Consider the following 67161-nt stretch of genomic DNA (forward strand, 5'->3'; position numbering starts at 1 on the left):
AAAACTGATTCACCGGTTTTCAGTAATATTACAGGCAATTAACTCTGGTGCCACAATAAATGCTGAAAAATTTGGAGATAACTGCAATAAAACAGCTGACATATTCGTTGGCTTGTACAGACAGATGGTACTATATGCCAAATACAGTACACTAAATACTTACCCATGGAAGTAAAATAATATCCGCTGCTGCACTACCTATTGGAATGTTAACCGAAGAAGCCCAGGAAGCGCGGAATAAGGATTATCGCCGGTACAGATTGAACCATTCCAGGAAATGCTCAAGGGAATCTGCGAACGAAGATATCATAAACATGCTTTTGACATTTTCTGACCCTTTTATTTACAGCTTAAGAGCCAAAAGTAATTATAAGAAAACAGGACGAGAGCACGATGAAATACAAAAATTTATTGTAGAAAATAATTAATTTAAAGCCTTTTTTATTTATCTATAATAGTAATTATTTTTATTATATACTCAATTTATTGCAATTTTATTCTGTAAGCCATTTTTGAATTATTATACAAGTATGTTAAGTATGTTTTCATTATTTTGTATTTTATAGTATATTCTTGATGATTTTAATATAAATTTCTAACATAAAAATATATATATATATTTATTTTATTTATTTTACCTATTTCTATCGATAAAACCACATTATACATGTTTTATAATCCCACCTATTTCTAAAAACAATCAATTCCGCGCGGCCATACCATACAACCCGAACCACTGTGCGGCACCAAACTTCCACCACCAGTACCACCACCCTTCGGCATATTAGGCGTCCTCAGGCATGCCGAAGTGTCTAAGATATGGTGTTCTTAGCATTTCTGGCATGTCTGAAGACGCCTTGGTTTGCCTGAAAACGCCTGGGGGATGCCTCGGCATTCCCAGCAAGCACACCTCGGCAACATGCCGAAGGATCCACTAGCGGCCGCCACTATAGTATACGCAGAATTAAGTGGCGTGCACGGTCATAAATCATCGGTCGGAATCATGCTATCTCTTTCGCATCTGCACAGCCTTATGGAGCGGGCCGTGCAACAATAGTGCAGGTAGCGGTAAAAACAATAGGGACGTTTATGCATTGACATATATATCTCAGGACTAGCCTTACGGGCAATAAGAATGGAGCATGAATGGGGCCAGTACAGCGGTGTGAAAACGCTGCAACGCGATTGGTTGATGAGTACGCACAACGCGCGCGCAGTCGCGCGATTGGTCGCAACTAGTTGCGTTAGACTACACGATTGGCTCGAATTCGTGAGTGACACCGCTGAACTAGTACCATTTTTAGTGCACGTAAGGCCAGTCCTGAGATATAAGTCAATGCGTTTATGACCCTGCTCGTCACTTAATTCTGCGGATACTAGTTAACATTAAGATATCCATTTGATGTCACAATGTAAGCGAATTGGCCTCCAAAACGATGTTGCCGCAAAATAACGGGAATAATCGAATGGAGTCGATGTTTGTATTCGACTCACGTTGAAACAATGGAACAAGAATTGTATTACCGCGACTTGGCGTGGGAACGTTCAGTTTAGAATCCCTAGTGTAAATTTCATTCGACGAGCGTTCGCGTTTGCGTTGTCTATTCTTGTATGGGATTTTGAACAGCGCGCCAAGAGGGACGTTTTGGATACTCAAAATCCCATACAAATGACATTTATAACGCAAACGCCGTAATTACATTTAGGTTACACTAGGGGTATATAAAAACGTTATGTCGGAAATTGGACTTTGGTTCCGTAGACGACCGCTTCTCAATACAAACGTCACTGTTTTCCTCCCTGGATATTGATATTATGGAAAATATTTTTATACAACATCTTCTTCTTCCTCGCGTTATCCCGGCATTTTTGCCACGGCTCATGGGAGCCTGGGGTCCGCTTGACAACTAATCCCATGATTTGACGTAGGCACTAGTTTTTACGAAAGCGACTGCCATCTGACCTTCCAACCCAGAGGGGAAACTAGGCCTTATTGGGATTAGTCCGGTTTCCTCACGATGTTTTCCTTCACCGAAAAGCAACTGGTAAATATCAAATGATATTTCGTACATAAGTTCCGAAAAACTCATTGGTACGAGCCGGGGTTTGAACCCGCGACCTCCGGATTGAAAGTCGCACGCTCTTACCGCTAGGCCACCAGCGCTTTTTATTTTTATACAACATAGGTATATAATATATATGTCTGGTACCAGTTTACGCTGCAAAAAAATGTACAAAGAAAATATAGCGAATAGACGTTTTGTAAGTATGTAAACCTTGACGCCTTTGTCAAATTCACAGTAAAACGCCGTTTGCAATCAACCGCCTAAATTGATAGTAACATACTCGTAATTTAGATTGGAACGTACGGTATAGAGTTTTATATGTACAGTCGCCATCAGATATATCGGAGCGGCCAAGGTGCTCAATAATATCTGAACACGCACTCTAACGCCTTGATAATAGAGGCGTGTTCAGATATTTGGGAGCACCTCGGCCGCTCCGATATATCTGATGGCGACTGTACATATAAAACTCTTCAAATCTCTAAACTTATCTGGCTTTAGATTTAGATAAGTACCTATTTGAAATGATAATGATAATATAAGTCGCACCTTTTTTAATACCGTAAACGTATAAAACAAGGTGCGGTCGATTAAATGTAATGATTAACGTGATTGTCACAATGGTGTGAGAGCGAGACGTCACGTCTAGAGCGATGTCCCGCTTGCGCACCGGAGCGGCGTGCGGATTCGCGTCCAATTTCAAGATCGGCTGAAAGTAGTGTTATCCATCAGGGTCCAATGTCCCTCTCTTTGCTCTATTCAAGTTGCGCATAGTAAGCGTAGACGGACTCTAACTCGGATAACGAAATTATAAATAGGGTCATATCGTGCTAGGCCCGGCCGACACGAGTGTACTCGTACTACACGTAAGATGTATTTTTTTTGGAAAGATGTGTCCCGCCGAGTTTGTTGCCGGTCCCATATTGGGATACCCTCCTCCAATTGAGGGGGGATCTAAATCTTCTCGGGGCAGAGGTGTAGGGTTGGAGCCGGCCTACCTAGCTTTATTTGACGTTCATAAGCGCATTGTAATTATGCCTACTTGAATAAACTATCTTTTATCTTTACACGACACGCCACACTGGCTGACACACTGGTTGACACACTGACTGACAGCTGAGACTGCGACAGGCTGGCAATAATATTTGGATTAGTAATTTCGGCAATAATTATTATCTTTATTACTTAGAGTTAGAGACCAAGAGAAGTCTGCATAGCACATGTCATTTAATACGTCATAATTTCTAAAAAGCTTGACGTTATGAAATAACACTTGCACTGCGTGTGCTATCAAAACGTTGCAGCCATCTTGGTTCAACAATAGTGCTCTTGACCGTTATCAATGCACTATCAAAGAGGTCAAGGTCTGTTCAGTAAACTAGAACTTATTTCGACGCAGTAGAGTCGATATTAGGTTGATTGGTGATTTTTGATTTTTAAATACGAGGGGTGTTCAAAATATTCTCGGTATGAGAATGAAAACAAACAAGTACGAAAAGTTTGATATTTTTATTTTTCAATATACTCCCCCCCTATGTTCATACACTTAAATGATCGATCAATTGTTTTTTTTAATCCTGCATAAAAATATTTTTTATCTTTGGTGTAAAAATGCTCCTCCACTGCCGCCTTCAATGCTTCATCATCGGAAAATTTATTTCCACGCAGATCCTTTTTAAGATTGGGGAACAAAAAGAAGTCGCTGGGGGCTAAGTCCGGACTATACGGTGGGTGAGTAACAGTTTCAAACCCACATTCAACAATAGCTGCCTTGGCAATATGAGCAGTATGGACGGGGGCGTTGTCATGCAGAAGCATAACACCTTTGGTTAACTTTCCTCGCCTCTTTTCTTTGATTGCATCCTTTAATTGACGTAGAATGTTAGCGTAGTACTGTCCTGTGATATTTACACCTTTTTCTTTATAATCGATCAGTAATACTCCTTCACAATCCCAAAATATCGTGGCCATGACCTTGCCAGCTGAAGGGATGACCTTGAACTTCTTGGGATGAGCTGAACCCTTAATGTGCCACTGCATGGACTCTTGTTTACTCTCTGGGTCATAATGATGAACCCAGGTTTCATCTCCAGTAACTATTCTTTGCAGCACCTCATCAGGATTTTCACCGCACAGGTCAATAAAATCGGAACAACAAGCTACACGCATGTCTTTTTGAAGCCGAGTCAGCATTCGCGGAACCCATCTTGCACTTACTTTTGACATATTAAGATGGTCATGGATAATATCATGTACGGTACCAATAGAGAGATTGGTTACTTGTGCTATAGATTTTACCTTCACTCGACCATCTTCCAATATAAGTTTTTCCACTTTATCAATATTTTCTTGTGAAGTAGCTACTACAGGCCGGCCAGGTCTAGGGTCGTCTTCAACACTCTCCCTTCCACGTTTAAACTCGCTTGACCACTTTTGAATGGTAGATAAAGAAGGAGCAGACTCACGGTAAACACAATCCATTTCCTCTTTTATGGTTTTTTGATTTTTACCCTGTTTTGTCAAGAATTTTATCACGCATCGATGTTCTAATTTAGTTAACATTGTCAATTCCCACATGATGTTCATGTTTGTTCAGCAATTGCAGAAAAACAAAAGAACATCTCGGTTCGAATTATACTTTTTTTTAATGTCAATGAATAAACCTTAGCGGCCAGTAACGAAAGAAATTTTAGAAAAGGTTGTAAGATATCAATACCGAGAATATTTTGAACGCCCCTCGTACTTATGCCTCGAAATTAAAATAGCTTATGTCATTTAATCTGTAACTTTAGGTCGTTGTTGTATTTTTATTTGTCTTAAATACGACGTCGACGACTGGTCTGGCCTAATGGGTGGTGACCCTGCCTGTTAAGCCGCGGTCCTGGGTTCGAATCCTGGTAAGGGCATTTATTTGTGTGATTAACACAGATATTTGTTCCTGAGTCTCGGGTGTTTTCTATGTATTTATGTATTTGTATATTATATTATATCGTTGTCTGAGTACCCACAACACAAGCCTTCTTGAGCTTACTGTGGGACTTAGTCAATCTGTGTAAGAAACTCCTATAATATTTATTTATTTATTATTTATTATAAATAAATAATGTAAAATAAATCACTCGAATTCAATGAGAAAGAAAAACTTCAAGTTCAAATCGTCGTTGACTTAGTATATTTCGCTAAGTATAATGAGGCCTCTCAAATTTTTAGAAAAGAAAAGCTTAAGTACCTATGTCATTGTTTTGTATAGGTTTCATTTCAATGGTCACACTCACGCGGCTAACGTTGCTGAAGGAAGACGCAGGGTCGACTCCGGCCTCGACCACCGAAATGCTTGGTCACTTTTTCTTCATATAACATCTACTAGGTACTAAAATTTTGCATCAGCCGTCTATCGTATGGGTAAATCCTTCTCTGAGTCATGTTCGTGAATGAATCTGCAAATTATGAATGGGTTTATTCACACGCAACAAGAAGGAAAATGCAATTTTGTTCACATAGTGACTATACGTGTCTTTCATCACGTCAATCATGATTCATGTTGTACTTAATTGTTAAAGCTGCAGAGAGGCTCTACCGCGAACACCGAAGTTCGCAAATTGCGGGCATCTTTCTCTTATACTCTAATTATCAGGCGTACCTAATTATAAACGTGCAGAAAAAAAACAACGGGTTGCACTCAGGGAGTGCCGGCAGAAGTGAAAACTCAATGCCTAGCGCAAAATGCACTATGTATAATTGAGGTTAACGCCATAGCGTTATTTCGTCGCATTACTTGAAACCCCTAAGTCCATCACTGTTAGTACTCGAGTTATATTAATACCAGTTAGAGCGAAACTCACTAGATGGCATTTAAATCAATAAAGAAAAACTCAATGACATTACATGTAACAGTTTTTCGATCAGGTCACGTGTCCGTGTTACGATCACGTCATCTCTCGCGAGTTTAATATTTTTTGCCTACCTCAAAAAGTGCACAGCGCCGCTAATGAAGTTTTCACTTCAAAAATACGGACAACATTTCATGGGAACTTTGCAATTTTTGAAAATACTCTAGGCACTAATCGAATTTAAACTGTTGTGAGACATACTAACATTGAATAATTTTACGGTTTACAAGTGAGTCTTAACCGTAAAATTATTCAATACTCTAGGCACATTAGTCGTGAAAACGTATCAGATAGAGACGGATAGACAGACAAACATATTAAAAACTATGTAAACTAGGTAGTTTCTTTGCCATTTATGAATAACCAGACAATACAACTAAACTTGATACTTAATTGATATCATCGTACGGAAGCGGATAGCGATTCTCCGTAGTACTATTAGGAACGGTACAATAATAAATTACAATTAATATAAGGAAAATTCGCTCATTCACTTATCTTTCCTTATTTTTATGAATTACTAATAAAAAACGGAACGGCGTACGTTTCAAACTTCAAGTTTATTTGATAAGATTAGATATAAAATTGACGCAGGATAATGTTGAGATATGTTTTCTATTTCAAGGGCCTCCTAGCCTAGTCACTATAGTGACCCTACGAGGCACAAGGTCCCGGGTTCGAATCCTGGTAAAGACATTTATTTGTATGGCAGGCAATTTTTTTCGTCACTATTTGATGTAACTGTAAATATTGTGTTGAATTTTGAAAGTGACTTGTGAAATTAATGTAATTTGTCCTGTAATCATAATTAAGAACCATATCGTTAATTATGGGTACAGCTTTACTTATAAGGAAGGGTACCCAACTGTCCGACCCCGATTTGATTTATTTTGATATATGTTATAGAGTAGTCTAAAATAACGGACACGTATTTTTTTTTAGCTGCCCAAACTCAACCTGTTAGGAGAAAATGGCCTTCAAAGTACTGAAAATTGACCAAACCTTCTAATTTCTGAGAAGAGACTTGTTCAAAAAAATTGATAATTAATTACTGGTTTCGTTAGGTATATGTTGGAGAACATGAATAAAGAATGGGGACGTGTTTTGTCATTTCACCACAAACTCATTTTTTATATAAAAATATATTTATTATATTTATTTATTATATTTTTTTTTAACAGCAATTACACATGATTCGTAAAGCGAAATATCTGGGCATAGTCTAATCATTTCTTTTAGTTGGAATAGAAGTTTTGGATCTGTGCATGGTGGCCTTTTAGAGAATACCTATGGCATGTTACTTACGACAACCCCAACTTTGGTATACAATATAACCATCATGGAGCGTTTCTATCGACCTGCTTTAGCCATGGTTCAACGCCATGAATGTCCGTTAGACTTTGGATTTCGGTAGATTCTTTTAGCTGTTTCCCTCATTTCGCTTGCGTCAGAAATTGACGGGAATCCAAAATTCTGCATAAAAAGTCGTTTTCACGTAAAAATAAAAATTCACTACATTTATTCTCTGGATGTTCAATTGAGCAATCATGAAAAGGGTACTTAGATGACATATTTTGGCAGCATATTAACCTTTTGTTTCTTTAAATCGTACCAAGGAATCGGTGAAATAGTCTCAAATGAAGCTCGATAGGCTTGTCTAAATTATATTTGCTAGACGGTATTGAAATCATCATAAAGTCCCTAAAATAAAATAAATGTAAAAACCTTGTTATATCAGATGTGGCTTAAAAATACCCCCAGATTATACCTTAAGAACATAGAAATACAAAATAATACACACTTCAACAGTTAGACCAGGTTTTATCTGTACCCATAATTAACGATACGGTCCTTATCCTTACATTGTAAAATAAATAAATCTTATATTTAAATTAATAACCAGTTCTATTCTTTGAACAATAAAGTGATTAGTGTTTAGTATTGTAATTAGTTGATATATAAGAATAACCCATCAATGCGGTTGACCGCAATCATTGTAAATTATTTATCTTTAATTAAATGTATTGAATTGAAGTATGTTTATATTTACGTTAGGTACTAAAATACGAAATGATTAATTTCATATTTACTTGTTACCTATAGGGCATCGGACGACATTTTATTTATATATTTTATTTTTCAAATTCGAATAATAAAATACAAGGTAATACTATTAGTGATTTTGTATGTCAAATCTTGTATTTTATTATGCAATAGGCCCCTGATATCTGATTCAGCTGATATTTGGAGTAGGTACTTCCGTAATTCCGATGACAATGTAAGAAATAATGGCTAACATGGAGCTGATCTGATGATGCAGTCGGAAGGTAGCCAAAGGATCTCCTCGATGGAATAGATAGATTATAATATAATAACACAAACACATCGAGTTTAGGCTCATTAGAAAGGTCTCGAATACAGTCACCTGCAATAATTAATATATTACACAACGAAGGCCGCAAAAATATCTGACACGATCTTATTAGTAGAGCCATAAGAGCGTGTCACATATTTTTGCGGCCTTCGAAGAGTGATATGTGTATTGCAGGTGACTCATAAACATGTAAATGGGAAGTACAGTCACAAATAAAAGTGTTTTCTCTCATATGATTCTAACGTAAAGTGTAGCATGTCCCCCAACTGAACGCAGTCCTCAGGTGTAACGTAACAAGCTGCCTGGGGTTTCCGGTGAGTCAGGTACACAACAACTACAAAAAGCAAATGATTCATGGGCACCTTTCACAAATGCGGTTTATATATTATGCATATATGTTAAATTTATGTTAAATCCTAATATGACATGTTATTCCTTTACCGCATAGTTTTGCGCAGTTGCGTATGATATTCAGATGTTTTGTATTCCAATAACTACTTATTAAATTAAAAATTTATAATTCCCCCTACGGTATAGGGACGCCAAAAATCCATATTAAGCCAAAAATGACATTCATAATTTTGAAAGGAGCGATATCGTTTTTCGAAATGCGTTTTGGCTAGGTCCTCTGATACTCTTCAAACTGCTGGAACGATTTCTATCAAACATAGATAAGAACCACCCCAAGAAAACTGTCTACAAAAAACTGTAGTAAAAGCAGAAAAACTACTGTGGAACCGCTCTTGTCTTGTTATCTACCTAGGTATATTTGGAATGTGGGCGTTTTTTTTTGTTGTCCCCTACACTTTTTTTCAAATTTGGGATTTTTTATGCTATTTCTACTCAGAATCACGAGCTCTTTCTATCCTAATAGGAGAAAAAAAGTGCTAATATACCATCTAAAGCCGAAAGTATCGTCTATATGGCCCTACACTACTACTCAAATAGTTAGTAGTCGCTTATTTGGCACCCTTTTAAATCCTAAGTAATTAATCAACGCTATTACAGCACTACTTTAGCGCTTTCCTACCTCTTATTTCTCTATTGTAGCGCCGTTTTACAACCCAAGGTGATAAAAATATGTGCCCAATCCGGGGATATTAATAGGGAGTTATAGCCGGCTATAACTCTTCTTTTTAGAACATCAATAGAACCTCTGGAGTAAACAAACGCTTATGTAAGTAGATCTCTTTTAACCCTTATATTTAGCGCCTAATGTTAGTTGGGTACACTTCCCACACAAACTCACGCCCACACTTAAAATTGAATAGCATGAATATGAATAGCATGATTAGTCCTGTGAGTTTAGTTTAGTGACTTTGTATCCTATAGCTTGTACAGTAGTAATTACTTTTAGTATTAAGCACTGTACCTAAAAATTTGAATACATATGTAAGTAGTTGTCAATCGCTCTCGCAGAATTCCAAGATACAGGCTCAGCCTAGTTTGGAGTCTGATAGATTTTTTCTGCACATGTAGGTATACAACTCTTTTATGATAATAAATTATTTGTATTTGTAATTTAATCGTAATTTACATGTACCTACCTACTTTCTTGTAAGTTATGAGTGAAAAACGTGTTATTTTAAATCAATAGATATTTAGGTATACCGGGTGTATCCTGTATACGAACAAAAAATTAAACTATTGGCTGTAGGTACCTACTCCTCAAACTGACCAACATTTGTTCAGCTACTTTTAAAAATTAGTAATACTTTAGACAGTTTAATTTTTTTCTCGTATTACAAGACACACCCGGTATAATAAATTAAATATCTGGGTGACCGAGCTTCGCTCGGAAAACATAAAAAAACTCGAAAATGCGCGTTTTCCCAGAGATAAGACTAGAGATGCACCGGATATCCGGTTACTATCCGGTATCCGGCCTATCCGGCCGTTAATTTAGTTTCCGGCCGGATACCTGATAGTGACCTACTATCCGGCCGGATACCGGATAGTAAAATTAACACATTTTGGGGTAAAAAATAGAATCTAAAAAACAGTCACGGTCATAATGCTAACGACACAGTAGATAGAAATGAACACGTAACCAATGTCACACAATACACTTATTTGTTAACACAAAAATACGCGCGCGCACTTGTAACTATAAACGAACTTACTACGTAATGACATGATAAAACTCGTTACGATCCTAAAAGCGGTTTAGACTCTCGCGCGAGCCACGGGACGAGCCGCGAGCCGAGCCACGAGGCGAGAGTGTAATCAGTAGCTCGACGGGCTTACGCGCTCGAGGCGAGCCACGAGACGCGCCGCGAGCCGAGCCGCGAGCCGAGAGTCTAAACCGGCTACTAGAAATGTGTCCGCGCGAACGTTCACTACGAAACAGGTCGAAACCTGCACGACGCGCACCTGCAAAACTCAAAATATAGGTATAGTTCCGCCGGCCGAATATCCGGCGGCCGGTTACCGGATATTCGGTCAGTGTCCAGGCCATATCCGGTATCCGGTATCCGGCCAAACAACTATCCGTTGCATCTCTAGATAAGACCTAGCTAAATCGATTTTTCGCCCCCAAAAACCCCCATATAGCAAATTTCATCGAAATCGTTAAAGCCGTTTCCGAGATCCCCGAAATATATATATATATATGTCATATATAAATAAACAAGAATTGCTCGTTTAAAGGTATTAGATAATGCAATTCCCAATCTTCCAAAGAAAAAAATTACGAAAAATGCTTATTATGCACGTAAGCAAAGCACCTCTACTCGGAATCCCAGTGTTAACAATACAAAGTTTATTTTGCCGATTTTCTCACAGCGTTTATGAATCAGCTGAATTACTTACTTGACGTTGTTTTGTTTGAGTAAAATAGGTATACATAAGTATGTATACCTACGTTTTCCAAACCTTCCAAACCTTTTCCAAGTGGAAAATCTTGAACATGACGGTGCAATGCATGAATGTTTTCATTTCTCATGCTCTGAAAGAGGGTCATTGTTGTTCTTAAAGGTGAGCAGAAAGTGATACGTTTCTGTACTACAGCATTTAACTTTCCAAGGACGATTTTTTCATTCTATTAATATAAAATATTGAAATTTGGTTTTAAATGGGTTTCTTTGGATTTACATTCTGATTTTTAACTCTCCATTCCATAAATAACGATTCTTGTACCTAAATTGTTAATTCAAAGTACCCTCGAGAAACAGTATAAAAAATAATACGCAGTCATGTTTTTTAAAATCATATGCATTTTACTTTCCTCGTATTCGAAATGAAAAGTAGAGTGTTTAACTCGGGTGAAAGCCATCATTTCTTCCTCGGACTATTTGCGCTCTCACTGGGTTAGAGCACCAAACTACTTCGGCAGAAATGAGCCTTTCACCCCTGGGTTAACAATCTACTATTACTAACCAGATTTGGACCTTTTAGTCTGAAATTAATGATTTGTATTATTTATTTATTTAATGCAGCTATACAAAGGTGTACCTAAGGGTATGTTCAGTATCGTGTTCGAGCTCCGAATGTTAATACCGAATATGCCCTTAAAGTGATCCCCACTATTTTTACACCTTGGTTTTTGTAACTCAAATATCATATCTGAATCTGAACACGCTCTCAAACGCGTTGACGCCGATGACGATAGAGGCGTGTTCAGATATTTGTGAGCACCTTGGCCGCACCGATATATCTGATGGCGACTGCACAAGAGTTCTTTGATGGTGTGTGTCAAAACTTAAAACTTGCAGTGTCCAATAGAGGTTGTGTCCACATTAACATAACCGTTATTTGGTGACAAACGCATAGTGAGAGAATTGTAAAGTGGAGCCGTGGAGCTAATGATATCCGAATAGGGTATTTGGCTAATCGTAAAATCAGTTTCTTTTTTTGAACTGTCAAAACTAGCATGTAACGTCACGATGGGTTATTCGTCGACCGCCATTTTGGTAACATCGCCTCGTGATTCATTTCTTTGTTTTTGCTTATTAATGTTGTTTAAAGTGTAATATTGATAGCGTATTATGCAGTAAACTAATGTGGAAGTGTGCAGATAATGAAAAATTAATCATGACACGCGTTTAACCACCATTCTGGCGTCAACGCCGGGTAGCCCACGCGGGTCCTTGTAAAGTCCAGCTATCGCTTTACAAGAGCTGCATAACCCAACTACCGAACAACGTCGTGCTCTAGAGCATTTGGTATTTCTACCTCTAACCGTGGCTGGCTAGAGCCCTAGAGGCCATAATTTTATACTTTTATACCGTACACTGGCTGAAGTTTATTACAAATAATACTTATTAATTCGATCCCACGTGGGATACACTTTGACGTTGGCGAAATCATCGACAGTATCGATGGAGCCATATTACCCAAATATTGAATTGATTGAATTGAACGTCACGATCAAATAACCTAGAGTCTGTGCGGAAAGAGAAGAGTCGTGGAATGTATTGGGCCCCATACATTCCACGACTCTTCTCTTTCCGCACAGACTTCACCTACTGTTTATAGTTTGATACCTACGGGTTTTAAAATATAAATTGTGTCTAAAAATAACTGCTGTCTACGTTTCTCTATTAATCTTCTGGTGCTTTATTTGATGCTGGATGTAAAATAATTTATTTTAAACACATTAAAATACCCTATTGTACCTAAATTATAAAATGGAGGAAAAAAACATACAACCGAATTGATAACCTCCTCCTTTTAGATTTGGAAGTCGGTTAATAATACCCGAATTCTACGGATAGAAAACAGGAGTATAATTGTTTAACTTATAATAATTGTATTATATATCCCTATTAACATTTTAAATGCGAAAAGCGAAAACTGTAACTCTGTCAGTCTGTCTGTTATATACCTCTTCACGTATTAATAGAGAGCGGATTTGAAGTAGCGATCTGAATATTAATATTGATATGACTGGTATAATTTATTATTTTTTCTACACACATTTATTTATTATCATCATAATTTTTGACCAATATTTACAAAAGTTTCCAAAAAGGTTTTTACTTTTTTGTTCCGATAAGTTACATTATTTTTGTGTGTAGAAAAAATAATAAATTATACCATACCAGTAATATCCATATTAATATTGAGATCATAGTCATAGTCATAGTATTTATTTGCTAGAATAATGGTACATTGTAGATGGTGGACATTGATTTGGTAGTTCAACATAATTCACCACTATATAGGCATGCAAAACTTTACACTATACATACATCTAGAACATTTTAATTCACATAGCACATGAAAATGTTAACTCAAGACATATTTTATACTTAAGTTAAAATTGGTAAGTATTTATCACTACTTCAAATCCGCCCTCTACCGATTAAGCTATTCTAACGATTATACTCTAACCACGCTAACTTTGCACAAACTTGGCAGTAAGAATTAGTTGGGTACAAATCCCTAAACTCCATTCTAGACAGCACTTTAGCATAAAAACTTAGCGTCTCTCGGTCATCCAATGTATATCAGGGACAATTAAAATTAAATAAACACAAATAGCACCGGTTAAGACTCGGTCGGAAATGCCTCGATTATAATTATTTGTAAGAGAATCATGTAGGTATGTTTGAAATGGGGCACAAATATTTGCCTAAATACAGAACGTCTTCAAGATAATACCACTGTAACAGTTTCTATTCCTTTATATATTCGTCTTTTTAGATTAGGTATTTATACAAAAATACATTTAAACAAATATAAAAACATATTATAAAAAACCTAACCTAGGGTGCCGCCAGCAGCGGGGCAAGGCTGCCGGTGATCAGGGCCGTAAAGAGAGGAACTGAAGTAGGCACTATACGCGCCGTGTCCAAGACTACCGCTTTCTGCATCTGACCCTTGATTCAGCCACCTAGCGAGAGTCTCTCAGGGTGTTGGTCGGGACCATAGAAAAATAAGATGTTTGCATAATGACAGGTCTGTGTTCAGGAGTGTCGGGATATTTTATATATTTTTTAAATCTGTGTCTATCAGCCATATTCGAACTTTAAGATACGTTAAATATTGAAACGATATGGATTGGATATGTCAGTGTCAAACAAGGGTCAAAAGTTACGTTTCTTCAAACAAAAACGTCACTTTTAACACTTGTTTGACACTGACATATCTTGGTGATGTCTAATAGATATCTAATAGGTATCTAGTTCAAAATCCGAATAGCCCTATGTCAAATCAACAACAGGTTGTTTAAATCAGAATACGTGGTAGTTTAACGTGGTATTATTTTATTTTATTTTAAATATAGCTATGGATTGGACCTATGGATTTAAGGATTTTATCGTAAGATGCTGAATTCTAGATACCTGCATGTGATAAGATAAGGTTGAGATGAGATGTTAGGTAACTAAGTATTTGACGGAGGTATCTTTTGATCAAAAAATGTGAATGCTGATTATTGCAGCCAAATTCTAACTTTAAGATACGTTAAATATTAGATATTGATATGGATTGCATATGTCAGTGTCAAACAAGTGTCAAAAGTGACGTTTCTTCAAACAAACACGTCACTTTTGACAGTTGTTTGACACTGACATATCCAATCCATATCGTTTCAATATCTAATATTTAACGTATCTTAAAATTCGAATATGGCTGTTGGTCTATATATTTAATATACATAATTTGACAGGTACATATTAAGTTACAGCGGGGAAATGCTGCCAGCAAAATTGATACTTATTAATTTATTTATTTTAAGTTTAGCTGATTTTATTTTCAGTTTTTAATTTTAAGGTTAGTTTTATTGATACCTATTTGAATTTTGACATTACCTGTAAAATCATTTAATTTAAGCGTATACAAGGTAATTAGGTAGGTATAATATTGATAAACCGACCGATCTCAAGGGTCCAGTCTGAAAACCAGCGCTAGGCCCTCTGCTTGGAGTGCTTGGCATATGCTGAGATTGGAGCCCATTGCCCAATCATTCGTATATTATTATAATTACCTATCTATCTATTTAAGTTTTATATATTGTACTTAGTTGACAAGGTATTTTTTGTGGCAATAAATATTTTTCTGATTCTGATTCTGATAAAATAAGTGCAAAGTTAGATTTTTTATCGTGTTTTGTGCCTGACCAGTTAATTACTTATAATTAGGTAAGTACCTATACTTATTTTAGTTATTTGACTTGAATTATAAATAAGTATGGACATTTTATGATATAAATGCAAAATAAAATTAGCATGATGCAAACTTCCAAGTGACAAACAAGCATACCTACCTACACGCCTGGTTTGAAGACGCGTCTCAACTTTCAGGAATTTCAGGATGACGCATAAATTATTTAACTAACTGTATGTAATATGTCCTCAGCACAGACCAGTCAGGCACGTCTGAACCGATTTTTACCAACAGATTCTTCCTTAACCCAGGATTTCCTCAGCTGACAGGTGAGATACTGTGTTCCCCGCGTGACACACAGCGGCCCTACATTGTTTACAATCACGGAGTTATTGCGTAAGTGAATCGACCATTTGACTTCAAGACTCGGCGCGTCTGCTATTGGGGTCACTTCGTATTCTCGAGCCCGAGCCTGTCCGTCCCGCCCCGCGCGCCCGTCCCCTCTCCGCCTCGGGCGCTCCCCTCCGCGCCACCGCCATTACTCGGCCGACGCGCGACCCGTTCGCGTGCCTCTCTCTCGCGACTAAACGACGCGCCGCGCGCTCGCGGCCCCTACGCCATGTTTGACGTTTTCGGCTCCGTCAAGGGCCTCCTCAAGCTCGACTCCGTCTGCATCGACAACAATGTGTTCCGACTCCACTACAAAGCCACAGTGATCATACTTATCGCCTTCTCTTTGTTGGTCACCTCCCGACAATACATCGGCGACCCGATAGATTGTATTGTCGACGAAATACCCCTCTCTGTTATGGACACGTACTGTTGGATTTACTCGACGTTCACGATCCCGAACCGGCTCACGGGCACCGTCGGACACGACATGGCGTATCCGGGCGTTGCGATGCACGTCAACGGCCAAGATGAAGTTAAATACCACAAGTATTACCAGTGGGTGTGTTTTGTGCTGTTCTTCCAAGCTATTTTGTTCTACGTGCCCCGTTATCTGTGGAAGACATGGGAGGGCGGGCGCATAAAGATGCTCGTTCTCGATCTAAACTGCCCTATCGTCGAGGAAGAGAGCAAATGCGACCGCAAGAAGCTTCTAGTCGACTATTTCCACGCGAACCTGCACACGCAAAATTTCTACGCGTTCCGCTTCTTCATATGCGAAGTGTTGAACTTTATCAACGTGGTGGGACAGATATATTTCATGAATTTCTTCCTGGACGGCGAGTTCTGGACGTACGGCCGTGATGTGGTGAGTTTCACCGAGATGGAGCCAGAGGAGCGTACCGACCCGATGGCGCGCGTGTTCCCAAAGATGACGAAATGCACATTCCACAAGTACGGTCCCTCTGGCACGGTGCAGAAGTTCGACGGGCTGTGCGTGCTGCCGCTGAACATCGTGAACGAGAAGATCTACGTGTTCCTATGGTTCTGGTTTATCATCCTTTCTATTCTGAGCGGCATATCTCTGATATATCGCGCGGTGGTGGTCGCCGGGCCGAAGGTTCGTCTGTACCTGCTCCGCGCCCGCAGCCGCCTCGCCCCGCAAGAGCAGGTAGAATCCGTTTCCCGTAAACTTCAAATAGGGGATTGGTTCGTCCTTTACCAGCTCGGAAAGAACATCGATCCTCTAATTTACAAAGAACTGATGGTGGAGTTGTCGGAAAAGTTCGAGGAAGCGAAGGATTCGGTTGTCGCGTAAGCGTTGTTGCGTCTTTAAGATGCATTCGGTCGAATGTGTTTTAAAGATGGCCGGGCGCTGGCAACGTCGCGTTCCCACATTCCATTAGTGCCCGGGCATGCTCCCCAGACTGCTTTGTTCTTTCCAAACTATACTAAGTTCCGACTGAGGCGTGCCAGCGTATATTGTAGTATCTCTGAGGCAGGTCGCGGTCAGGCCGCCGTGGCAGCGTTGCGAATGGGTTCTTGACATGTCTGGCCAAAATGGAAGCCTCGGCGCCTGATCTCGTGCCTTTTAGTGTGACTATGGGATGTCTCATTGTGATATTGTAATTAATATAAATCTAAATTAAGTGTTTATCGTGTATGAATGAACTGAACAGCGTATCCCTAAGTTTTAAGATAGATAACTTCGTTATGCTCGATACGATTGTAAAAAGCAATAATTGACATTATAATTAGCATAGCACTGCATTATAAGTAGGAAACTAGGGTTTCCATCGACAATAGATTGTACTTTTATCTTGTCTACACTTTTTTATTACGCCAGAACGGCGATACGGTTCATATTTTCTGAATATATTTACTGCCACATATAATCTTTGTTTTATTTTCTGAATCATCCCGTTCTTTGTGGTCGGTTGTACCCGTGGCGCCATCTATGCCCCGTGGCCGGAACTAAAGGAGCTCCGCTACTGAACATTAGATGGCGCTGCGAGCGTTCAAGTTATCGGTCAAATGATAAGTTAATGATAATGACTTAAAATATTGCACTGCGAACTGTAATTGCTTATTAATCGATTGTAAATAATATGTCCTGCGAATGTGCTCACGTTTTAGGTATTTCTTAAATGGACTTTATACTCACTGCACAGCTTTGCAAATTGCTTTCTTATAATTTATAATCAAACACTTAATTTGCTGGGATAAATTGACCATTTTCCGTTTTGATATTTAATTATTCAGTTTAGACATTATTTCAAAGAAGTATATAGTCGCTATTAACTAAAATTTGACGCATCGGTAAACATAATTTAATTAATTGGACTATAAATAATTTATAAATGCTTTTACAAATTTTCATTGATATTCTTAAATTTTAAACACTACTCCAGCAAATTACAATCCCATCAAAAACATTACATGTAAAAAGGTGCAAGTCTCGCAACGCTTTTACTACAAAAAAGTTTTGAGATGTAATGTGAAACCAAGTCTGTTATTTTAATCAGTGCCAGGGGGTGTTAAAACCGTATCAATAAGATATCTTTAATTTGTAATACGTATAATGACTTGGCCATCGCACGGCTGCATATGACAAAAGGATCATCGTCACCTATTAAAAATAATTCTAATTGAACATAACGCTAGCGCTAATTGCAGTTTGAGCATTACACATATTTACGAGTACGTACGAGTAAAGCATTATGTGCGATTGCCAAGTCATTATATGTATTACAAATTAAAGATATCTCATTGATACGGTTTTAACACCCCCTGGCACTGATTAAAATAACCGACTTGGTTTCACATTACATCTCAAAACTTTTTTTGTAGTAAAAGCGTTGCGAGACTTGCACCTTTTTACATGTAATGTTTTTGATGGGATCTCATCTCTTTTTGTAGGCAGTCCTTCTTTTCGGGTACTCATACCCATACTATGTATACACATATCATAACTAAACATATCTTCATTCATACTCACATCGTACATCGTAGTGTACCTTTACCTACTATTTGTAGGAACTGCAACAGTAATTTTGTAATATCATATATTTATATGGGATTACAAACTTACTTATGCAGTTCTTAGATCTTTAAAACGTGACTGATATTGCAATATTTTTAGGTTTTCTATGGCTTGATAAGTTGAAAACTACTTATGTTTAAAATTTGAAGCTTGTGGGTATACTAGAAGTACCTTAGAATTGTGATGATCGTAGGTGAGTGAGTGAGTGAGTGTGTCAGTGTCGAAAATAAGGAACTTTGACGTACAATAATTCTTAAACTACTAGTTCGAATTGAATGTTTTTGAGAATATATCTTAAGCATGTTAAGCCCTATATATTACTGAAAATTCAGGGTTCTAGCTTCAGCCAGCACAAAATTACAGGACGTCGAAAATGGCCTGAATCGCTTCGAGTAAAGGATGGTACGGCCGTGCCTCTTTGTTTTGCTCGACTTGGCGGGGGCACTGCCGTGCCCCCAGATTTTACACATGTCAACGTCACCAACACACATGTTTACGTAACAAATGTCAGCACACCTAGAGCAATATTCTAATTATATAAATCTGCTTTTGATTTGATATTAACTTCTAAAGACCTACCAGGCTACCATTCATTCAGAAAATGTTTATAAGTGGACGCTCGGAGCGGAGCGTTCGGCGGGGCGTGCAGCGTGGCGTCGGGCTCACAAGTCACAAGTAATTTGAGCAGCGTCAGGCGTGGCTCACTCCGCGATTTCGTCGCTTTGCTACAGGTAGCTAAAAGTACATCCGTTCCGCCCCAATTTTGGGGAAAGCCATAAGCCGCGCGTGGCGCTGTCGCCATCTAGCGGCCATATCTGTGCTGATCGAAAGTGTAAGGCCTGAGTGGACGCTCGAGTTGGGCGTCCAGCGGGGCGTGGCGTGCGACGTGCATGTTAAACAAATACAAGCGTATAGGAGCGGCCTTAGTGCACGCTGCACAAATCACTTGTGAGCCCGACGGCACGCTGCACGCCCCGCCGAACGCTCCGCTTCGAGCGTCCACTCAGGCCTTACACTAACAGACGCGTTTTGTTAGAGAGTGAGTCTTCTGTACTTAGTACTATTATTTATTTTGTGGCAGCGTGCACTAAGGCCGCTCCTATACGTTTGCATTTGTTTGACATGCACGCCGCACGCCCCGCCCCGCTGCACGCCCAACATGAGCGTCCACTCAGGCCTTACACTTAGAGATATAGACGGTCAAACATGTTTTTCAGTGGAAAAAAGCGAGAAATTAAAATTTTCTATTATTAGCGCCTAAATTTTTTAAATTTGCCGCTTTTTTTACTGACGGATATGGTTTGACAGACTATAGTTTTTAAATTCCTGTCATTTACACTTAATAGATAGTTGGTCAGAGACCATACCTTTGTCTAGGGAATGTAATCTCGATCTCGCGAGATCTCGAGCGAATTTAAATCTTAAATCTCGTTGGCAACAAATCTCGATTTTTGCAACCTTGGTCGAGATCCCGATGAATATTTTCGAGATCTCGAACGAGATTGAAAGATTACGCGTCTGAATAACTTTGTTTTGAATAATATTTTTAAGCTTAAATTCATATTATTTAGGCGCAGCTACTGTATGTGACCGGCGTTTACTAGCGATAAGAGTGCAAAAGAATCGGGTGGACTTAGCGTACCCACTATTATTTTATAAGTACTTAAGTATATGGTTTTGGCTTCCTTATCCTAATTTTGATTACAATAACTAATTTTTTATTCATTTATTTAGATAGGCCGACATTAGTGTCGGTCTAGTCGAAATTAATCACTATCTCGAAAGCCTAGCGGCCGAGATCTCGAAACACCCAATCTCGTTTCATATTTTTCGCGCGAGATTTCGAGTCCCCAATCTTGGTGCGTGATTTCATTCCCTACACCTCTTGCGTCGAATGATGCTCCCGATCGATGACAGTTAAATAAATTAGGGGACATCTTACACAGATTAACCTAGCCCCATACTAAGCAAACCTTGTAGGTACTATGGGTACTAGGCGACGATATACCTACATATGTACTTATTATATAGATAATTACATACTTACTCCCTAGGGAGTTATATCCAGTCTGCGGCTGTTGCTGATGCTGCGGCGGGTGTTGTCGTGAATATATAGACTCGTACGTTATTTCACTTACACCCCACGTTGCATGATGTACTATTAGGATTCTGTATTAAGTAAGATTGAAGCACTTTAGTTAAGACGGGATCGAAACCAAAATCTGTATAACCAGCCTCATATTACATAAAGGATTTACAATCGACACCATCTCTCTTAACAATACCAGCTAGAAAGAGACAACACAAACGCTAACACAAGCACTTGTCAAACAAAAGAGACAAAGAAGTACGAGTATACCTGGAAACGTTTACCTGACTATTTGTGACGCTCTATGGGTAAAGGTACTACCTTATGGTGGTCGGCGCTTATGTCGCGTAACACCGCATTACTATTAGAGCGTTGTTAATTAGAGATACCCCGAACAGTGGTTTTGGCCGAATACCGAATATTCGGTCCGTCTCTCGGCCGAAGCGCGAATATTCGGCATGACATGCGAATATTTTGAGTCACAATTATTATGAAAACTGTTCGCCAACAAAGCACAACGTTCGCGAAGATATATTTTATAGTTAAAGTCGATCAAATCAGACCCATGATAAAAATTAAATATTTTGTAATCAACAAATGCTCAAAACAGGTCTTCGTATTTAACAAGTATCCAAGAATACATTTTAAATATTAAATATACCTACTTTTTGGTTATCTGTATTGTGTAATTGTTTGTTTTTATTTAGGTGCTTTTAGCCGGCCGAATAGTAGGCAAGATCAGCCGAATACCGAATAGTTGCCGAATATTCCTGGCATCTCTATTGTTAATAATAGCGTACGCGCCAACCGCCATCGCCATAAGGGACCTTTACCCGTGGAACGTCACACTTATAGGCCATAAGCCAAGCGGCATATGTTTACGTCGTTCTACACAGAATTATAGCCCTTATTGTCAGGGTTTAAGGTTGCAAATGAGATGGTATGGTTTAAGTTGGTTTTAAAAGGTGTGAAATACTGTTTATGGGAAGAAAGATGTAAGTACTTAAGTAGGTACCTACGGCTATGGCTTTAGGTAAGTAAGTTTATTATTTACTTTATTAGTACAGTCACCAACAGATATTATATCGGAGCGGCCGAAGTGCTCACAAATATCTAAACACGCCTCTATTGTAAAGGCGCTAGAGTGCGTGTTAGGATATTTGTGAGCACCTATCCGAACACGCACGCATTATCTGATGGCGGACTGTACCTAGTTTTTCGTTAAGCATTTTTTAAAAGTGTTTTTGGAAAGTAGGTAATTGTATAAAAATCTACTGTTATTATTATTATTACTAAACTCCTCTGTCCGTATGTCTGTCCGTCCGGCGGTCTGTCTGTCACCAGGCTGTACTGTATCTCATGAACCGTGATAGCTAAGACAGTTGAAATTTTCACAGATGATGTATTTCTGTTGCCGCTATAACAAAAAATACTAAAAAGTACGGAACCCTTGGTGGGCGAGTACGACTCGCACTTGGCCGGTTTTTTTAAATACTAAGTAACATTTAACCTTTTGGACGCCAATGACCGATATATCCGCACCGTAGGTTCAACGCCAAAGACCGATTAATCGGTCACAGACCACGGAGCAACATAGACCTACGTGCATATGCATAGAGTTCAATTTCAGTTTTGACACTTCGGTGACGTGGCGTCAGCGTGACAGCTTTTGTGTTTCTGTTGTGGCTTCTTACACATTTTATGCTGTTAATTTGACAAAATATCGTTAAGAAAATTTCGCTCGGAATATCATTATTCCTCTGAAATGAGTATTTGCTAGGTTTATTTGGCCCTGTGACACTGAAATCCAGTACACTACAAGACACTATCTTCATTGTATTACTTTATCAAATAGTTTTCTTCCGAATTTGTGTATATTTTTCAAATTGAAAATTACGGTGATACGCTCTTGGCCGTCCGCGGCCGTCGTCAAACTCAAAAATGGTCACGTTTTCTCATTTGTAGTCTGACTCTTTCGCACTCATGCGATGTTCATATACGTGATGGCTTCCCTTTCGCACACTTCAGCTGTCTGTCAAGCGCGAGCGCGAGAATGACAAGTCTGTGGCTTCTCCACACAAACGTAGTCGCCGTTTTCCTTTCTGGATATTGATTGACATTCTGATGGTTACCACTGGCACAGAATAAATAATAGTACTAAGTACAGAAGACTCACTCTCTAAGAAAACGCGTCTGTTACGATCAGCACAGATATGGTATGGCCGCTAGGTGGCGACAGCGCCACGCGCGGCTTATGGCTTTCCCCAAAATTGGGGCCGAACTGATGCACTTTTAGCTACCTGTAGCAAAGCGACGAAATCGCGGAGTGAGACACGCCTGCCACTAGTAATAACTTGGTCGAGGTTCCACTACTGTACTTATTTATGATCCTGCCTGTACAGTCAACGTCAAAGATATACACTTTACTCCTTTGTAATAAGGCGAAAAATGTAAACATATCTTTGACGTCGATTATGGCGTCCGTAAAACGTCCTCGTCTGTCCAATTATGACGAGGGCTTCCTCTATTGTACGGGCTAGGGCCAGGGCCACGGGCATCCATACAATTACAGTACTTGTATGGACGCAGTGACAAAATAGAATGAAGAGAGAGATCAACCAATATATAAGACATGTACAGTGGGCCAAGAAAGTGGTCTACCACCCTACGGTTGAGGTTCGTTTGAACGTCATGAGACAACAAGGTCGATTTACTTTAAACTCGTCGTATCGTTAGATCTCGCAGAAACTTTTGTCAAAACTGGTAGACCTCTTTCTTGGCCCACTGTACGTACATAATCACATGATACCTACAGTCTTTCATTTTGTAAGTATACCTACTTAAATACCATACCACCCACCACTCACCACACCAACCATACTCCAACCAGGCAACCATCCCATCCAGTATGGTTTGTGTGGTAGAACCATACTGTTGTACCTTACGGGTGGCCAGGGGGCGCCATAAGCTTTCAGTAAGAAGTGCATATACTTGGAAAAATTCGACCTATGCCGCTGTGGCCCGGTGGCCACAGCTGGTTCGATTCCATCCTGGGGCACTGGAGACCTGGTCACTTTTTCTTAGTATATGACATTTATTTCAGTTTATACCTACCTAATCAGTTGATTTTCTGTTGGGTGTGGTACGGTACCAAGTGCGAGTCTTACTCGCCCACGGATACAGTAGGTATACTAGGTAATCTAGGTATACACAATGTGAAAAACTGGCAGCACAGATATTACAAACTCCTGTTATTAATAATCTCTCGTTCGTAAAATATTGTTTACCGCCCTTAACACATAACACACAACTATTTCAGCATTCAAGTAGGTATATTGGTACTGGTAAGTACCTACAGTCGCCATCAGATATATCAGAGCGGCCAAGGTGTTCACAATATCTGGACACGCATCTCTAAGTAACGCCCTGACAGAGGCGTGTTCAGATTCAGATATTTGTGAGCGCCTTAGCCGCTCCGATATATCTGATGGCGACTGTATTTGGTATGTACAGTCAGCAGCAGATGCTAAGCGGGCGAGGTGTTCAAAATTACCTTGACGCGCTCTTATTCTCGTAACAATAAAGTCGCGTCAAGATCTTTTTGAAGACCTCGTCCGCTTAGCAACTTCTAGCTGCTGACTGTACTGTTTCATAGCAACAAGGTTTTCTAGCTCAGTTATTAAGAGTTAAACACCACCTGCGAGTTATCAACATCAAACTAACTAGGTATGTTTTATAAACAGTCACGTATTGCTTACAGATCGAATTGTTTATCAACAGGGTGCGTAGCCAACGTGCCAATCGTCAACGCTCCGGTGCGGACGAAACGAAACTCACTGTCGCACTAATATGGATTCCCACTAGTTACCACCAAGTTGTTACCATTTTTTTCCCACCTTTTACCACTGGTAACTACTGGGAAAAATAATTCCCAGTAGTTACCACCAAAATTTTGTTACAGTTAATTACTAATAAAAACAGTATAAAAATAGTAGGTATAGTATAAATAAAGAGTGATTTAATATATAATTATAAGTCGATTATAGTTTAAGTAGTAGTAGTAGTAGTAGTAGTCGATTGTAGTTTTTCAGACGAGTTCCTAGTTACTATAATAAACATCTCTCGGAAATAGATTGCTTCCAAAATTCGATGTCTAGTCTAAAAACCATAGTTAAACGTAAGTTGTTCTAGTACCTAAGTATTGATAGTAGTTTTTTTTTCTATCTGATATGTCTATATGCAGTAGTTATAATTGTACTTACACAGTTAACATAATTTATAATTTATGAACCTCCAGGTCTTTTTTATTGTACCTTTTGTTGCAGTACATCTTTTGTATTGTATTTTTGATAGGTTTATGTGACTGTTTGGTTTTCTAAAAAAAAAAAAAAAAAGTAAACTGCCTTAAAAGTGACCTAACCTATTGAAACAGTTTAACCAGTAGGTACTAGTACAAAACCTATAATATGTATATGTAAGGAAAAATTTAATAATCCATTTAGATTATTTTTCAAGTGATTGTATTAGGTAATTCAAAATCACTCTATATTTATACTATACTATTTATACTGTTTTTATTAGTATTTAACTCTTAACAAAATTTTGGTGGTAACTAAAAGTGAGAATAACCCAGTAACGCCTACGGAGCGTTAACGATTGGCACGTTGGCTAAGCACCCTGATCTCGTAATCCGATATTGTTTTAGACTGTCGTGTCATCACCTATCTTCAAGATGGGTCATGGTCATACACACTTTATTGTATGGTTAACTATAAGTAGTTCGCGTCTTTCCTGTAGATATCGCAAAGTTAAGGGAATCTAAAACTAATTCGCGCGATGTCTACAGGAAAGACGCGAACGAGTTAGCTAAAAATGTGTAGGTATGACCATAGAATAAATAATAGTACTAAGTACAGAAGACTCACTCTCTAATACGACAAATATGGCCGCTAGGTGGCGAGTGGCGACAGCACCACGCGCGGCTTATGGCTTTCCCCAAAATTGGGGCCGAACGGATGTACTTTTAGCTACCTGTAGCAAAGCGACGAAATCGCGGAGTGAGACACGCCTGGTATATATCACTCATATATCATAGTTTCAGTCAGCATCACGAGTATATATATATCTAGATTCTAGCGTATCATATTATCATCGTCATCATCATTGGCCACAGCATCTTTGCAGATGATAGTTGAAGCGACTAAAGAGGTATTTTTATGGAGTTAGTCTACGGGGACACATATGGCAGGAAGCGTGGTGATAAAACCATGTCTAAAAACGTCGTAGACCAACTGGCTATAAATAGGCACTCACAGACGTATAGTCGACTAGTAAGTCGTTGTAGTCGCCATCAGATATATCGGAGCGGTCAAGGTGCTCACAAATATCTGAACACGCCTCTATTGTCAAGGCGTTAAATATATTTTTCATCACACCCGCTCAGTAAATGTGGAATTGCACGCAGGCTTAGCGGGATTATTAGAGAAAGCGTTTTCCCTAGGGAGTAATGAAGTTTCTAGTACCATAATTAACAGTTTTTTGTCTTCATACTTCATTTTTGTATCGCAAGTGTGATGAAAAACATTGTGTGTAACTCGGGGCGTAATAATATTGCAAACTCGAGTCTATAAATCGCCCCGGCAAGCCGTCGCGATTTAACTTACTCTCGTTTACAATATTTAACTTACGCCCCATGTTGCACAATGTACTATTTCACACCTCCTATTCGGAAAAGAGCTTTTAGAGCGGAGGGATCAAAGTGACACTTTTCTGTTCTAGCACACTATTTTTTTAGCTTAAATAATCTGTTTAAGCATCAGATATTAAATATTGTGTCAACACTAAGATTTTTTATTTTCTTCATAGTTGATGTGAAAAGCAGCATGTGTCACACGGTATCAAAATTATTTCGTTTTGGGCGTTAACACTTGAATCCCTCATTACGCTCAGGACCTCACTACGTTCGGGATTCTATTGTAGGATCCATCGCTTCATTCAGGATTCAATGTACGCCCTTGACGGAAATATAATTCATTTTGATCCCTTGTAACACAAACTACTATTTGTAACATCTGTAGTTTGTGAAGTCGACAGTGCTGACAGTTGGTAAACCTTATTACAAAAGGCATTAAGGTCCACCGATGGTCAGTAAAGAGTGTTGTAGGTACCATCAGAACTGTACTACATTGATTATACCTACTTAACGTTGATTCTAATCACAAGGTTGACATTGGATCTTCGATTTGCACTGTTATTGGAAACATATGCGGGTACTATCAGTACCTAGTGTACCTATCGATTGTAGAATAGTGTTTTTAGAGGCTCAGCATTTAAAGGTTCCACCTATCCAATTTCTTTGTCCAATGTCAGTGCGTCTCACTCTCTCATTCAAGCAATATGTGAGATGCAAATACACATTGGACAAAGAAATTGGACAGGTGGAATACCACCCTAAACAACTTCCGTATTTTAAGTGCCGAGTCGAGTCCTTAACAGAGATGTGACTTATTTGAAATAATTGTATTTAAAATGCAAATACAAAATGCAAAATACCGATTTTGTATTTTGTATTTAAATACCTTTTGAAGAAAATTATTTTGTATTTTATTTGAAATAGTTTTTGGGACCTATTTTCTATTTTCAAAATACAAAATACTTTATAGTAGGTAATGTAGGTAGGAGTTACAATCTCCTCTGATGTTACAATCCTGGCAACTCTCTCATTCTTTTAACATGGAACTGTTGAATCTGTTTAGTAACGTCGCACATGATCACAAGCGTAGCGAGTGGTTAAAAAAGTGGAATCTTGGGTGTTGCGAGGATTTCAAGGTACGAGAGGAGAACAAACTTTTCTGCCCTGATGAAACACAAACGAGACGTTTTCATCACACTAACGAGAGGCATTATACTAGCTGTAAAACATTACAAATCTAAATCAATGCTTTTAAAAATTGTCCGTTATAAACCATCATCCATCCATCCTTCCGGTTAATATGAGCAAACAACTAGAAATTTGCACTTTAGATAGAGGACTGATTGACACACTGTTTTCAAAGAATAAAGAGAGTCTTTTCAATTCGGATATTCTGAGTAGGTAATACTTTTTAATTCAGACTAGGTATTCACTATTCAGAGTACCTTTTATCGCAAAGTATTTGTATTTTTAAAAAGTATTTTGAAAATACCTATTTCGTATTTTGTATTTTAAATACAAATTCAAAAACTATTTTGTATTTTGCATTTGAAATAGTATATCAAAGAAGTATTTGTATTTTGTATTTAAATACTTTTTATAATGTATTTTTCACATCTCTGGTCCTTAAGGAGTATTATAAGCTCAAGTTAAAATTCGAGCCTTCGGAAAAAGACTTCGTCAAACATTTTATACGTAGGTATTTGGTGTGCTCTAAAACTACATTTTAACACTTCGAAATACGAGTACCCTTAACACATTCATTGCCACCCAGCCAAACAAGACATCCGAGCCAGGCCACAAAAAATTCGTCATATAAAGCTGTAGTGCCACGATCCCGACTATCGGGTCGTCCGGCCTGGGAACGAAATCATAAAATACCCGATAGTCGGGTTTTCGGCACTGAATGTGTTAAACGCTAGCGACTGCGTTAACTATAAACAAATCAAATCCGTAGTTGGGTTAAACTGTTATACCTAACTGCCCTAATTAGAATAATGTACCTACACAAATGAAAGAAACAAGCAGTTGGCATATTAATATAATTAACAAATATACATTACAGCTTCGTCTCACATTCAAACAGATTTTAAACATTTTACAGCATATTTGTGCAGTGCTAGGGATAACAGTAACACATTATTAGAAGTAGTAAAATCTGAAAATGTATGGCGGGAATTACGTACAGAAATCACAAACATGAAAAACGCGTTATCTGTATCTGCCACTATCGCTCTTGCAATTTCCAGCGATAGGGAGGCAGATACAGACATTGGCAGATACAGATATTTCGTTTGTCGCGGTAAAACCTCATGTGCATGTGGACAGATCTCCAATAGACACACATATATACCGGTTTTTCGGAGAATAATGCACCTGTCGTAGTGATAAATTAATCCCTAGCTTTTGTGGGTAGGTACGGAAAACACCAGTTTTTAGGACCGTCTTCCGTTCCGATATCGGATATCGGTTGAACCCTGGACAATCTCCGGTGCTAGAGAATGTCATGTCGTCCCTTACTTTTTAGGGTTCCGTACTTCAATAGGAAAAAACGGAATCCTTATAGGATCGGTTTGTTGTCCGTCCGTCTGTCGGTTCTCTACTGTCAAGACTCTTTATCTCGGGAACGCGTGGAGGTAAAAAAATCATACTTCTGAGTTAACGTAAACAAAAGATACGGCCGTTTATGCCGCAAAAAACGTACCTATATTTAGACACTCAAGAGAATCAAAATTTAAAGGGTAAGTACTTCCTGTTGACCTAGAACTATGAAATTTGGCAAGTTACAGGGAAAAAGCTGAAAACTATAATTTTTTTAAAAATCGGATCGGACAATGTGTAAACGTTGTAACACGAAAACAGAAAAGGGATTTTTATTAATCCAACGATTTCGTATTTTCATTTACTAAAAACAATAAATATTTATAACAGCAAATATTTAACATTAATTACATTTTAGGCACCCTACATTTATTTATACATGTTCTTAATTGATTTTTTTTGTTAGAATACCTTATAAGGTGCGTTGGGGTAACATCGACAACGGGATAATTTTAAAAATCACTAATCCCCAATTCACCTTAATTGGAACCGTCTACAGTAGAAGGGGTTATGTATTTGTAGCATATAATATATATTAAATCTATAATCTAATCATATTGTAACGAGACGTGATTTTTTTTCAATTAAGTATTGAGAAAAATATATATGTTGTTTTGTATTTAAACATCATAATACGATTTTTTATATGCGTAATGTTAATATATACGTTCTTCATGTACCTAAATATATGTTTTTATTAACTAGAATTTATTATAATTATACACCACTAGAATGTGCGTTTAACATTTTTCATACAATTTATTCCAATAAAATGTACATTAAAACACAAACACATTGAAAAACCCTGTACATTTTATATTACTTTAATTTAAGTTTCCGAAAATGACAAATTTAAAACGACATGTTGTTAACCCCTTGATCGCAAATGACCATTAGAGTCAAAACTTTTTTAGTATGAGGTTAAGGATATGTCTTTCCCGTGGACTTATTAGTATGTATGCATGGTATAATAATATACTCCGCCTGGTACTCTCTTCCGAGATTCGCGAATGACCTAACTGTCACTTGCCTACGTCATCATGCTGTTTACAGGTTCTCAAACTTTAAAATGTGGGAGAATTTTAACTAATGGTGAAAATTATTTTAACGGCATTAATTTTATGTTATTCGTGTAGAAACCACAGACATACAATTCGCGCTCGCGCTTGACAGACAGCTTAAGTGTGCGAAAGGGAAGCCATAACGTATATGAACACCCCTGAGTGCGAAAAAGTCAGACTACCAATGAGAAAACGTAACCACTTTTGAGTTTGACGACGGCCGCGGACGGCCAAGAGCGTATCACGATAATTTTCAAATTGAAAAATATACACGGATTAGGACGAAAAGTATTAAATAAAGTAATTCAGTGAAGATGGTGTCTTGTAGTGTGCCGGATTTCAGTGTTATAGTGCCAAATAATCCAAGCAAATACTCATTTAAGAGGATTTATGATATTCCGAGCGAAATTTTCATAACGATATTTTGTCAAATTAACAGCGTAAAAAGTGTAAGAAGCCGGTTTATAAAGTTCATTATAAGTTTTTCTTCCTTTGTGTGCTAATATTTTATCATATTAGTCTATAATTTAAAATATTTTGTGTAAAAACATAACCTATTACTTTACGCTAGGGCTTGACAAAATGTTCATATGACAGTATCGATAACTTGTCGGTATATTAATAGCTATGTAATTATTTCTTCACAAGACATCATTAAGATATTAGCTTTTATAACCGACTTCAAATAATAACGATTGTTATACCTTTTTGAAGGTGCTCATGTTTAGCGGTAAATTTACACTTCACTTTCCAACACAGTAAGAGTTACATTAAGATAAGTCTGCAACGATTTTGATAGCACACGCAGTGCAAGTGTTATTTATACGTCATAATGTCGTAGAATTTTAACGTTTAAAATAACACATTTGAAAAAGTAGTCGATAAAGCAATCAAACATCGACAGATTATTAATAATATCTGGGCGACCGAGCTTTGCTCGGAAAACATACAAAAACTCAAAAATGCGCGTTTTCCCAGAGATAAGACCTAGCTAGATCGATTTTTCGACTCCCAAAACCCACATATAGCAAATTTCATCAAAATCGTTAGAGCCGTTTCCGAGATCCCCGAAATATATATACATATAAATAAATAAATAAATAAACAAACAAGAATTGCTCGTTTAAAGGTATAAGATGTTGTAACATGACATCACTATTTTTGATCTCACATAGACAATTTACGCACACACTTGCATTTCATTTTTGGTCGCACTTTTGAAGATTGACAGTTGTTCTAGTCATATTAATTCTATGGTAGAAACATAGTAAAATAAAACAAATCTATACTGCCCTTTTCACTCCTACTCTTACAGTTCCGAATAGAACAGCCAACCATTTTCGTAACAAAACATTAATTACCAAGCTTACGACGTGAAAAGTTTGGAAAACACTGCGACTGCTGACACTGAGCGAGAAGGAAATAACAATTAACACGCGTTCGACAAGGATGACGGTCAGGGACAACATGGCGGATTGTCAAATGTGACAGCGCTATCCTGTGTTGCCAGTAGTGTAAACAGAATTACCCGAACGTCTGAAATTTATTTCGTGAATCGGAAGATATTGCTAACGAATAATTAAAAATGACGTGTTATTGTAAAATTTAAGATAAAATACATATAAATGAAAATTATAAAATTATAAAGAAATATTTTAACTTATTAACCATAGATATAATGTACCCATGTAACATGTTATGTTGAAATAAAGTGGTAATGTTATTGTGACGTAGGCAAGTGACACTCTGGGAAGAGAAGACCATGTTTTATTAGACCATGGTATGTATGTATGTATAAACTCTTTAACTTGTTAATTAAATCTATTGCTGCAGGCCTAGCGCATGATTGGTGAGATAGACTGCCCGTCTTTTTCTGTGTGTGTACACATATGTCAATAAAAGAGGGACGGGTAGTCTATCTCGCTGCGAGATACTGTCGCGCCAATCATGTGCTAGCCCGGCTAGAGAGACTGTCATAAGACAAGAACTCTCGTATTTGTATAAGTATACATCGTTCAAAGTGTTCAAACACAGTCGGAAAGGAAGAGATTTTTTCCTCCTGCTTTACTGATTTCTGTAAGTGGAGTTTGTGTATAACGCAAGAGTTTAAACCGACGAAAGAGCTTGTAGACGGTCTTCCCTTATAGACGGTCTGCCCCGAGGTCCCTTTGTTTAGTTAAGTAAAGTTAAGTCATAATGTATTGTTTGTCATATTATCATTAGTCATAAAACTGAAACGGTTAATTTTTCAGGATTTTCGTAAGGCTATCCTATAGATAGGCTAGGCTAGGTTAGGTTTGTTTTATAGCAATCCTGAAAAGTGACACGTTTCTGAACCAAATGAATTATGACTAACGAAAATGCGGGCCAACAATACATTATGGCTTAAAACTTTTTGGGAAACAATAGAGACTAGGTCTGTCAACATTGACCTTATTGTGCAGAACACACAGACACAAATATGGCACAGAAGTACAAAAGCGAACTTATCCCAATCGTTTTATCGTTCACTTTTATATTGTCCACATGGAAACGCCCGTTTTCCGGAGCGTTATATTATCCCGTTAAAGAATGTAGTGATTTGTATTGAGTCGCCAAGAATGCTTATAAGAGTTACTCTGACAAAATAAACGTCATAATTTCGAGTAAAGTTCATATTTCTCACCTTGAGTAGGTACCATATGGTCGGATGTGGAAAAGGTCAACTTTTCAGGAGTGAAAACAAAATTGACACTTTTATATACCATTATTTCATGAACTAGGTGTGTGCTCATCATCAAATTTTGATAGCTTGTACCAATGATGTCGGCGTGTGCGTGACATTTTTAAATGACAAAAGGTTAAATGGGCGTTTTTTTTGTGGTCCCCTACACTTTTTTCAAATTTGGGATTTTTTATGTTATTTCTACTCAGAATCACGAGCTCTTTCTATCCTAATAGGAGAAAAAAAGTGTCCTAAGGTTTTTATTTCCATTACGTCATCATTTTTCATAGACTTTGTATGCCGGTCGCGGAATGGAAAGATAGAAAAATGTATGGAAATATTGGGACACTTTTTTTCTCCTATTAGGATAGAAAGAGCTCGTGATTCTGAGTAGAAATAACATAAAAAATCCCAAATTTGAAAAAAAAAGTGTAGGGGACAACAAAAAAAAAACGCCCAAATGAGAAGCAGTTATGGAGAAGTTCATACATTAAGATCATTGTAACACAAATGGAGACAATTTAACATTAAGGCTACTTTTCGTTACAATACAGGAAGACTCATTACTTGAAAGGCCTGGTTAAAAACACATAGGTTACTTACGTAATTCTGAATTAAAATTATTATATGTAAAAATATATCTATATAAGCTTCATTGCAACAACGTTTTATTAAAAATAAATGTTATGTTTATTTCGTTTCTGCATCCAGTAAATAATCACATTGTAAATTTACTTAATTCAAAGAAAAAGCATGTATTCGAGGGTTATTGAAAATAGCAACGACGGATATATTATGAATAATTTATAATATAATACGAGATTTTCAGAGCTTTTCTTATATTAAGAAGGCCATCCAAATATTATCTAAACAATTAACATTAGATATATTATAACATGTAGGTATCCGTTTTACCTATGGTTGAAGTAACTTAGTGAAGCATGTATTAACAATAGTTTATGTTTATGCTGGCCGTAATTTGTGTAGATAAAATAATAAGACCTATTGCCGCCAGTTTTTGGGTCAACATTTTACAATTCGCTCAATAACATTTCTACCAGTAACGCTTACGAACACTATTCTTGAATAATCTAAGCTTTTTACACCTCGCGCGTACAATGGTTTTTGGAAGTTTAGCACATCAATTTATTTATTTATTATAGGTAATATGTGGCTTTCCACAGAGAAGGGTCCTTATGTACATGGAGCATAAGGACCCTTCTCTGGTAAGCTACATATGATCGAAGCGCGACCATCAGCGCGCTGGACTCTAGACCGTGACTTGTACGTTTTGGACAATATTGGACCATTCCACCTTCGACGGTACAAGGTAGAAGGCGGGCGCAACTTTCTGACCGCACGGACACTTGCAACCTGAAAATAGAAAACTTCATGTCAAATATAGTTCCAATGTATAGACTGTTTTAACCAATAGTTATATTTTGCGTGGTTAACATATTCATTGCCACCCGGCCAAACAATACATCCGCACCAGGCCACAAAAATTTCGTCATATAAAGCTGTAGTGCTACGATTCCGACTATCAGGTCGTTTGGCTTGGGAACGAAATCATAGAATACCCGATAGTCTGGTTTTCGGCACTGAATGTGTTAATTTAATAATATTAATATTACTTATATAGGTCATACTGAGAAACTGAGCTCTTTTTACTTTTTTTTAACCTTGTACGAGAGTCTGTGTCGCGGGCATTTTTGGGGAATATTTGACAATATTTAAGTCTCTATTTTTTCCAAATCTAACCTATAGGAGGATAACCTTACGAAAATCCTGAAAAGTTAACGGAGCCAGTTTTAGGACTAATGATAATATGACAAGCAAATACATTATGACTTAAAACTTTATGGGAAACAAAGGGTGCCCTATTTAAGTAATAGTACATTACTGCAGACGCCGGGAAAGAAGGGCTTGCCGGGTGAGTAGGTATAGACGGCCGACCGTAGGGAGGCCGGATAGTGATACGAAGTCGGCAAGACCTTTTCACGGCTAGGCATGTATAGTGCTTTTCTCAAACATAATATGCAATGAAATAAAAAAAAATCACCACTCAAAAAAACAAATTATAAATATCAACCACAAATAGCTACACGACTAAAGTTTTTTAATTTTTCTTCCAATCCTGCCATAATGACTTTTTTTTATGGAAATCGTCCGTATTTCGCGTGTGCAGTGTTCGAATAGACCCTATTAGGGCCATTATACACAACCTGATAATAAGAATCTCAATTTCAATAAATAAAATAAATGCAGAGGATTTTAAATATTGTCTATGGTCTCTGGCGACTTACGTATAGACAAGATTTTAAATTTATTCATCAACACATTGAATTATACAGACTCGTATTCTTAATATCAGTACGTTCGTGTATAACAGGCGTTAACACGGATATTTTGGTCCGATAACCATTCATTCACTAAAATATAAAAAAAATATATATAATTCGGCTGTTTAGCCTGTATGGACACAGACCCCATGTTTACATTAGAATTTAAAAAAAAATTACTTCCCGGCCTAGGCCTTCAATTTCGTATGAAATTTCTTTACAGTTCTCTGGAGTTGCTCCGCCCTAAACGTGATACTTCGAAGCCTGATATAACGCCCGGAGCGACGACATTTCATTGCATGTTTGAGAAAAGGTACTTACCGCAGACCCAGCTGAAGCTGCCTATCTTGTAGTTGCACTTGGGGCAGTGCAGTTTCCCTTGCGCGTCGTGCGTGACGCCGCTCATCCAGGCCATCGGCTCCACGAACAGCATCTGACGGCACGCGTCCGCGCAGTCGCGGGCCGCTATCGCCGCCTCCACCAGGTTCTGCTCGTGGTAACCGTCCAACTGTTCAAATATACAAATACAAATACAAATGCATTTATTTCATTACTTTTTACAGCAGTTCTTAGGTATAATATAAGGGTTAGGTAGGTAATTAGTCCATCTTAGGTACATAAACATTGTGCAACAAATTGTGTAAGTAATGAAAAAGGTGCGGGTACAGCTTGCTGAATTTAAACCCGCCCTTGGTCAGCTAATTGGAATGGTATTAAGATTAAATATTTTTTAAATTATGAAATTCACAATAAAAACCAAAACTTTAGTATGTAATAGTTTCCTTACGGGGTACTTAATACAGGAACAGTATAGCATATGTTTCGTGTGGTTAGTATTTACCTAAAAGTTATAGTTAGGGAGGCGAGGTAGCTAAATGGCGTAATTCAACGGCGCCGTCGAGACCTATCAAAATCGAAAGATAAAATAATTTCGAAAAGAAAAGCTCGTATGGCAAAAACCATTTTAGCGGTGGGTTTGGCGTGTACGGTTTTTCAAAAATGTTAAAAAAAACAGTTACTTGGGCATTCTCGAGCGCGTCAGATATTCATACTACGTATGCCCCGAGTGCCTCTGATAACAACGGTATACTAATCTGCCGGTTTGCGTGGTGGGGGTAGGCATATAAAGTAGTCAAAAATGCAAAAAAAAAAAATTTACTCGAGCGCGTCAGATTTTCGGAAGGGGTGTTAAGTAGGCCCCAAGGAAGCTTCCTTTAAAAAAACTGACGATTTCGGCGTGACGATAAGTTACGATGAATTTTTAAAAATGCAAAAAAAAAAAGTTTTTTTGAAATACTCGAGCGCGTCAGATTTTCATAGGGGAGGTTTATCTCGGTATCCTGAAAGCATATTTTTTTTAATCTGACAAAAATGTTGGTGGGTTCTCTTAATCTGACCGAAAAAGGTGTTTTGGTTCAAAAAATTCCGTGGCCGCGCTTTTTATTTGGACAAAAATGTAAAGAGACCTTTTTTTGTGTAAAATAAAATTACCTTTTTTGTTTATTTAAACTTTTTTTTGTAAAATGTATCGTTCGCGACTTATATGCCGCAACGCGTTCTTAGGAAGACGAAATGGCTCCTCCACACTTCCGGTCATGCGGAAACCGGCAGATTTTGTATTTTTAGTAAGTTTTAGATTATATTCTTCAAAATAAAAAATAAAAAAATCGCGCTCGAGAATGCCGGATTAAAGTTTTTTTTTTACAAGTTCGCGACCCTATAACTCGGCGGCGTCAAGGACTTATCGTCAGATTAGTTAAATTTAGTCTTTAAACACTAAAATCAACCCCCAATATCTTAATCTGACGCGCTCGAGTATTTCAGACTGTCCATTTTTTTTTACTAATCTGATCGTCTATCCTAGGCGCGCGTCACTACATATAGAGCTAAATACTTTACAAGGTTGTTCTATTAGGTCTAAGGTATCTCTCATATCTTAAACTGCCACGCTCGAGTATTGCCGAAAATTCCCCTATTCGCCTCCCTAACTATTAACTTTATGAACGCATCCCTCACGGGGCTGGTCACGTGTATATTCTCAAACTCTTTTTGATAATTCATGTACAACTTTTTAAGTCTAGATTTAAACTGTATAATATTGTCTTTGGTTACCGCGATAGATAGACTTATCCAATAACAAGACTTAAACTATTATTACCTACTTTAACTACAGATCTTTGTAGTGGTTTTTTGTTTAGAATTTTTTTTAACCCGCATAAATCGTTTAGTCTTAGTTTAGATGTAGATTAGTTTTAAGTCAGATACCCACTGAAAATCAGCGTCATGGCTTGCCGTGGCATTATGCTGAGTGGGGATCCTGTTTAGCATCTAAGTTGTTTGTGTTACTTGTATTGTGTGTTACTTGTACCTGATGCTAAATAAATGTATTTCTTCTTCTTCTAAATGTCAATGTGGTTCAGTGAAGGGGACGGACTGAAAATCAGCGCTGCGCAGGCAATTTGTAATGAAATGACTGACGCAGCGTATGCTGAGCCCGTTCCTTTTGCCGCACAATTATTCTTATTTTTTCAATCCTTATGTTTTGTAACCTGTATGCTTTTTGTGTTGCAATAAATGGTTTCTTATTCTTATTCTTATTATAGTTGGGCGTTTTCTAAAATAAATATTGAAAACCCGATTCTCCCAGATCCTGGTGTTTTTGGGTTTTTTCAACTCAGAATCACTAGCATATTCAATCCTGATGATAAAAAATGTCCCAAAATTTTGTATGAACATTGTACATTCCACTACGTCACGTGACATACAAGTGAAAATATTTTCATACTAAAAACGTGACGTAATGGAATGGACATTTTGGGACTTCTTTTTTTTCGTTTTTTTAATGGTAGTGCTGTCGATTCTGAGTAGAATGATCCCAAGAATGTCCAGATTTGAAAGAATCGGGTTTTCGATATTTATTTTAGAAAAAAGCCCAGGGGGCCGATTTTTGAATTTCGATCGCTCGATTTCGTATATTTCGTTCAGTAATATCTCCACTACTAGGCATATAAATTCTACTAATAGAATTGAAAACGAGTGGTCAATACCACTCGATTCCAAATTTCTATCACTCGTATTTCAAAAATTAGCAAGTCGCCGTTTTCCACCGATTTTCGAGTGACGAAATCGAGCGATCGAAATTCAAAAATCGGCCCCCAGTTATCTTATGTTGTTCGGGGGCCCTTGAGGATACACTTCGACCCATAGGGATCTTTTGTGCAATTACCCCCTAGGAAAGACCCGTCAACTACTCAAGGGCTATTCCCATTCCATATGTACCGCGATAGTTATACTCATGAAATAAGACTATTAAAACGGATTATATCCCGTATCTAATCTAATACCTTTAAACGAGCAATTCTTGTTTATTTATTTATTTATATATATTTCGGGGATCTCGGAAACGGCTCTAACGATTTCGATGAAATTTGCTATATGGGGGTTTTCGGGGGCGAAAAATCGATCTAGCTAGGTCTTATCTCTGGGAAAACGAGCGTTTTCAAGTTTTTATATGTTTTCCGAGCGAAGCTCGGTCACCCAGATATTATTGAATTTATTCTACATCCCGACGTATCGAACCGTTTACAGCGTTCGCGGTCAACGGGTGACACCCGTAATATACGCGATATAATCCGGTTTAATAGTTTTATTTCATGTTGAAATATAGTTGGTCAAACCAATTTGTTAGTCAGTAAGAACCAGGAAAACTATACTCATCATTTTCTTTTGGGTGCTAGTACTAGTGTAAGACAAAGATAGTATGATTCTCTCTATGTTTGAAATGAGACAGTCCTTTGACAAACTATAATTGTTTGTTAAATAACTCGCTCGAATCCCATCCAAATCCCAGTAAAACATGTGTTTGTGTGTGTGTGCGTAATACACCTAAGCCAAAACGTATGGAATAAACGTTGTTTTCTTTAAATATCTCATATTTGTATTATTTTTCAACCAAAAACTTACATTAGGCAAACCCAGAAGATTAAAAATACATATTGGAAAAATTATAAAAAAATAAATTTGGAAAAATTACATAAATCACCGTTTAACTGCTTTACAAAATGATGAACTATATGAGTTTTTTTTATTTTTTAAATGTTCTATTATTTATTATTTATATTATTTTGTTTCCTAATTAGTTAGTGTGTGTGTGCGTCGGCGTGTTTTTTAAATGTAAGTATTTAACACGATGTACAAACTATTTTTAACAAAAAATAAAAAAAAAAACTATTTATCCGTAGCGGGGCTCCGTCGACTCAGGGATCGGGTCAAAGATTTTCACGTTTCACGATATGCCTAGGAATTTCACGATATGCCTGATCTTACGATCGGCCGCCGACATATACAGGATGCTTCCTGTAACAGGAGCAATAAATTAAACTGTAGGCTGTAGTCCTCAAACAGACCAACATTTGTTCAGCAACTTTTAAAAATTATGAATCCTTTAGACTTCCTCTTTTTCATACAAAATAAATATTGCCTTCAATGTACGCTGACATCAGTGTGTTTGACGTTGCCTGTCACGCTTTAAACCAGGGCTTTAAATACCGTTAAAAAGTTGGTATCGTTACCACAAGGTGACAGATTTAACGTTAAGTTGTAACTAACGTTAGACCAGGTACCGTTAGTTATACTACTCTTTACCGGTAACAAAATGGTAACGTTAGCAGCTGTCAATTTGAGCTAACGTTAAGTCAAAGGTATCGATACACCATTGTTAACGTTAGTAGGTAACGTTAACAGCTGCTTATTTACCGTTTGATTAACTGATAGGTGCCATCATCGTTGACAATCGAGCGAATGTTCATTCACTCTCAAGCAGAGATGGGCAATTTTAATAACAAAACTTCCGTGAGACAAAGACATATTAAATGGAGATGGGCATTTCGTAATTGATTCCTGGTTCCACGATTACTCGAAATTACTTTGTAATCTGATTACCGATTCCCAGATTACTTTGTAATCTAACAATACCGAATTACTAATAGTGGAGTCAATATAAAGTTAAAGTTACATTAATTGCACAGTAAAATGTTTCTACACGGGTGAATTATATATCATATTGAATACCCGTCTGCGAATTAACAACTTGATATCTGTTCCCGTTTTTGAGAAATAACATTTTTTTTATTTTATATTTTATACTACCTAAACAGTAATTTCTAACTATATTTTTTTTGAAGAATGGGCTATGAAGCTTACACGACTACACGGTCAGAATTTCTCCCGACAATAATATTAATTATAGATTTAATGAAAAAAACAATAATTTTGTAAGTTTTCCATGACCGAGAATATCCCACACTGAGAAAAGTTTACTATTGTGGTTAATTTAATAGTAGGTATTTGTTTCGATCATGTTTAATTTATCTGCCCGAGGAACTGCTATATTCGCAGAATAGCAGCATGATTTTGGAAACAAACAGCAAATAATGTTCTACACAATTAATGGACACTTCTAGTTTTTTGGCAGTACATAACTGTACAAGTTATTGAAGACTACATACTTATTTTTCTCGCAATAATTAAATCAATTTCCAGCATAAAAAGTCAATGAAGTATGCTGTATTTCCAGGCTTCCACAGAGGCCAAGTCAAACTTTGTTTAAGATGTCAAAAAGATATCATTTTGTTATCATTCGCCCAACCGTCTCGCTCGCACCAATACATATTTCATCTAGTACGAGTGAAATGCACGCGCGAATGATATAAAATGACATCTTTTATAACAAAGTTCGAATTAGCATCAAGGTATATTAGGAAAATATACCTTATGACTTATGGCATTGCGTTAAGGTTTAATAATTCAATGCATAAAGTGTCTGTGTTTATGTGAAAAATGATAGGTGTCAATTTTTATATCTATTCACAAAACGTTTAGAATACAGGATGCACAGTCAGATATAAATAGACCCTTGAAGTCTTACAACTATCTATGATACTGGATCTCAAGCTTATTTGGTTAGTAAGTACCGTCCACCAAGTTATACTTCGAATAGCCACCCGGACAAATTCCAAAGCTATACTGGATCAACCAAATCTTGTCAGTAGTAAAAGGCGGCAAATTTGAAAAATCGCGGGTTAGCAACACTGTTCGAATAATTCCAAAATCGCGTGTCATATGTGTGTTATCTGTGGAACTGTTTTGTTTACCCCTGGATTAGACTCTCGCACGAGCCACGAGACGAGCCGCGAGCCGAGCCACGAGACGAGAGTGTAAGCGCTGGGCTCGTGGCTCGTCTCGCGGCTCGCAAGCTCGTCGAGCTAATATAATTTAAACACTAACGGCACGGCATAAGGTTTATAACCGAATGACAAGCCGAACGCGAGTGTAAGCGGTGGACTCGCGTCTCGTGGCGCGGCTCGCGGCTCGTCTCGTGGCTCGCGCGAGAGTCTAATCTGCGTATTACATTTCATCGTTGTTCGATGTAGGTACCAAAGAGAATATAATCACTACGTAGGTACATTGCTGCTTTTTGTTCGTTTCCTAGGGATACCATACTTTAGTTTGCTTTACATTGCTACTGACATATCCGGCTTGACAGACTATAATTTCGAATTTTAAAATTTGACAATTCACGAGAAAAGTAACGTAACGTCAAAGGATATGTTTGTCCCTTTTCAACGATCCTGTCATCCGATGCTTGAGTAGAGAAACTAAAAGAAGCAAATGTCAGCAATTCGTAACGCTTAGTTTTTGTTAGCGATAGCCATAGAATTAGAATAGACAAGAACAACTGTCAATCTTCAAAAGTGCGACCAAAAATGAAATGCAAGTGTGTGCGTAAATTGTCTATGTGAGATCAAAAATAGTGATGTCATTTTATAACATATTAATAATCTGTCGGTGTTTGATTGCTTTATCGACTACTTTTTCAAATGTGTTATTTTAAACGTTAAAATTCTACGACATTATGATGTATAAAATAACACCTGCACTGCGTGTGCTATCAAAATCGTTACAGCCTTATCTTAGTCTAACTCTTACTGTGTTGGAAAGTGAAGTTTAAATTTACTGCTAAACATCTGCACCTTCAAAAAGGTATAGCAATCATTATTTGAAGTCGGTTATAAAGGTTAATATCTTAATTGGGAGAATCAACTTTTTCTTGTCACTCGTTGCCATGGTTACGTTCCCCTGGGTCACTCTTTAAAACCTGATTTTTAGGCATTTAAATTCTTCAAACACGCTTTATTGTGAAACTTATAAACCCTTTCCATTGAGGGTCGTCTACCAAGCGTGTCAGAAGAAGGTGGTGGACAATGTCTTCTAACAAACTATGCTACTATTGTCTCTTGGGTGACCGGACAGAATAACAACAAGAAATAGTTGATCCACCCAATTATGTCTTGTGAAGAAATGATTACATAGATAGGTAGCTATTAATATACCGACAAGTTATCGATACTGTCATCTGAACATTTTGTCAAGCCCTAGCGTAAAGTAACAGTTTATGTTTTTACACAAAATATTTTAAATTATTGAGTAATATGATAAAATATTAGCACACAAAGGAAGAAAAACTTATAATCAACTGTATAAACCGGCTTCTTACACTTTTTATGCTGTTAATTTGACAAAATATCGTTAAGAAAATTTCGCTCGGAATATCATTATTCCTCTGAAATGAATATTTGCTAGGTTTATTTGGCCCCGTGACACTGAAATCCGGTACACTACAAGACACTATCTTCATTGTATTAGTTTATCAAATAGTTTTCTTCCGAATTTGTGTATATTTTTCAAATTGAAAATTACGGTGATACGCTCTTGGCCGTCCGCGGCCGTCGTCAAACTCAAAAATGGTCACGTTTTCTCATTTGTAGTCTGACTCTTTCGCACTCATGCGATGTTCATATACGTGATGGCTTCCCTTTCGCACACTTCAGCTGTCTGTCAAGCGCGAGCGCGACAATGACAGGTCTGTGGCGATAGCGCATCGCGACATGAGAACTAGTATGAGCCTGGCCCTCGATTACGTATAATTGCAAGGAAACTTGGGATCAAGTTATCTTAGTCAATTTAGAGCAGTTGGAAATCAACTCATTGTGAAATTTTTGAACGTTTTCAAATAATTTGTTGGATTAAGTAGTAAAAGTGTTACAGTATGTTATATATTTGTGATCTACTCACAAGGCCCTTTCATTTGGTACCCCACATGGTATGTTTAAAAGAAAAATGGTAAAAACTTTGCATCACAGTAACTACCCTCACCACTTTCGCGCTTGTCATCTCATATATTTGTGTTCAGGATATTATACTGAATGCACTGATACCAAATAAATAAATAAATAAATAAATAAATAAATAAATAAATAAATAAATAAATAAATAAATAAATATTGGGGAACATCTTACACAGATCAACCTAGCCCCAAACTAAGCAAAGCTTGTACTATGGGTACTAGGCGACGATATACATACTTATATAGATAAATACATACTTATATACATAGAAAACATCCATGACTCCGGAACAAATATTAGTGTTCATCACACAAATAAATGCCCTTACCGGGATTCGAACCCAGGACCATCGGCTTAGCAGGCGGGGTCACTACCCACTAGGCCAGACCGGTCGTCAATACTAATAAATATACTCATATCCGAGACGACATGAGCGTAAATTTTTCTAGAAGACTTTTCGAGAAAAGGCCAGGCTACAATATCTTTACAGGTTGATTGATACTGAGTGTATTAACACGATATGACGTATTAAGACGATATGAACGAAAAGTAACCTAAAGCCACCCTACCAACATTTTCGTAACAATGAGAGATTACACTGATTTAAACTTTCACGATTTTTACACATTATTAAATTATACAACGATACGCGATTAAGTCCCGTTGTATAATTTAATAATGAGAGATTATTTCTTGGAAATAATGTTGTAATATAAACTCCTTGTAGAGCACCTACCTGCGAAGAGATCGTGCTGTCAAAGTTGTTAATGATTTAATATAATATTGTTAGTTAACTAAAGTTTTATTAATGCATCATTTCATCTTATACACCGCGGGATTTAATAACCCGAAAGATTTAAACCACGTATTTTTGACGACAGTACGCGTAAATAATGTTATATCAACATGGGTCCAATTATATATTTTAATTAAACTACTATTTCAGTACAAATTAAATCATATTAATTTACCGCTTCTTTGTGAACAAACCTTTATTCAGAGAGTGAGCGAGTTTAATTAATCTCAAGTAGAGAAACAGAGAGCGAGCATGACATTTCACGAATCACTCCGATATCATACGATGCACGGCGAATGCAGTGACATGTGTTCCATGACAAGAAGTGTCAAGTTATGTCTAGGATCATGTTTACGTTGAAATTATTTCAATTGATTGGCACCTCAAAATACCACAAATTGTATCAAAACTTTATTAATTACTACAACAGTAGGTACAGTGCAGTTATTATTGTTGAAACTTTGCGATAAAATCTTTTCCTTTGAGTGAGATAACCAAAGCCATTAACCATGATTATATCCGAAAGAAATCATGTCTCTTATTGTTTTAACTCATACTACAGCTGGAAAGGGATGATTACTTTGTTAAAATCAATGAATTACCTTTTGTTAAAATATCGATCATGCTTATCAGTACGTATTTTAAATTCTCGATGTGTTGATTTATACTGAGTAAAGTAAAATAAACAACTATGTTAAACAATTACGCTTTTTTATTAATTTAATGAATTAGGTTTTCACACCTGAGGATGCCAAAGACCGGGCAAAGTGGAGAAGGCTGAGCAGGAAAGCGGACCCTGGCGCTAGACCGGGAAAACGCTAGGTTGAAGAAGAAGAATGAATTAGGTTTTCGAAGTGTGTACCACCGTTTTCAGCACAATGATTTAATTTTAAACGGATTTCATTATTTAGGTTTACAAAAGGTGTTCTTTATTTCTTCGGAAGCCGTTCGAATTTTTATTAATAATTCTTCTCCAGACTTCACTGGTGTTGAGTATTCCTTCCTTATCTTTCAGAGTTCCCCATAGAAAAAAAACCAATGCGTTAAGTCGGGTGACCGGGCGGGTCAAGTTAGGACGTTGCTTCCACGGCCAATCCACCTCTCAGGGTATTGTTCGTCTAGCCAATTTACGAACTGGGAACGAGGCTGAAGTGGGTCCGTCGTGCCGGAAGCACATAGTTGACATAGTTCTTCGGGTTTCCAAATCCGTACACAAAGTGAATATCCGCTAAATGAGCCGGAGGATAATGCGGCATGGCGAATTTTATTTATTACAGTCAATCAAATTTAAAGATTTTATCTTGCGCATATCTTGACATCAATTTCGTCATTTTCGTCAAACTATCAGCCAGTTATCGTGAAGGTAAATAGATTGCACTCTCGTGATTGAGAACAGAACAAAATTTCGTTAGAAGTTCGAATTTGGCTAATAACCATGCAGTTAGTGCGTCTGCGTGTAAAATTAGTTGGTGGCTACGTCACGCATAAGGGTGTGTTACAATTGAGATTTTTTAACTTGTGATTTGTTTTAAATAATTAATATCTCTTAAATTAAGGGTTTTTGGACTATGTGTTATATAACTTTATATACTCTAATTAGGATCTAAAATCGTTGGTTTAAATCTTTCGGGTAATAACCCCCGCGGTGTATATAACCCTATTACCCTTTGAATTACCTTTTTCACGTTTTCTACAGCAATGCAGTCGACTGCAGCAATTTTGAAGCGCGACATTTCTACCGACTGCATTACTGTGGTAAATGTCAAAATCGAAGTTCCTGTCTGGATTTTGGCGTCCATTAAAAATAAATAATCAAAGGAGGTCATCGATCAAATGGCCCGGAGGACAAGCCATCGTTAACTGGTAGAGAATGCCTTATGGCATTAAGTCCGCCTCTTGTACTATAAGGTTTTTCTTTTGTGCAATAAAGATTAACCACTTTATTCATAAACTTTACGGGCCTGATTTAGTTCAATTATGTTTACAAATACATAAGTTAAAGTGACAGATAAGGACAAACGATTATTACTATTATTAGCTAATTGAAGTTTGTAGCGCGTTTATGAATAAGGGGTTAAAGAAATAAAATAAATACAGATGATGACAGTAATTATATACGCATTTTATTACGGAAAAAGATTTAATATTGGGTGTAAATGAAACGGGAATTGGAAATATAAAATAAAATGATATTATATTATTCATTTAAGTAAGTCAAACCATCATCTTTATTAGCATTGACATAACGCTCAACTTCGCACAAATCCGACTAAATTACATTTCAGCAACACCTCCATATTTCACAAAAAAAATCAAGACATTATCCAACCTATATAATCTTGACGTATATTATATCAAAGACGCCTGTACCTAATATAAACCGACCAAGTAACGAATTAGCTATACCATCATATTTAACAAACTAATTTATGACGTTTTGCAACCTGCTTATTTTGGCAAATATATTCCGACACAGCCGGGTGGTATTTTATCTGTCCAATCTCGGTCCATTGTGTATTTGCGTCTCACATTTTGCTTAATGAGAGAGTGATACGCAATGCATATTGGACAAAGATCTTAAACAAGTAGAATACCACCTCTTTCATTTGATAAACATAAAGAATAATGACAAAAGACTATGAACTCTAACTACTAGAATTAAAGTTGAGTTTTACTAACGTACATAATTATCTTTAATGAATTTTGACTGATTCTATTTCAATTTGACAGAAGCCCTGCCGTATTTATGGTCAATAAGGTCTACTGGCCTTAAAATTGTGTATGAAATTACAAGCAAATATCAGCTTAAAGAATGATAGTGTTAACGTTAGTTTGGTAACATTAGTTTATAATGTGAAATGGGTAACGTTAACAAGCCCTGCAATAAAAAGTAAAATTACCGATAAAATTAACGTTAACTAGCTAACGTTATAATAATGTTAAGTTATCAAGTATCGTTACCATTTACTACCGGTAATAAGGTATTTTTATGATTTTAACGTTAAGTAACGTTACTTTATAATGTGAATTGGTAACGTTAACAAGCCCTGCTTTAAACATAACAAAATGTGCAATACATTGCGTCTTAGAATAAACTTTAAAGTGTAATAAAAATCAAAACCTGAGTTATTTTCAAAAGTTGCTGAACAAATGTTGGTCAGTTTGAGGAGTACAGCCTACAGTTTAATTTATTGCTCCTGTTACAGGAAGCACTCTGTATACTAACATGGCTAGGTCCCTCGCCGTCCTGCGTGGCGGGGACCCCCGTGGTGTCCGTAGTGTCGTGGTCCAGTATGTGACACGCCAAGCTCTTCAGCCTCTGAATGAGGACCTGGCCGTTCTCGGAGCACGGGACACCGGGCAGCTTGGATATCGATGGCCTGATACCTGGAAAGGAATGGGGTATCTTTGTCAATCAATGCGTGGAATAGTTATTTGTACAACAAGAGATCAAAGTTTGATATTTCTTCGAGTGCTTATTTTGAGTCCCGTGTAAGCGAAAGATTCTATAGTACTCGCTACGCTCGTGAATCTTATTTAGAATCTTGAGCGTAGTAAGGGACTCAAAAGCGCACGAGATGTAAACTTTGATCTCGTGTAGTTCACAAAACTTCACCTCAGCAGTGAGAACATATTAGAGAACCCGAAAAATGTATTCCTTCTTCATCACTTACCTCTATTCACTCATGTTTTCTTAAGATATACCAACAATTAAATTTTCACCTCAACAGTTCGAACAAGGGTACTTTGCTACTTAAAAACAGTGAGCAAAATCGCATTTTGCTCATTTTGTCTCACTAAGTGAGCAAAATGCGATTTTGCCCACCGTTTTTAAGTAGCAAAGTACCCTTGTTCGAGCTGCTGAGGTGAAAATATTATTATTAAGGTGCAATGCGTTCAGACAACAGGGGTTTTGAAAAATCGTAGCGGGTTTTTCGATGATTATACGGTTGACAAAAATATGAATAACAATCTTAACGCCCTGATGGGGCCAGTTTCTCAAAAGCTTGTATAACTTGTAATAAATACAAGCGGATGGCACTTTTAGACAGCTTTTGTTGAAAGGGACTTCCGCTTGTATTACAAGTTACAAGCTTTTGGGAAACGGGCCCCTGGTATGTAACCGATTAAACAACTTTCGCTCAATAACCCGCCAAGTGTGAGTCGGACTCGCATTCCAAGGGTTCTGTACATTACCCACTTTTTAACAATGTATTTTTTGTATGTGAAACGCGAGTGAATTGCCTTTAAAAAACCCGTAGGGGTCGGATCAAAAACTAAGTAATTAGTCCGACTCACGCTTGACTGCATATTTCTAACAGAATACGTACCTCTCTTAGCCAACTCGACTTTAACCTGCTTGGGTACGTGTGGTATAATGTTGTTCTGGCTGGCGACGACCCGGCGACACTTTTTACAACGATACACGACCGGGTCCGGGCGCTCGCGGACCAAACCCGGATCCGGTTTGATCAGATCCGCAAAAAGTTGGGGGAGGATTTTTACTGAAAACGAAAAAAAATAACATAAGTTACAAGTCGACGAGTAGCTGGCACGCATGGAATGAATGAGTGAATGAAAATATCTATGTATCAAATGTCTGAACACGCCTCTATTATCGAGGCGTTAGAGTGCTTGTTCAGATATTGTGAGCACCTTGGCCGCTCCGATATATCTGATGGCGACTATACTTATATATCACATTAACCCGTCGAATGACCATTTAGTTTTAAAATGAGAGCGTAACTTTGATTGTAAGAGTCTTAAGCCAGTTCAGAAAATGTGCAATTTCAAGTTAGGTACCTTGTTTTAATTTTTGTCCCGCCATTTTTAATCGAAACTGTTTGTATCTTGGGTCGTCCTGAAATTATAAAAAAATTAGTTAATAACGCAAGTTTTCCATAATAATTCCATTAACGGAGATTTGACAAAAGTTTATTAATAATGCTATTAGAATATTTCTTTTTTTTATACCATGTCGGTGGCAAAAAATCATACGGCCCGCCTGACTAGGCCCGCACTAGGCCGCCTATGGACGCCTGCAATACCAGAGATACTACATGCGCGTTGCCGACCCTTTAATAGTACATTATTGTCGAGGTTCGGAAGTAGCTACTTGCAGGCTGAGGATTCGTTTTAAACGGACGACCTTGGGAGTCCGTTTAATTGAATCCGAAGCCAGCAAGTAGCCTTCCAGCCAAGTCATATATAGTGCTTTTCTCAAAAATGGTGCAAGAAATAGAAATATTTTACAGAAGCAACGTTCTAATTTTCACAGAAAAAAGTAAAACCATTAAAAAGATTTGTTTGCCGCCTTTAAAAAAAAAGTGTATTTTTCTGCTGAAAATACGCCAACGTATTTGAGACACCTAAATAGTCGCGGTACCAACATTACAATAATAAGTGCTGATCATCTGTTTGGCTGTTTAATGGACCTATGCCTTCATTTGATACGGCCATTTAAAGTTTTAAAAAGTTTGGAACTCATTAAATAATGGAATTTGTATGCAACATTGCAGTCCCGAAATCGAGACTGCAATGTTTTTAACTTTTTAATTTTTTGAATGACCATAAACTACGCACTTCGCGACTTATTTTTTAACCGGCAACGTCGACTTTGCCGTCCATTTTTGAGAAAAAACCTTACTTACCTTATTAAGCACATAGCCCATCTGTCCATACAATTTGAGTTGAGCAATGAAACCAGGGTTGGGTCCGACAAAGCGCCGTTGTGATTTCACCAACCTGAAGGCGTCCTCGTAATCCAGAAAATATCTAAAAAATAACAATCATCATCATTAACCCTTCGTAGGCCTCTCTCAAAAATTTGCTACTGAATTAATAACCATGAAATTGTAAATTACAGTCCCAATAGGGTATTTGACTGTATTTAAAATAAACTATATTACACCATGCATGAAATAAAGCACCAGAAGATTAATGGAGAAACGTAGACAGCAGTTATTTTTAGACACGAATACAATATCTATTTTGAAACCCGTATAGAACTATAAAGACTAGGTAATTTGATTGTGACGTCACATGCTAGTGTTTCATATAAATTCCATAGTAGCCAAATCGTTTTGACAGTTCGAAAAAAAAACTGATTTGACTAGTGGTTAAATAGCCAATTGTTTGGTACGTATTCAGGACAACTGGGACAAGGCATAGATGCGTAAAACAGGAAATTAGACAGGAACAAAAGATAAGGCACACCGCGCGAAACTTGTGATGGTGATGGTGATGGAAGATATGGCGATCGCGCGGGCTTTAAGAGGATGTTGGATGAGCGCTTCTCCATACAAACGTAGTCCCTATAATTACATATATAAAATTATTATTTGTGACGTCCCACGCGGATAAAGGGTACCTTAATAGGCTACATGACTAATTTTCATTTATGGTATCAACCGATCGGGTTTGTTTTTAGGATCAAATGTTTATATGGGACCCATTGCGGCAAAGTAGAACAAAAGTCAGAAATTGTAGTCAAGGTCCGACATTCGCACTTCACTCGCGAAACGCCCTTAACAAAACGATAAATGAACGTGACGTCAAGGTCTCTGAGAGCCCATCTTGTCGTATGGACAAAACAAGAAAATTGCGTTTTTGTCGGTGAAATATTGCGTTTATGTATATAGTTGCTATACAATATATTTTTGGATAAAATGTAAGGAATCGAATGGTACCCTTAATTTTATCGTTTTTGTAAGTTAAAAAAAAAACATTTTGAAACTTTCAGGTCCTGTATTTTTGTAACATTTCCATATTTTATTTTAATGTCCACATTATTATGATAAATTGCTTGTTTGCTATCTATTTTACTAGATTTTGTTATAAAATTCAACATGTGTCATCATCCCTATTATGGCGGTTGGCACCTACGCTATTATTAACGCCGCTTCAATACTATTGCCGTACCTTTTCCCGTGGAACGTCACATTTATTTTACTAACCTTTTCATAATGTAACCGATGACAACCGCAGCGGAGCGCGACACGCCAAAGTAACTGCAACATCGAATAGAAACACCATACCATAGACAAATATAGTAAGACAAGAGTGCTCACTCCATACATCAGTTCAGACTATTAATTTCAGTGTCAACATCTAGCATCGAGTAGCGGAACTATCAGTACTGCTACTTGACAATAGATGTAGCACCGACCGGAGAGTCTTATCTCAACAGCATAAGACTTTCCGGTCGGTGCTACATCTATTGTCAAATAGCAGTACTGATAGTTCCGCTACTCGATGCTAGATGCTAATAGTCTTTTTGGTACTAAAACTGATTTATGGAGTGAGCACTCTATGTATTTTTTTCTCTATGACCATACAGTGACTCTAAGAGAAGGTTAAATCAATATCAATATTAATATATCAGTATTCATATTCCTTGTATAACAAAAGACTATTGTAAATGCTTACCAATGGACCAGGACGTTACCACCAGCTTCCACGGCGTTCTCGATAAATTCGTTGCATTCTGGCAAATGGGAGATCAGATCGTCTTTTGGTACATCGGCCACTGTAAATATAACATGTAAGATAAGATAAGATAAGAATAGCCTTTATTGACCAAAAAAATAAAATTAATTACATATTAGATTTAAATTAATTCACATTTCATTTAAAAATTTTCTTAAGTAATTTTAATAAATATATTTTTAATGTCATTGCTTTTTATTAATTTAGCCCCTTTGATACTGCACGCCGTTGTATGGGAACCTTGCACTTTGTGACTATGCGCTGAAACTTGGCACAGTTGATCCTTAGGTGGTCTTGAGTTGATAGAGAGCGGGAGACAACGAGAGCCAACTCTTATTTAGTGGGGGGGAGGGGGGGAATTTCGACGCTGCCGCGCTTCAATTGAAGCCACATTTCTCTAAAGCTATAGGTATTAGGGCATGTGATATATCATTTTCAGATAAATTGAGGATGAGGAATCTATTTTTAGAACGAAAACAATGCACTTTCTAACAAAAAAAATGAATGAAGGTGAAAAGACTACAAAAAGTATATTTATTTTTTTTATTTATTACCAATTTTTTTTTAAAGTATAACAGAAATCCCAAAACAAAAAATATAGTCGTAAAGCTACACTTATCTAGTTTACAAAAATATATAGTTTATTATATAAATCTGTTGAAACATGGGAGATAAAAAATAATATTCAGCGTGGGTTAGGGTGATCTCAATTATCTCAATGCATGATCGTCCGTGAAGTAGGGCTTAGGTACTGTTTTAAACACACGAATGGCGAATATATTATTGTTTTAGATCTGTTAGCACCACTTGCATCATCCCACTAACCCGGGATTAACCGGTTAAACCTGGAGTTACCATGGTTACCAGTACAATTCGATACTGTGTTAACGGTTTACCCGCTTAACCCCGGGTCAGTGGGATAGTGCAAGTGGCGCGTAGTATTTTAAATGAAACAACGCAATGTACATTTGGCAAAATGCCGGGACAACGCGAGGAAGATGATGATGACGATCCACTGCACATCCAGAGGTCTGAACATTTAAGCTGCCTGGTTTTCCAATTGAACCAGCCGCGGCACTGTTTTATGCATTTGCAGTACATATTTGCACCTGACAATTTCTAAACCTGCTTCTGCAGCAACAGGCAAGTACGTCCATATAGGCTCCCGGTTGTTGTTGACCTTCGTGCAACCCCAAGTAGACAGGACAGGGTACCTAGATTTTGAGCTTGTGCCAACTGACCCCATGCACCCCTTGATATAATATGGCTTTTAAAAATGCTGATATAAAGTAGCTTTCGTCTGTGGGATGTGTTCTATCTGCCGGTCTTTCTTAGTATACTGTTATTTACGGCACTCATTTACTGAAGTACACTATTCTCTTTCCTTTATCATTGAACAAAGATACCGTGTTAAAACCCGTCTTTTCTTAATTTTCTATCACCAAAAATACCATTTATACCTAAGGCGGTGGCGATATCATGACAGCACACATACTGATTATGTTTTCCTGTTCCTATATGCACCCACAGTTCCTCAAGCTAAGGTAAATTTTGCACATGTGCAATTGTGCAACTGCCAGTACCACCACATCACATACGTCTCCACAGTACGTATTATGAGTGTCGTAAAGCCTCGATCGACAGCACCAGATGCATGCACCGTGATCCGAGTGTCATTTTATAAGATAGGTCAGATTTTCTGCTTTTTGAAACAAATTATAATAGGATCTCCAAGCTAAAACCAGAAGATTGTAGGTCATAATTGTTATTTCAGATCAGCATCGTATACTTCAGTAAATGAGTGCCGTAAATAACAGTACCTATACTAAGAAAGACCGGCAGATAGAAGACATCAAACAGACCAAAGCTACTTTAGATCAGCATTTTTAAAAGCCATATTATATCAAGGGGCGCATGTTTGGTGTTAGTTATTGGCACAAGCTCAAAATCTACCCTGTCCGTCTACTTGAGGTTGCACGAAGGTCAACAACAACCGGGAGCCTATATAGACGTACTTGCCTGTTGCTGCAGAAGCACGTTTAGAAATTGTCAGGTGCAAATACTGCAAATGCATAAAACAGTGCCGTGGCTGGTTCAATTGGAAAACCCGGCAGCTTAAATGGTTATCCAGGTTTAACCGGTTAACCCCGGCTTAGTGGGATGATGCAAGTGGCGCTAACAGATCTAAAACAATAATATATTCACCATTCGTGTGTTTAAAACAGTACCTAAGCCCTACTTCACGGACGATCATGCATTGAGATAATTGAGATCACCCTAACCCATGCTGAATATTATTTTTTATCTCCCATGTTTCAACAGATTTATATAATAAACTATATATTTTTGTAAACTAGATAAGTGTAGCTTTACGACTATATTTTTTGTTTTGAGATTTCTGTTAAACTTAAAAAAAAAAATTGGTAATTGTAAAAAAACGAATATAATTTTTTTAGTCTTTTCTACATTATTCATTTTTTTTGTTAGAAAGTGCATTGTTTTTGTTCTAAAAATAGATTCCTCGTCCTTAGTTTATCCGAAAATGATATATCACATGCCCTAATACTGCTTTAATCTGTCAGCTCCCACGGCTCATATATGAGCCAGAAGGCTTATGGTGACGTCATATAGTAGGATTCGGCAGGTTAATTGAAGCGCGGCAGCGTCGAACTTCCCCCCCCCCCACTAAAAGGAGGTGGCTCTCGTTGGCTCCCGGTCTCTATCAACTCAAGACCAGCTAAGAATCAATTGTGCCAAGTTTCAACGCATAGTCACAAAGTGCAAGGTGTCGTGCACTATCAAAGCAGCTAATTATTTAGTCTGCCTTGGCATAGGCCTCCTCCAGCTCTCTCCATAGCTCTCTATTCTGTGCTGTCCCAATCCAGTTTAATCCCGCATGCTTCTTGATGTCATCCAACCACCTCCTTATTGGTCTCCCTATTCTCCTCTTTCCATCTCTAGGATACCATTCCACTACCTCTCTGTCCAACTTATTTTTACCTTCTCTTGCCATATGTCCAGCCCATTTCCATTTTAACATTTTTACAGTCGCTGATATATCCTTAATTTTAGTTTTCTTTCTAATATCTGTGAGTCTGACTTTGTCTTTCCTTTTTACAGATAAGATTGATCTTTCCATGTTGTGTTGGCAAACTTTTAACTTTTGGAGATCTTTCTTAGTTACTGCCCAGGTTTGACATCCGTATGTCATACATGGTAGAACACACATATCAAATACCTTTGATTTGCAAGACAATGGTAAATCTTGGTTTTTTAGAATGTCTCTCAATGACCAGTAGGCTTTCCATCCGTTGACAGTTCTTTTTTCAATTTCTTTACTACTTATATAACATGTAATATTACTATAACTATAGCGACCTGCCCCGGTTTCGTATGGGTTAACAAATTCTACATAAACCTTCCCCTTGAAACTATCTATTAAAAAAACCGCATCAAAATCCTTTGCGTAGTTTTAAAGATCTAAGCATACATAGGGACAGACAGACAGCGGGAAGCAACTTTGTTTTATACTATAGTGATAACAAAACGTCCCAGAGACATACATATAAATACAAGCTATAACAGCCTCATAGCCTAGTTGGTAGCGACCCTGCCTACAAATCAGGAGGTCCGGGTTACTGAGCTTACTGAAGGGCTGAATAGTCTTTATATCAGATTGTCCTATAATATTTATTTATGTACTTACATTTGACATACTTGAAGATAACTTTGATCCTGTCCTGCAGACTCCTGGGCAGCGGCACCAGGTCTATCGTCAGTATGTGTGTGATCCCGAGGGTCTCCAGGGTCTTCTGTTCCCGGGCACATGCTAGGTTCCCTGGAATGTTACAATGGTCAGGGTAAGAAATGTAAATTATAAATCTTATTTTTTTATTCATGATAATTTGATATGCTGCTGATTTATATGGGTCAGCCAAATTTTTTTTTTCAGGGTTTCGACATTGGTCCCATAGTAAAAGTTGTTCAGTATAACCTATAAAGTCACTACGCAGAGTATGCGCTTGTGGTTAAAGTTTCAACCTGTATCATCATGTTTAAGTTGAATATGATCAGTCCCTGTGTATACTATAGTTAATAGATCACATAAAGTTTCAGCAAGAGGACATAAAAAATACAATAGCACAGCTATTTCACCAAAAACGAGGTAGAATGGTCATCTTAGCCCGTCCAATTGGTAAAAAATGATGATCAACTCACCAAGAAACAGTCCCTCGTCAATCTTGTCCACACTGATCTCTAAATCGAGTTCCTGGTCCTCCGCGTCTGCCTCTGCAGCGTGGACGTCTGCGTCCGTGGAGCACTGAGCCGTGGCCATATCCGCGGTTATTTCATCTACAGAACCAACACGTATTACTCAAGTTGGAAACCTTTTAACATGTGAAAACGCCGCTTAAGACGCATTATGAACTTAAATACTACGAATTTACAGTCAAAACAACGCGTAAAAGTGGCACTTGTTAATTTATTTTCACATTTTAATCTTGCAACTGCAGTTTCGTATACAACCTCCAAAAATCAATAATGTCATTTCATTTTGTTATTGATAACTGTTCACGTTCACACAGTCAGCGAGGTAATGTTTGGTTTGAAGAGTTAGTACGCTATTTTGATTGCTTCTGTAAGTTATTTTCAAAACGTAGCTAGCACATTTCATTAACAATTTCTCCCGCGAAAATGTACGATAAATAATTTTGACATCACAATTCACAATCACACAACTAAGTACTATTGACGCTATTCTAATTTTAATTTAAGACTTATTTTTAGTTATTATTCCTGACGTTGCTAAAGTAACTAGAGCTTTATTTTGTTAGATCTAGAGTTTATTTTTATGAAACTAGCTTGATAAGAATAAAATACGTTTCACGCAACCGGTATAACTTAACTTTTCCGCAACAAATCTGACAGTTTGAAGTTTTAATGGCATTGACAATATTATCAAACAGCCACCAAAGTGTTTTTTAGAAGTTGAAACCAAATGAGTAGAAATTAAAAATACTTTATTATTAAACTGCGCATTAATTTGTAACCGTTACGTAGTTTATTAATTGTATTATTTTCCAAACCCTGTCATTTCCGCATATATTATATAAGTACTATAAGTCGAGCGTTATGGTTATGGGATTATTTTGCCAAGGAATATAAAAGGCAGAAAGTGTAGGTAATCTAGGTTCCAAAAATTCGGAAGACGATTCGGAAGACTACTACTATGACTGACAGACACCCTGAAATGTGGGATAGTCGTAGAATGTAGATGCATTTGAACGGGTAAGTTGAGACTTGAGGTCATGTAGGACACAAACTTAACTTTAAACAAGTTTTTTTTTAAAGATTTATTACAAAATGTATTTATAGTGTGTCAAAGGTCTGTTTGATTTCAAACATAGACAGAGAGAATCATACTATCTTTGTCTTACACTAGTACTAGCACCCAAAAGAAAAGGATGAGTATAGTTTTTTTGTTCCTATTTACTGACAAGATTTGGTTGACCCAGTTATAAGACGCAAGTATTTTATTTACTTATAACCTTCATATAAATTAGTAACTTCCGAAGGGGTTATAGCTTTTTTTCACAATCCATAACTCCCGCGGGAACAATATTAGGCCTTTGTCCTTCAGTAAGTATAACTGCATGAAATAAGATCTTTTTCGAGCAAGTGTGATGTACCTAAATATGTAATATTTACATTATTTACTTAGGTATACCTATTTATACTGGGTCAACCAAAACTTGTCAGTAAATAGGAATAAAAAAAAACTATACTCATCCTTTTCTTTTGGGTGCTAGTACTAGTGTGAGACAAATATAGTATGATTCTCTCTGTCTATGTTTGAAATCAAACAGACCTTTGACACACTATATCTTGCGCTGGGCAAAATATTATTGCACATGACTGTACCTACGTGATAATGTTTTCCAATCAGCTGATGTTTCTTGTAATTGAATTATTCTCTAGACAATCCCAGGGTTCCCATTGCTCAAGTTCTTATTCAGTTGCATGTAAGATTTACCCATACAGAATGGTGCGTTTTTGCCTTTATGATTGGGGCGACGTCCTGCCGGAGCGAAGCGATAAAAGCGCTTCTAAAGCGGGCCACTCACACACCTGCCACAGGGGCAATATTGGAATTGGACCCTTAATTGCCTCCTTAATTGTGATGTGTGTAGAGAAGCAGGGGCAATTTTTTACCCCTGCTTCTTTACACACATCAATTAAGGCAAGGCAATTAAGGGTCCAATTCCAATATTGCCCCTGCGGCAGGTGTGTGAGTGGCCCGCTTAAGCTATGTTTTTATTTTTCACATACTTAAACGACTGACAGTACCTGCAGGTTGGTTCACGAACGCTGGCACAAATGGAGGGAACAAAACTTTCACTGTATGAGTGACACCTGAGGGGCTTCAGTGAAAACCGAATTTTGCGGGGATCTTTCTCTTTTTCTCCAATGAAGGCGTAATTAGAGTGACAGAGAAAAATGCCCGCAATTTGTGAATTTAGATTTTTGTGGTAACCCCCTGTATCGGTATACAGTCAGAGCCACCATTTTATTGGTTAATATGATACACACAGAGACACAGATATTTTCATTCACTCTTTCATTCCATTCGTGCCAGCTCCTGTGAATCGAGCTGTACGATTGGTCAATTTATTGCCAAAGTTTCCAGTCAGTGCTCCCAAGGATGCAGTAGGTATATTTCCAATCTATGGGACCTCTAGAGTCGGACCAAGTTAACTCTGCAAGTTATTTGCAATGACAAAGTGTGACAATGTCATCATTAATGTCAAAGTTCTATGAAAATATGTGTATAATGATCTACACTATTCTCTTTATTTTATTCAAATCGATGCAAACTTTTTCTTTTCGTTTGGCGCTTGTTATCTTGGCGAGACCCCAGGCATGCTATAAATTAAATAGCATAGCATTAGCATTGGACCGTGATCCCAACGCGCATAACTCTCGCAAGATGCTCATGACATAACCGTACTCGATTTAGAGCAAATTGCTATTAACAAACACGTATTTAAACCGCTCGTATTGCTATACACATAAACACGGTTTTCCTTTAACAACACCGGTGGGAACTACGTAATCGGGTAAAGTATACCTTAATGGCGTAACAGTGATTTTTATTTAGTGTTTTGAGGAAATTAAAATGGTGCTTGAATAAACACGGATGTGAATTTTATTTTAACCCCAGACGCAAAAATGTCTGTGTGTCTGTCTGAGGCTTTCTTAGGCGCAGGACCGCAGGTATATTATGTACCGCTGAAAGTAAGGAGTAACATTCATACCTACTCCTCAACTATTATACAGATTGATTTCTGGGTCTTGATCCTGAACCACTTTTTTAGGGTTCCGTACCCAAAGGTAACCGTAAAATAAAATAAATATTTAAGGGGGGCTCCCATACAACAAACACGATTTTTTGCTCTATTTTTTGTTGATGCGGAACCCTCCGTGCGCGAGTCCGACTCGCACTTGGCCAGTTTTTCTGAATCTCCAAGTGATTTGAATTCTCGGTGATAAGTCTTGTCCTCTCTCTCCGCCACGACCCCGAAATCGCTCTGTATTCATTCAATCATAATATGAACGCAAAAGTAACGAGGTATTTTTATGTTATTACGAATGCACCAAAAACGTATCGGTTTTCTAATAAAATTACATAATGTACATAATGCCGAAATGAAGTAACATAACTAACATAAGTAATAAAATAAATTAATATGTCATAATCACAACGTCACAACACAGTAATTATATATTATCTTTTTACGAGACAACCTATGTAATAGGCAGTTATTGTTATAAAAGAAATCAAATACCACAAGTCAGGTCATCGGCGTCGGCTGCAACGTCGGCGTGCAGTTCCCATACAAATTGCAGTCGGTTTGCAGTCCGTCTGTTGCAAATTTAAACCACCTTTTGTACTGATCAAATATTGCAAATCACTCTCTCATCAGCCTTCATACAATAACTACACCACTTCTACATTTAACCGTTTTGTCAAGAACCCTTTGTAACCAGTACTTTGGAAGATTACATCAGTTTACTTTAAATCGAAGCTTTTTATTTGAGTCGTCGAGATCCTGACCTGCACGGCGGCTACACATATTCAATTTTAAGCTATGCTCGCGAGGTCTACAGCTAGCTACTTATTTTTCTACTTATATAGCCTCTTTTAAAGAGATACCTTTGAGTATGTTGAATCTCAATTAGAGATGCCACGAATATTCGGCAACTATTCGGTATTCGGCCTATTCGGCCACTTTGCCGAATATTCGGTATTCGGCCGAATGTTGCCTACTATTCGGCCGAATACCGAATATCTGTTGCCCGTACCTAAAAAGAAAAATTACACAAAAAAAAACCAACAATTAGGTACTTAGTATTATTGGAAAGTTGTTAAATAGGAAGACCCTTTTTTAAGCATTTGTTAATTATGAAATATTTTATTTTTATCATGGGTCTAATTTGATGTTCTGTAAGTTCAGTTCAGTTTTACAAAAAATATATATTAGCAAACGTTGTGCTTTGTTGGCGATCAATTTCATAATAATTGTGACTCACAATGTTCGCATCTCTTGCCGAATATTCGGTATTCGGCCGAGAGAGTGGCCGAATATTCGGTATTCGGCCATCATCTCAATTTTCTGTTGGGTTTAAGTGTTATCAAGTGTTATCGTTTTTAGTCGCGACCGTCCAATTTCTGCCCTAACACGAATCTGCCATAAAAAGAATCTGCTGTAAACAGAATCTGCCGTAACCAGAATCTGTTCTTAACCGAATAAAGGTTATTAAGTACTTACGAAAAAGAAGACTATGAAGAAAAAAGACAGAAATGTAACATCGACATTATACAAATGAAATGACTAAGCACTTTTATTTAAGGTAAAGGGCCCCTGTTTCGGCAGGTTAAGCGCTCTTGAGAGTTTTATATTTTTTTAAATATTACTAAGCATATCAATACCTTGAAAGCTTTTGAGTAAGTTATATTAGTTCATTGTTAATAATTTAATGTATAAATTATAGGGTTTTAGTTGAAACTTTTTTTTATATGATTTTTTTCGTGAACCTCTTATTGGCTCCCATTTCGTGATACGAATTTAGCTCAGCTCCTAAGTTCGTGAATTCGTGTCCCCTGTTTCGGTATAAAGTTTTCTTAGAGTAATTGGTGATAATTTGCTGATAATCATTTTAAATATTTAACGGTCTTAATTACTTACGAGTAATTGTAAGGTCAAATTAAAAATAATATTTAAAAAAATAAATAAATTGAGAGCTAGCTTAAAGATTTTTGTACTCGTCGATTTTAATGGTTGAATTAAGACTTCATAAACCATATGTGTACTTTAATACTTGATTAAAAGCCGAAACTATACAAATAAAAAAATAAAAAATAAAACTAAAAAACTTTTGACAAAAAAAAATTACTAACTTATACTTACGTTAAATGTAAACATACACAAAAATAAATCAAATAAATTGAATTATAAATAAAATTGTTCTAGTAAATAGTTAATATGAGAATATACGTGGAATATACCTTAAACATTTAAACTCGGGTCACATTCAAACTTGTTTTATGAGAATTCTAGTGAAAAAAACATATACCGAATTTCGCTCATACGAAACTTCACGAAACTTCAAAACCTAAGAAAAGTGCACAACACAGCTGTTCGTGGCCGCCTGCCAGTTTCGACGGTCGTATTATTCTCAGTTTAATCACTGAAATATTGGTTATTATTTTATTGAAGAGATTAAATAATACAGATGTTTATCATATGTATAATTTGAATAAAAAATATTAGAATTCCTTATTATTTGCGCCAGAAACAAAACTAACGAAATAACGTACTATCACGAACTTGGGGCCCTTTACCTTATACAATTTACCGACCCTGAAATTAGAATTTCCTCACGCACGGGGCTATAAGATGACTCAGCATTTCATTAGCCAGATTAGCTCACATGTGAGTCAATGAGACGTTGCTCTTTGGACGATGGAGAAATGCACGAGAAATGTTTTGTCATAACATCAGGTGCGTTCGGGTAAATCCAAATACTTGAGATTATCAGGCATAACTTGAAGGCGAAAATGAACTCTAATATTTCTTCCTCGCGTTGTCCCAGCTTTTTTGCTACGGGTTATGGGAGCCCAGGGTCCGCTTGACAACTAATACCGAGAATTGGCGTAGGCACTAGTTTTTACGAAATCGACTGTCATCTGACCTTCCAACCCAAAGGGTAAACTAGGCCCTATTGGGATTAGTCCGGTTTCCTCACGATGTTTTCCTTCACCGAAAAGCGAATGGTAAATATCAAATGATATTTCGTACATAAGTTCCGAAAAACTCATTGATTAAAAGTCGCACGCTCTTACCGCTAGGCCACTCCAGCGTTCTCAACATTTAATTTATGGTGATGGGCACCTTTGCGTCAGGGACAGCCCGGGACGGGTTTTAATAAGTATTTATTTTTTATATTTTTAGTTTGTATTTATATTTAAGTTTTTGCAATAAATGCCGTTAATTTTCTGTGAAAAAAAAAGTTTAAAGCTTATTATATTTCAGAAAATACATCTCTTTCGCATTTATGGTGGTGAACCTATGAACTGAAGCCGATGGTTCAGGGTTCAAACCCTGGCAAGGGAATTTATTTGTGTGATGACCACGAATAAATATTTGTTCCTAAGTCATGGTTGTTTTCTATATTTAAGTATTTAACACATATGTATTTATTATTTTAAAAACTCTAATTTTAGAGCTAAGTAGGCACATTTTATGGTTAGTAGACCGTAGGTTATATGTGACGTTATCTATGAAAAGGGACCTTATTGTCGATGGCGCTTACGCCATTATTACAGATGCTCCGATATAAATATAATGCCGCGCGACGCTGTGCGGCGTAAGCGCCATCGATAAGGTCCCTTTTCATAGATAATGCCCCATCTAAAGTATATTTTACTCTTGCAAACAACATTGACCCTCGCTTGCCTAATCGTCATTTTTTTTATATTAGTACCCACCACATGTACCTACTTACGTCACTTTCGCAACCACCTATCTATTCTCAACTTACAATCAAAACTGAACCTTAAAACTTCACAATTAAGGTTGTATTTTGTGGATAAAAGCGACTCGTTAGGAGAAATGGTAGTTTGTGTAAAAAGTAACCTTGATATACGTAATACGTAATTGTATGTGTTGCGTGTTGGGTGCCGTTTCGATGTCTTCATATTTGCTAATAGCCGGTGTGTTCCCATGTGTCCCCGCCACACGTCACCGCCGTATATGATGCGGGGACAAATGTGGATGATTTGTATGAAAACATCTATAACCAGTGCCCGGTGGGACAAATGGGAATACACCAAATAGTCCTCAACTGTGCGTTTCTACAGAAATGCCCAGGATGGTTTTTCCGGACTGATACTTAGGATCTTCGAACTTTAAGATAAAAGAGGAACTCACATCTTAAAGGCCAGCAATGCACTTGCAACCTCGGTGTTGCGCGTTTTGAGAGCTAGTAGGATTGATAAAACAAAGGTATAAGAAGGTAATTAAACAAAAATCTCGTAGAATCACTACATAGTATAAAACAAAGTCGCTTCCCGCTGTCTGTCCCTATGTATGCTTATATTTTTAAAACTACGCAACGGATTTTGATGCGGTTTTTTTAAATAGATAGAGTGATTTAAGGGGAAGGTTTATGTATAATTTGTTAACCCGTGCGAAGCCGGGGCGGGTCGCTAGTTGATAATAAACATAGTTTGTATTTTGTGTGAATGTGCAGAACAAAAGACATCAACGCGCCTTAACATCGGTTTCTGCGGTCGCGGTAAGTGCGTTGGGATAATTGAAAGGATTTTTCATAATCATAATCATTTATTTGCACATATAAAGGGTTTTAAATAGAGGTGTCATAGAGGTGGGGCGTGGGGTGGTGGAGGTAGGGTGTTTTCATAACCCTTCAATCTTTTTTTTTAGAATTGAATCACGTTTAATTAAACGTTCAATCTTACCCCAGCCTTACCTTACCTTAGATTTCATTTCATTTATTTTGTTGTCTTGATTGTCAATAGATATCTTTTACCCATAGATTTTCAATATATACCTCCAATATATTGAAAATCTAGTATAATCTAAGGGGTTTTGTGCTAGTTCTAACAGAGCCATCTACCAGGATATTTGGTAATCACATCAAATTGAGCGTTTATACACATTTCGATAAGTACGGAAATACCTACTGCACAAAACGTTTAGCAACGAATTCACTCGATACTGTAATTTATGTAAGATATTACTCAAGGTGTGTTTACTGAGGTAATAATACAGGCTTTGGTTTACACGACACGGATCCGGGACGATTAAGACCAAATCAAGACAAATGTGGTTGTTCATAAACGCGCTTCAAGCCCATCGTGGCTCACTCCGCGATTTCGTTAACCTTTTGGACGCCAATGACCGATATATACGCACCGTAGGTTCAACGCCAAAGACCGATTAATCGGTCACAGACCACCGAGCAACATAGACCTACGTGCATATTCATAAAGTTCAATTTCAGTTTTGACACTTCGGTGACGTGGCGTCAGCGTGACAGCTTTTGTGTTTGACACGGCGTCGAAAAGGTTATAATGTACATGCGGCCCTCACCAATTTTGGTGTCTAGCCATAGTAGGTAGTTGCCGCGCACGCTATGCAACGGACGCCTGCTCGCGCTTGAGCCATCTAGCGGTTATATTTGTCATAATTCATAATACACGCGCTTTGTTAGAGTAGAGAGTGAATCTTCTGTACCTAGTACTATTATTTATTCTGTGTTCAAGACTCAATTAGCTATGAATGGCTTGTCTTTATCTGTCATTTGACTTCTGTATTAGCAAGAAATGGATAAAGTCCATGTGGCGAAGACCGACTATCAGGTAAGACCGTCTACATTGTCTACGTTGTCAAGATCTTTCGTCGCTTCTAACTCTTGCGTTTAATACACATACTCCACTTACAGAATGTCGGTGAGCAGAAGAAGTGTTGCTCTCTCTTTCTGACTGTGTCTGAGCGACGAAAGTAGACGCTCGAAATACACTATAGTGTGTGGTGGCTCTTATAGTCGTGTCTCGTGTCGTATCGTGTAAAGGAGCCCTAATGAGAGTGCGGCGGCAAGTGACGCGAGACGTGTAATACTACTGTTACCATTGTTTGTGCGGCCCCTACTACGGTATCTGCGCTATAACCGCGAAAATCGTAGTTCGCAAATTGCGGGCATTTTTCCCTGTCACTCTAATTACGCCTTCATTGGAGTAAAGGAGAAAGATCCCCGCAATGTGCGAATTTCGGTTTTCGCGGTAGCCCGTCTGATAGGGATTTCCTTAGTTCCCTCCCCCCGTGGTGATCATTCGTGATTCTTTTCAGACCTCCCCCCTCTTCGTACGACGTGGTTAAGCCCCCATTCGCACGCCAGCTTTTTAACCGCGCGTTAAAAGAGCGCTTGAATCTGTCCGCACTCTAAATTCGATTTAACGACCAAGGCTTAAAGTCGAAAATCCAACAACGCTTGATAAAAAGCGCCACCGCTGTCGTGTGAATAAATACACATGTATGAGATGTATCCATTTGTGTCATTCAAACGCTTTTTTAACGCGCGTTGTAAAAGCGCCCGTGGGAATGGGGGCTAATGGATGCCCCCTTAGAGTCAGACCGAGAAAAGTCTGCAGTGATTTTGATAGCCCACGCAGTGCAAGTGTCATTTTAAACGTCAGACTTCTATGAATTTATGACGTGTAAATAACACTTGCACTGCGTGGGCTATCAAAATCGCTGCAGACTTTTCTTGGTCTAACTCTATCTACTCGTGAAAATCTCACTTTCGATCACACGAGTTCCAATAGTACCTCCAGGGAAATGATATAGGAAACTGTCTCGGCCGAACTCCTGCGGACTCTGACATTAACAACACTTAGAGCCACAAGGTCCTAACACTCTACTAGCTATTTACTGATTAGGACTTTTCCATAGTATGATAGTATGTCGTAGTGTTTAGTATTGCTGCTTTAGTATTGTAAGTTGCTTAATCATAATGACTAACTGTTATGTAGTTATATAGTTGGTCAACCAAATCTTGTCAGTAGAAAAAGGCGTCAAATTTGAAAAATCGCGGTCAACGTTTGAATTGTCCGATAATCTTTAATAGAAAAAAACCGACTTCTCTAACTACTAGCCTGGACCCACTTAACGGCGCTTATACTTTATTTGGTAATATAGCTGGTCAACCAAATCTTGCCAGTAAAAAAAGGCGCGAAATTCAAATTTTCTATGGGACGATATCCCTTCGCGCCTACATTTTTCAAATTTGCCGCCTTTTTCTACTGTCAAGATCTGGTTGACCAAGTATATGTATACATTTTATGGTAATCATAGTGGTATATTTAGTTTAGGTACCATAGTGATTTTCCGGGTCAAGGTCCGGGTCCGTGTCCGGATCCGAGTCCGGGTCCGAGTCCGAGTACGGGTCCGAGTCCGGAGTCCGGGGCCCAGTCCAAGTCAAAATCGAAATTCAAAATCACAAAACGTGTAGGTGAGGGTGGGGAGGGTCGATCCCTAGGGGACACTTGGTAAACTTCATTTTTAATCAAACCAAACGAGATACATTTTTTTGCACTGGTAACACTCATTCATTCGTTCCTAACTTCACGTTCTGTCATGGCACTGTATCGGAAAAGTCAGTGGTTCAAAAATGGCGGACGGTGAAAGATTTTCTGCGTACTATATTACATTTTCGGTAAGCTTTAACTGGATTTATTTTATAATATGAGATGGAAATGATGTTAGTGAGTGTGCTTATTTTATTTGTTGTTTATTGAAGTGATGATTAACTTGGATTACATTGATATACGCGAACACACGTTTCGAGTACGGCACGTTTTATAATCTTACTATGTATGGGGAGACTTTGTCTTTTTTTTCAGGGGAGATATGATTCCGGGATCATGTCACCCCCAAAGCGATCAAGTATATACATTGTAATAAATTTACTTACAAAATGATTCATAGAGCTATCATAAATATTTTCTTTTCTTTAGTAAATCATGCCGCAAAAGTACGACCAGAGAAACACTGATTTAAACTTTCAAGGTTTTTGACTGATTAATGTTTATTAAAACGGGATTTAATGGCGTATAATTCAGTTTTTAATTATACAACCGACTCCGAACTCCGAAAACGGAATTATCCCCGTGGCCTTTGAAAAGACTAACTAAAGTTGACATCAACATTTTACGAACTACCCGCACTTGGTCTTGTTTATCAAGTTAAACGTTTTACACAAATTACACACAGGGGATGTTACTCGGTCGACAAACAACACTTAT

At 37.6% G+C, this 67161-nt stretch overlaps 2 protein-coding genes across 2 annotated transcripts; one reads left to right on the plus strand and one right to left on the minus strand.

Annotated features, from left to right (window-relative positions):
• The first annotated feature begins 15904 nt into the window (after positions 1 to 15904).
• LOC134661006 (innexin inx2) lies at positions 15905 to 17419 on the plus strand. The gene has a single exon (XM_063516902.1). The coding sequence runs from the start codon at positions 16000 to 16002 to the stop codon at positions 17086 to 17088; it is 1089 nt and encodes a 362-aa protein (XP_063372972.1). The 5' UTR covers positions 15905 to 15999; the 3' UTR covers positions 17089 to 17419.
• A 16779-nt stretch (positions 17420 to 34198) lies between these two features.
• Positions 34199 to 56343, minus strand: LOC134661533 (dual specificity protein phosphatase MPK-4-like). Its single transcript, XM_063517656.1, has 10 exons — positions 55992 to 56343; positions 55480 to 55611; positions 51714 to 51813; positions 51242 to 51295; positions 49937 to 50060; positions 49089 to 49146; positions 48617 to 48790; positions 47512 to 47672; positions 35624 to 35810; positions 34199 to 34334 (listed from the first exon to the last, which is right to left on the minus strand). Exons 1-10 carry the CDS (start codon positions 56107 to 56109, stop codon positions 34231 to 34233), a joined length of 1212 nt encoding a protein of 403 aa, XP_063373726.1. The 5' UTR covers positions 56110 to 56343; the 3' UTR covers positions 34199 to 34230.
• Between the last annotated feature and the right edge of the window lie 10818 nt (positions 56344 to 67161).

This window comes from Cydia amplana, chromosome Z (assembly GCF_948474715.1).
Source record: "Cydia amplana chromosome Z, ilCydAmpl1.1, whole genome shotgun sequence".
NCBI lineage: Eukaryota > Metazoa > Arthropoda > Insecta > Lepidoptera > Tortricidae > Cydia > Cydia amplana.

Bases quoted from the DNA above. Each gene is read 5' to 3' on its own strand.
- LOC134661006 (XM_063516902.1), top strand. From the start codon at position 16,000: ATGTTTGACGTTTTCGGCTCCGTCAAGGGCCTCCTCAAGCTCGACTCC.
- LOC134661533 (XM_063517656.1), bottom strand. From the start codon at position 56,109: ATGGCCACGGCTCAGTGCTCCACGGACGCAGACGTCCACGCTGCAGAG. The intron at 51,814-55,479 runs GTAAGTACATAA...TTATATTTACAG, and splicing joins TATCTTCAAGTATGTCAAAT to TGGCCGATGTACCAAAAGAC. The intron at 50,061-51,241 runs GTTAGTAAAATA...GTTATTTTTTAG, and splicing joins ATCGGTTACATTATGAAAAG to ATATTTTCTGGATTACGAGG.